This window comes from Amaranthus tricolor, chromosome 2 (genome assembly GCF_026212465.1).
Source record: "Amaranthus tricolor cultivar Red isolate AtriRed21 chromosome 2, ASM2621246v1, whole genome shotgun sequence".
In the NCBI taxonomy this organism is placed as follows: Eukaryota; Viridiplantae; Streptophyta; class Magnoliopsida; order Caryophyllales; family Amaranthaceae; genus Amaranthus; species Amaranthus tricolor.
In genome coordinates, this window is record NC_080048.1 from 5,353 (window position 1) to 77,441 (window position 72,089).

The 72,089-nt window shown below is 34.4% G+C and overlaps 2 protein-coding genes across 5 annotated transcripts; one reads left to right on the plus strand and one right to left on the minus strand.

Annotated features, from left to right (window-relative positions):
* Nucleotides 1–4,144: 4,144 nt before the first annotated feature.
* On the plus strand, nucleotides 4,145–41,634 carry LOC130806601 (actin-related protein 9). 4 transcript variants are annotated; one of them, XM_057671738.1, is made up of 21 exons: nucleotides 4,145–4,520; nucleotides 8,160–8,331; nucleotides 8,416–8,488; nucleotides 8,601–8,719; nucleotides 8,871–8,930; nucleotides 9,532–9,594; nucleotides 9,996–10,098; nucleotides 10,274–10,473; nucleotides 12,774–12,900; nucleotides 14,384–14,448; nucleotides 15,054–15,143; nucleotides 20,247–20,297; nucleotides 20,387–20,518; nucleotides 29,315–29,404; nucleotides 32,911–32,981; nucleotides 33,094–33,293; nucleotides 33,609–33,655; nucleotides 33,735–33,784; nucleotides 37,134–37,179; nucleotides 37,353–37,403; nucleotides 40,790–41,634. In XM_057671738.1, exons 2-21 carry the CDS (start codon nucleotides 8,329–8,331, stop codon nucleotides 40,931–40,933), a joined length of 1,785 nt encoding a protein of 594 aa, XP_057527721.1. In that variant the 5' UTR covers nucleotides 4,145–4,520; nucleotides 8,160–8,328; the 3' UTR covers nucleotides 40,934–41,634. The 4 variants fall into 4 exon arrangements, with proteins under 4 accessions (XP_057527721.1, XP_057527724.1, XP_057527725.1 ...); XM_057671741.1 differs by having other exon boundaries at nucleotides 12,774–12,894; XM_057671742.1 differs by having other exon boundaries at nucleotides 12,774–12,894; nucleotides 33,612–33,655.
* An 11,838-nt stretch (nucleotides 41,635–53,472) lies between these two features.
* On the minus strand, nucleotides 53,473–58,467 carry LOC130806594 (cellulose synthase-like protein E6). The gene is made up of 8 exons (XM_057671733.1): nucleotides 57,560–58,467; nucleotides 57,360–57,458; nucleotides 55,626–55,769; nucleotides 55,302–55,514; nucleotides 55,113–55,212; nucleotides 54,856–55,034; nucleotides 54,334–54,681; nucleotides 53,473–54,162 (listed from the first exon to the last, which is right to left on the minus strand). Exons 1-8 carry the CDS (start codon nucleotides 58,187–58,189, stop codon nucleotides 53,611–53,613), a joined length of 2,265 nt encoding a protein of 754 aa, XP_057527716.1. The 5' UTR covers nucleotides 58,190–58,467; the 3' UTR covers nucleotides 53,473–53,610.
* Between the last annotated feature and the right edge of the window lie 13,622 nt (nucleotides 58,468–72,089).

Below are 72,089 nucleotides of genomic sequence, written 5' to 3' on the forward strand. Positions count from 1 at the left end.
CCCTAAACCCTAAACCCTAAACCCTAAACCCTAAACCCTAAACCCTAAACCCTAAACCCTAAACCCTAAACCCTAAACCCTAAACCCTAAACCCTAAACCCTAAACCCTAAACCCTAAACCCTAAACCCTAAACCCTAAACCCTAAACCCTAAACCCTAAACCCTAAACCCTAAACCCTAAACCCTAAACCCTAAACCCTAAACCCTAAACCCTAAACCCTAAACCCTAAACCCTAAACCCTAAACCCTAAACCCTAAACCCTAAACCCTAAACCCTAAACCCTAAACCCTAAACCCTAAACCCTAAACCCTAAACCCTAAACCCTAAACCCTAAACCCTAAACCCTAAACCCTAAACCCTAAACCCTAAACCCTAAACCCTAAACCCTAAACCCTAAACCCTAAACCCTAAACCCTAAACCCTAAACCCTAAACCCTAAACCCTAAACCCTAAACCCTAAACCCTAAACCCTAAACCCTAAACCCTAAACCCTAAACCCTAAACCCTAAACCCTAAACCCTAAACCCTAAACCCTAAACCCTAAACCCTAAACCCTAAACCCTAAACCCTAAACCCTAAACCCTAAACCCTAAACCCTAAACCCTAAACCCTAAACCCTAAACCCTAAACCCTAAACCCTAAACCCTAAACCCTAAACCCTAAACCCTAAACCCTAAACCCTAAACCCTAAACCCTAAACCCTAAACCCTAAACCCTAAACCCTAAACCCTAAACCCTAAACCCTAAACCCTAAACCCTAAACCCTAAACCCTAAACCCTAAACCCTAAACCCTAAACCCTAAACCCTAAACCCTAAACCCTAAACCCTAAACCCTAAACCCTAAACCCTAAACCCTAAACCCTAAACCCTAAACCCTAAACCCTAAACCCTAAACCCTAAACCCTAAACCCTAAACCCTAAACCCTAAACCCTAAACCCTAAACCCTAAACCCTAAACCCTAAACCCTAAACCCTAAACCCTAAACCCTAAACCCTAAACCCTAAACCCTAAACCCTAAACCCTAAACCCTAAACCCTAAACCCTAAACCCTAAACCCTAAACCCTAAACCCTAAACCCTAAACCCTAAACCCTAAACCCTAAACCCTAAACCCTAAACCCTAAACCCTAAACCCTAAACCCTAAACCCTAAACCCTAAACCCTAAACCCTAAACCCTAAACCCTAAACCCTAAACCCTAAACCCTAAACCCTAAACCCTAAACCCTAAACCCTAAACCCTAAACCCTAAACCCTAAACCCTAAACCCTAAACCCTAAACCCTAAACCCTAAACCCTAAACCCTAAACCCTAAACCCTAAACCCTAAACCCTAAACCCTAAACCCTAAACCCTAAACCCTAAACCCTAAACCCTAAACCCTAAACCCTAAACCCTAAACCCTAAACCCTAAACCCTAAACCCTAAACCCTAAACCCTAAACCCTAAACCCTAAACCCTAAACCCTAAACCCTAAACCCTAAACCCTAAACCCTAAACCCTAAACCCTAAACCCTAAACCCTAAACCCTAAACCCTAAACCCTAAACCCTAAACCCTAAACCCTAAACCCTAAACCCTAAACCCTAAACCCTAAACCCTAAACCCTAAACCCTAAACCCTAAACCCTAAACCCTAAACCCTAAACCCTAAACCCTAAACCCTAAACCCTAAACCCTAAACCCTAAACCCTAAACCCTAAACCCTAAACCCTAAACCCTAAACCCTAAACCCTAAACCCTAAACCCTAAACCCTAAACCCTAAACCCTAAACCCTAAACCCTAAACCCTAAACCCTAAACCCTAAACCCTAAACCCTAAACCCTAAACCCTAAACCCTAAACCCTAAACCCTAAACCCTAAACCCTAAACCCTAAACCCTAAACCCTAAACCCTAAACCCTAAACCCTAAACCCTAAACCCTAAACCCTAAACCCTAAACCCTAAACCCTAAACCCTAAACCCTAAACCCTAAACCCTAAACCCTAAACCCTAAACCCTAAACCCTAAACCCTAAACCCTAAACCCTAAACCCTAAACCCTAAACCCTAAACCCTAAACCCTAAACCCTAAACCCTAAACCCTAAACCCTAAACCCTAAACCCTAAACCCTAAACCCTAAACCCTAAACCCTAAACCCTAAACCCTAAACCCTAAACCCTAAACCCTAAACCCTAAACCCTAAACCCTAAACCCTAAACCCTAAACCCTAAACCCTAAACCCTAAACCCTAAACCCTAAACCCTAAACCCTAAACCCTAAACCCTAAACCCTAAACCCTAAACCCTAAACCCTAAACCCTAAACCCTAAACCCTAAACCCTAAACCCTAAACCCTAAACCCTAAACCCTAAACCCTAAACCCTAAACCCTAAACCCTAAACCCTAAACCCTAAACCCTAAACCCTAAAACCCTAAACCTTAAACCCTAAACCCTAAACCCTAAACCCTAAACCACTATTAGTACCATTAGTACCGTTGTTATATATGTACATAATGCATTACTTTAGTCATATATGAGTTCGTGTTCTTAATTGATATAAATTCTATATTTTCAACGTATCTAATCATATGGTGAGCGAATAGCTGAAAAATGTTGGTGACCTTTGACCTTGCCCTTCATGATTCGAAATTATCCTCATATTGTCGTAATTAGAATTATATATTATGATGGATAAAGGATGTTATTATTGAAAAATTACGATATGTATATTAGTATCATGGTTGTGAACGTATAATTATTAACAATAGTAACTTGCTAAAATGTGGTATATATAATTGGATTATTTATTTGAAACATGTATTATGTTATGAGTTATTAATTTGAGTTGTTTATCTACTAATCAAGTCATGAAGTATGATTTAATATGTTATAAAATGATTTGATCATATATGATTAATGAAACGAGCATTTCATGTTAAGTAAAAGGTTAGGATTATGGTATGATAAGTAAAGTTAGTGGTGAATCGATTTGGGAGTTGATAACCAACCAGTTTTGTAAGATTCATGTGTCCTTAGGTCTAGGGTGTTTAATTGTAATACGAGTTAAAGTGTTGAGCAACTTCGTGCACCTTATTACTTTTAGGACTTTGTTGTTTTGATATATTTACCCCCATTTATGGTCTAAATTATAATAGTTAAACCTTTCGTACATTACAAGATTATCACAAAGTACAACCTTAGGTGGTCAAATAGAAGTGGAAAAGTTGTTTGGAGAATTACATTAGATAACGGGATATTTCGTGTTGTTATGAGCTCAAGTGATACACTTTTTATAAGCCACATGTGTTAGATCCGTTGCTTTTGTAAACACTGAGGAGAGTTGTCTTACTAAGAGAACATATTGAGACCTAAATACTAAGACGGAGTACTGAGATCAGAGATATTAAATAATTATAGTTCCATGGTCCACACTATCCCTGCGTATGTTTCGAGGTTAGTGAGTTACGGGGTCGTAACTAAGTTTTAAGGGAGGTAGAATGTGATAGAATTTTGCGAATTTACACGCATTTCCTCCTGCGTTTTCATGCATTTTCACTTCTATGATAACAACCTATCACAAATTTACATGCTTTTGATTAATTGTTTGAGCCAATTTAAGTGATTATAAAAACTCGAAATGAAATATGCATGAAAATATTGATAGATTGAGTACCTTTTTGTTAATAATGTCAATAAAGTCACGATCCTTGAGTCAATTCTTGAGCTTAAAATAGTTAAAACACCTTTTTGAGTTATTAGAAATAAAAATTTTCATGAATTGTACTCTTGTTACTCTAGTTTCGGGGACGAAACTTCTTTTAAGGGGGTAGTCTGTAACACCCCGTCATTTTTATTACGTCATTAATTAATTATTATTATTATTATTATCATAATCACTTTTTGAGATTTTATAAATATATTAAGTTATTTTGAATTAGTCTTAATAAATTTCTTTCACATACGAATTTAAACATTAACATACTTATATTAAAAATAAATTTGCGATTACTAAAAATAAAGAAGTTCGAATCAAAATTATTATTTAGTAGAACTTGTATGCACACTATAGTGAGCCTTCTTAGTTGGGCATTTTAAGAGAGTGAATTTAGAAAATAAATAAATAAATAAAGCGGAATAATATTAATAATAGTAGTGATAAAAGGGCTTGAAACCTTGTTACTAGCCGTGATTTCCATCCTCCCTCTCTTCTTCTCTCCCTCTCCCTCTCCCTCTCCCTCTCCCTCTCCCTCACTCTTCACGGCACCACCCTTCCAGCAGCAGGTGGCACCGCCATTCACAGCAGCTGTGACTTCCTCCCACAGCAGCAGCCGCACTTCTCCCTCCGCCACGAGCAACCGCAGCGAGCTAGCCTTCCCACGTGCTGCCGCCTGCAGCAAGGCTGCAGACCACTCCAGCCGCCAGCATCAGAGGCTGGGACAGCCGGTTTTGGCCCCTCCCTCCAGCCAGTTTTGGTTCTTTGCACCACCACCACAACCTTCATCCACCTCTTCACCATTTTTTTTTGCTAGTTTTAAACCTTGTAAGCCATCTCCTCTTCTTCCATTTGATTCTTCTTGTTTCAATTAAAAGTTTTATAAAGTTTATGTGTGTGATGTTGATTTTTGTGTTGTATTTATTGAATCGTTTTGTGGGTAAGAGTTTGATCATGAATTGAACATATTTATGATTTAGGGTTTGAAGTGTGATTAGAAATTATGGGTTGTGTTGATTGTGTGTTAGTTTCTTTGAATTTTACTATGAGTAACAATTAAAGGTGTTATCTTTGAAATTTGAAATTAGTAATAGTGTGGGCTTTCATGTATGGTGGTGTATTAGTTTATTGATTCTTGCTATGGATAATGGTTAAAAAGTATTATCTTTGAACATAAAATGACTAGGGTTTAGATTTAGAAATGAAATTACTAATGATGTGTGTTTTATGCTATATTTTGGTGATAATTGATTAAATAACCTTAAAAGTTGTTTTAAGACTTAGTCGATTGGTTATTGTTGTGATAATTAGTAATGGTGATGATTTTAGTTGACTATGGAAGTGATTTTTGGTTGTTAAATTGGGAATAATAGTTACTAATTTTTGTGGTTTGATTGTTGTGGATTACAAGTACTCTTATTAGGTTATTGAAGTCATAATGCATAATGTTAGTAAGCCAAGAGCATAATGTCAACTTATCGTCGATGGTTGCTAAAGTTACTTGTCGTGTTTTGATTGTAATTCTTTCTAGCTTTGGAGAATTTAACAAATGATATCGCGATTCGATAACTCTAAAATTTACCTTATTGTTGTATAAGTGTTATATTAAAATTGTAAGGCTTAGTTGTGATTAGTTATTTTTGGGTAACGCGAACCGATATACTCAAAATTAGTTGATGAAAAGGAACGATTCACATATGCTTTTGCTTTTAAATTGGTGAAAAGACTTATGTTGTGTTGAGTTTATGATTTTGACTTGTATTGAATGAGTTGGGTGCGTGCTAGAAATAATTGAAAACTTATCGTGAATGGATGATAGTGGTTACTTTGGCTTTTAGCTGGTATGACAAAGTAGTTTAGTGGACTTGTTAGTTCTACTCCTAACTTATGTAGGCGCTCAATTCATAAGAGGAAGGTAGAACTTTAGTTGGGTGACTTTTGGTCGTGCAGTGACGCTTACAGGTACGTATACGCAGTGACTAACCCTTATATGCAATTTGCTTTAAGACGTTATTGTTTATTGTGATAATAAACATTGCATCGAAACTATGAGATACTAGTGAGTACACTTTATATGAAGAGCTATCGATTATGAAATCCTTGCGCTTAGAATAGTTATAGAGAATGAGAGTTTTAGTAGAAGGCGGGGACCACCCCCTTACTTATTTAAGAATTGGATTATGCCTTACTTGGAGTTAGAATAACTCCTTTGTAGGTGAATTTTCATATTTTGTTTGAGTTGCTCAGTGGGTTTCGGCATTCGGCTATCTCAGGGCACTCATTAATAGTCGAAAGCGGGAGTTATTCCCATTTGATAAAGTATTAGATAATGATTAGCTTGCGTGACTCAACTGGATTATGTCTGGTTGATTAATAGTCCCTTAGGTGAGATCTGACTGGATCACCGTATGGGGGGTATGAGCATGCTTTTGTCACTGGGCGCCGGATGGCCGATACCGCCCCTTGACCGAGGTGTTACCATGCGGGCCTTGCAAACCCCAATATGGTGGCCTCTTCACTGGTTTAGTACCCCAGTGTGTTAGTTTTTCCCGAAGGTAAACCCGAGAGGGTCAGCTGGAGGGGGCATGAGCTCATACTTTCCCATGGGCGCCGGATGACCGATAACGCCTTTGGCCGTGTCACTATGCCATGAAGTGGAGAAAAGATCCACAGATAGAATGTTACTCATCGATAGAAAGTTTATTCATTCATAGAAAGCTTGCACATTGATAGAACGTTTACTTATTGATAAAAAATTTATTCAATGATAAAGTAGTTTATGCTAGTGAGAAGTACGCCTAAGTTAAGTTACCTCAAGGGAATTACCAGTCCCAAAGATGGACTATGATCACACTGACTCTAAGATAAACAAGCTCTATAAGGTCATGTGTTAGGTAGTCTGTTAATGCCTTGGTTGAGTTGATACTACGCATGTTTTGCAAGAGTTTATGTTTTGAGAAGAGGAGTGTGAAGACCTACATTCTACCCCAAGAACACATAGTTCAGGTTGGAAAGAACGTAATGAGACTAACAAGTATAAGTGGCCGATAAACGGTTACTATCTGTGCTTGTGTCTTATGAAATCATCTTATGTTGTTGTATAATATAATGTTATCTAGTAGTTGGCCTTATTATATTTGGTGCTAGTTACTGACGTGTACATGTTTGTGTTTATGTTGATTGTTGATGACTTTCTATGATTGTCCTGCTATGAAACATTGGCCTTTGGTCTAATGTTGAGCAGCAGGAGGATCATAGACAGGCATAGCAGGTATTGGAGTTTCTTTTGCATTGCCTTGCATTGGGGGAGAGTGATTAAGGCTTATCTTTCGATTTTGTAGCTCTTGTTTATCTTTTGTAAACTTTGGTTGTATATGTTTTGTCATGAGGCCTCGTGTCCTTGCTTGTATATTTGTATTTCCGCTGCGTAGTTTATAGCTTTGTATGGTTTTAAGGAGTTAAGTCATTTTAAAATGCAAGTGTTGACACTGGAACCACGATTCATGCTTGGCATGTTGATTTGAGAAGCCGGTGATGAATCATTCCGCCGTGATATAGATTTGATAGGCCGTTGATGCCTTTACTTTATTAGGTTCTAAATAACTTTTGTTTTTCTACAAAGGCGCATAGGTTTAGGGCAGATGCTGCCGAAATTTCCACTGACATTTTGAAAGTTTATAATTTTATTTATTTTATTTTAATGTAACACCCGAATTTCCTCCCGTCCTTTACGGTTATGGTTTCGTACAAGGGTCGGAAATTCAGGGGTGTTACAGGTGGCCCTAAACCCTAAACCTTATACCCTAGACGCTAGGCCCTAAACCCTAAACCCTAAACCCTAAACCTTAAATTCTAAACCCTAAAACCCTAAACCATTCTAATAATTAATTTCACTCTAAGTTTTTTGTTAGATGTTGCGTCGGTTCTCACCACTCACTTTGTTTTCCTTACGCTTTAGCATAGTTGTGTTTACGTAGGAAGTACTTATAGTGAAGGGTGGTAGTGATGTGTGGTATTTTTTTTACGAAAAATTACCTAGAATAATCTAACGTTTTGATTGAATTTTCTAAAATAATCTTATTTTTTGATTAATCAGGATTACTATTAACTTTTAGATCACATACCCAAAAATATTTTTATGCAATTGCTTATTTTTTTTAGGTAACTTAACACAAAAGGAAAAAAAATTGAATAACAATAAAACTAAAAAAGGAAAAATTACCTAGAATAATCCAACCTTTTCATGATTTCCTTACAACAGTTCCACCTATTGGTTAACTATGAATTATCCAAACTTTAAGGGGTATTTTCCTTGGATAAAACTGGTGATCAAAATATAAAATGTCGAAAAATATATAAAAAATGTTTTAATATTTTTTTGATTTCTTTATTATTCAAAATTCTCTATGTAAATTTTCAAAAAATTTTCACTAATTTTAAATTAAATTTTCACTTTACCTGCTATAGCACATCCGGTTGTTAAACACTGTTCTGGACTGCCATCACCCTCGCTTCTCGCTTTCACATCGCAAATTTTCCCAAAGCCTCTCCCATCCATCAACAATGGTTGGTAGAAAATAATTCAGAGGAAAGTGCGGCCACTGTGTTTAGCTGACACCTTAAACCATCGATCATCATGGTAAGCTTGCTATCGGTTTTCGCTCCGTCTTTGCAACGTAATAATTTGAATATCATGGTATAAAGTGTATTTTCATCTCATCAGGAATATCTAAAAAACGTGATTCCTTCTCAATTAGTCGCTGAGCGAGGGGCGAATTTAGTTGTCATCAATCCAGGTTTAATAAAACCCTAATTTCTCATAAACTCAACTCATTTGCTTGTTTTTCAATTGGCGTTCGCCTCAACTCTATCACGTTGGACTTACATATGTGGTTGTGTTCGCATTAGGTTCTGCCAATATAAAAGTCGGCCTTGCTAATCAGGATGCTCCTTTTGTCATCGCTCATTGTATTGCACGTCGAACTACGGGAGCTAATTTGCCCCCTAGAAAAAATGTCGTTGATCAGGTGCCAGTTCTATTGGATTGACATTTTGTTTCTTCTTTTCGACTGCCAGTTTATTTATTTATTTTTGTGTGTGCGATATTCACCAATCTTTTCGGATTACTGGTATTGTTGTTGATTACTTTGTGGTTTTTGTTGTGGTTTTGGTTTTCAGATGCTAAACTCTCAAGTTACTACGGCTCAGCATGTCGAGCGTGAGAGAGCTTATGATACCGTGAGTGGATTTCACTCCTTAAGGTCTCTTTAACATATTTATTTTTCTTTAAAATATTTGGTGAAGGGTGGTCCAGAAAGCCTGGTACCCTCTGGTATAGGGGTATGACTCCTAAACCCTTATAGCTCCTTTGAATGAAGCAGTGTAACATGATTCGCTAGCTAATTCGCTTTTTAAATTCGCGATTCGCTCAAATTTGCTCAAGAATAGCCCAAAACCGACCATAATTCGCTGTTTTCGATTCGCAATTCGCGATTAGCAAATCATGTGACATTGGAATGAAGTAAAAAAAAAAATGTTGCCCTCAAAATGCTAGATTCATTGCCTAAAGTTTGGACTGAAAGATGTGAATGCTTTATTTATTTTTTGATGATAATGTGAAAATTGACAAGATTTTCCCATTTATGCTCATTGAACTGATCGACTTGGTAAGAGACTCAAGAGTCTTAGGCATAAAATTTGAGTAGATCGTTTCATTTAGGCCTTTTGAATTACAGTCTACCTGCTTAAAATTTTTTACACTGCTTTTCATTTTGTTATGACAGTGTATCATGTGGCGTTTTCTTCTATTATTACCAATGCTTCTCATGTATTCTTTCAGATTGCTTCCCTTATGAAGATCCCTTCCCTAAATGAAGAAGTTTCCAATTCATATTCAAGGAAGGTGTGTTATCATTATTTGTTCTATTGTAGCTCTTGTGTATTTGATTTCAATGAGGCATTGTTATTTGTGATGTAATGTGTAAGTTTCTACTCAATGTGAAATTGTTTTAGACAATTTTGTTGTTTCACATACCATTTATTGTTAATTGTGCACTTGTAGCTTGCACTTCATGAAATTTCTTGCAGTCTGAAATTCTTTGTTTGAATTCGAGGCAAGATACAAATGTTGGCAAGGACTTCTTTTGCTAGGTGACTTGAAGGAGACATCATACTTTTTGATTGTTTAGTAAATGAATCCTCATACACCACATAATAATGCTTTGTTTGGATCTTTTTGATGCTCTTGTAAATTGTAATGTTTAACATGTCTTAGTCCTGCACATTTTTTTGGTTTTCCAATAGATGGCCCGTCTTGATGGATCAAACCTTCCAACTAGCAAAAAGGAACCAACTCTCACATGGGCCGATGTTTTTGAGACAAAATCTGATTCCTTTTTACCAACTGGTAATTTGCAACTTCCTGCAAGTCCCCTCTCTTATTGTTGTTGCACTTATATCTATGGAGTTGTTAAAACTTCTATGTCTTTGAGATATTGTATTTTTCTCCATACATATATGTTTTTCTTATATTTGGAAATTTCACAATTTTTGTGTGTTGTTTCTTGTGATGCTGCATGCAGAAACCTCATTGAAAAATGATATCTCTGATTTTAACAAAGTTGCTAAGCATAAGGAGACGACTTATGACGGTGAATGTAAATACAAAGAGTTCATTTTTGGTGAAGAAGCACTAAGAATTTCACCATGTGAGCCGTATTGCCTGAGGAGGCCCATTCGTCGGGGTCATTTTAATGTGTCTTCATATTATCCCGCACAACAGGTAGGTAATTTGACAATTCTTCCAAAAAGGAGTTGTTTGGTGCGACAAAAATTAAAATGGATTAGAAATGCATAATATGTACTATGGATAATAATCTAAGAAAATTGCCTAAAATAATTTGAACTTTGGAGGTGTTTGCTTATAACATACTTAGGTGACTTGTAACTTATAGTTTAATTACTCCAAAAATGTAAAAACAAAAATAAAATAAATTATAAAGGATAAATTTCAATTTAAAATAAAGGGTATAGGGTTTTAGGCTTTACGCTTCACCTATGAAATTCGTATATATGCTAAGTATACAAGGGCTGCTAGTACGTCATTTGGAAATGAGCTAAATTGTTAGGTTTCAGGAATAAGTGAATAAGAATAGAATTGAATTTGAGGTAAGATTGACATCTTGAAACCATTGAAGTGCGAAACAAGGAATACCCCATCCATTTTCTTTCAGGATCATTCGTACTGAATCGATATCGAAACGCAATGTGGGACGTCGACGATGGCATTTTTGTTTGCTTGGGATAGAGAGACTGAAGGTGGAAGGAATAGTTTTAAACTTATTTACATGGCTAGGAAAATCTGAAGTGTGAGGAAAACAAATTGAAGAAGATTTGTAAATAAGATTTCTACCATTTAAGACTTGCAAACTTTGTTGAAGAAAGGAAAACAAAAGTAAAAAAAACTCTATGCGGTTAACCTAACGGGCTATCTCTAATGCTTTAGGTTATAATTAACTGAAACCTAAATTCGAACGATAATGTTACTCTTATGTCATACACAGGATATTACATAGGGTCTTAAGTAAATAAATAGAAGTTAGTTAGAGTTGTTATTTAAGGTTGTTATGTTAGTTACTCTTTTATAGGATGTTTGTTAGCCTTTATTCTTTTTTGTTTTCCCCCTCCCATATCTTATAAATAGGCGGGAGTATGGAATTTGAGGGGTAGGAAATTAGTAGGCATTAAAGTGGAAACACTAGGAGTTATTGGGAGACTCGAACATCCCATTGTATCGTTCTTGTAATCCATCAATAGAAGTTGTTTTTGGTTACCGTCTTTGGTCTGATTCGTTATAACTTATTTTACTTTTTCAACTTATTTTGACACATGTTTCTTTGTTCATAGGAATTATTTTTTCTTTTTTTGACTTTTCAACTTAACATGAAGTATTTTAACTAGAGATATGGAGGTCGATGTCTGAATCATAAGGGTTTAAAATAAGTCGAAGTAAAACAAAATATATGTAATATTATTTTGGTACGGAGGATCATAGTAGCATTGTTATAAAGTCAAATGAAAAGTACTAGTGAGTGTAAAGTACTTACATTTTTCACATGATCAAAGATATCAATCAATATGTAAAGCATTAAATGTGACTCAAATGAGTTGGGTCACATGCAAAGAAAAGTTAAAATCTCACCTAGTGGAACTTTCAGGATTTTAGAAAGGAAAATGTAGGCTGTTGTGGAGAAATGGGATTTGTATAAGCATATTCGTAGTGCAAAAATACGGCTTCGTTCTTGATCGGGTTTTTGCTATCAACACATCAACCTTAGGTTTAAATATCTCACCTAGGCCCACCTAAGGCTAGTGCCATGGGAGGACAATGGGTCGAGCGCCTTGGGTTAGGTGCAACAAATCCTTAAGGTAAGCGCATTAGAGCGCTTTATTTCTCTTCTTTTTTAGGGTTTTTAGAGCATTAATTTATTTTTTTCCACGTATTTTGATGAGCTCACCTTTAGCATTTAAGGTTGCCTTGGTGCTTTTTAAAACTAAGATTACAACCTATATTTAGGTCGCTATAAGCATAGATCCTTGAAAACGCGGGTGCGATGAGGTAATTTGATTGATATTTAGCACTATAACATATGACAATTGTAGACATTGTTATAGAAGGAAAATATATATGTATGGTAAATGAAATTTATTATTTTAGGGGTCGATTAGTAAAAGATACGTTTGAATAAAGTATAATCTTTATTAGTGACAATATTCCACATTGATTTGTTTTGGTTTATACCCCATATGGAAGTTGGACAATTTAGGTTTAAAAACTTGAGAATGGTGTTATCTTTCGTAGATCGATAAAAGTTGTGACCCAAAAAACTTCATTTGAACCTGCCCAAATCTTTTTTCATGGGTGAAATTTCAACCTAGAATACAATTATAAACAAACAAGAAAACAAATGGCAACACTGTTTGAACATGAAGTCTACTACCCATGTACGTCTTTAGGGTGGATAGATTGATGTGTGGCAATATAGTGCAATTTGCTTATATCTCTTAACTCATTATATGCAGGTACTTGAAGATCTGCGTGCTATTTGGGAGTGGATTTTGACCGCGAAACTGGATATTCCATCCAGTCAAAGAACGTTGTATTCAGCTATCCTTGTTGTGCCAGAGACTTTTGACAATCGTGGTACAAGTAATTTAGGACTTACACTTTTTTCATCAATTAGTGACATTTTCCTGAACGTTAATATATTACCATTTACCATTCATTACTTGTGTTCTGTTAATATCTGATCAATCTCCTTAACCCATATTCTTCATATAGAGTTATGTGTTAGGAAAGATCATCATCCAAGTCATGCTTAGGATGTTACCAGTAGGGGGAGTCAATTTAGCAAATATAAAGAAATCGTAAAAATAGCATAAATTGTACAAAGGAATATAAACGTATTTCGCGTATTGATTATGACTTGATTGATTAAAGTAATGTGGTAGATTTATAAGCTTCAAGAGGCTTGCGTCTCTTTAAACATGACTCATTAACTCATCTGATGTCAGTACTAATTTTCTGATCGCTATTTCTCCATCTCTCCTCACGCCATTTCCCTCTACTTACTTTCCAAGCTAACTAACTACTATATATTCCCTAATATACCCCTCCAATGCTATGCATTACAACCTTATTGTGGCCTTGGCTTATATGAAAAAGATTTCGCTTTTGTATAATTTCCTATTCTTGTTTTATTGAGCTTTTCTAAAGACCATGGCTTGGCTAATATTTCTGTATTTTGATGTATCACATGTTAGGAGGAGTAAGCTTGTATGTTCGGTTTTTTTGATAGACTTGCCTGGTCTAGAATAGAAACGGAAACGAACTGAAGGAAATAATGGAATAAATCTACTTAGGTTTGTCTTTTTTATTATTGAGATATCTAAAGGAATGAATTTCTTGTGTGATTGCTCAAACATTAGGAGATTGGGATGGACTATTGCTTATGTAGATTTGGTGTCTAAGCGCTATGTCTTGGGAATTAGGATAGGCCTTGGGAATGGCATATTCTTGCTCCTTTTCCCTTCACTTATACGAATATTCAGGCCATGCTTGCGTTTTGACTTGATGGCACTTGACTTCTATGTGTTATCTCTGAATATACATGGAAGCCTTCCAGTCTTCTACTTAGTTGTACGGATTCAGTAGGCCATTGCCATTTGGATCATTAAGCTTGCTTTGATCTACTTTGCATCCCTCCTTTTTGTGTTCAGCGTTAAGCTTACTTTTATCATTAGCTTTATATTTTTACTTCATGGATAAGTGGAGTCTCCTTAGCTATACTTGATCTTAGTAGCATGTGAGATGGATTGTTAATAAAACCAAGGAGTTATGAACTAACTAAGACAAAAAGGAGCGTAACAAATCTTTAACAAACTAAGACAAAAGGAGCGCAACAATGAATCTTTAGCTATAATTCTTGTTTTGCATTCCACCACAATCTTAAAAGGCCTACTCAGATTAGATTCCTCTAGAGTCTATACCTCATTCCCCCTCTTTCTTCAGAACTTTTACGGTTATATTTTAGTTATGCAATGCAATACTTACAATCTATTTACACACTAAATAAGGTTGATGCTTCAATAATTTTTAAATAGTTTCATGTTCACGTTATTGTTATGAGCAGAAATAAAAGAGTTGTTGTCCATAGTATTGGGAGATCTGCGCCTTGGTGTGGCTGTTGTTCTCCAGGTAAGCAGTGCACAAGATTTGATGTTTTTCCTTTATGTGACATTGCAATATTTGGTTCCATTATTGTTGTCCTGTGAGTTTTATTGCTATTTGGTTGAGGGATAACAAACTTTCTTTAGAATGCTAAATTACTCATCTTGGATACTGTTGTTAAGTTCTGTATTTTTCTTTGCTCATATTGGTAATGCTCTTAGTTTGTACAATTGTATTGGAGGATCTAGTTTGACGCTCCTAAAACTAACTCGGTACTTTTTCGAGATGGATTTGACATCGATCTTGAAAAATACTTTCCCTTCCCTTTTTTTCTCGATAGTATGCTTGTAATTTCTATGAAGTACTTTAGTTTTTTGAAAGCATTTTAGTCTGCCTATTTACTTAATACGGATGTATGGTATGCTGTAGCTTTTTAAATAATGACTAATGTGTCATTCTTGAAACAAATATGTTGCTGTTTTCTACCTATCTCAGATACTTGTGGTTTATGTTTTGGGAGGGAAATTGTAAGGTTCATTCTGTGTGTATTTCCTTTTAGTTTTTTAATGCCTTATCTGATTGATAATTAATTGCTCATTGCTTAACATTAAGCATCTCGATCGGTTATCCAGGAAGCTCTTGCTACTGTTTTTGGAAATGGGTTATCAACTGCATGTGTAGTTAATATTGGCGCCCAGGTCACATCAGTCATATGTGTTGAGGTATTTCTCTATCTTGCCCTTAATTTGCAAGTAATGTTCTTCTGTGAATCATCTGCCACAAAAGAAGGCGAAAAGAAAGCAGGATATAAAGGAGGAAATCAACTTATTCCAATTCAGTACTTTCGTAAAGCTTTCAATTCTTCATGCAATGCCTTTATAGATTGAATGATTGGTGCCTAATTCACCTGCAACTCTAACCAATAATTTTTGTTCATTTGTGGTCTGCACCTAATTCACTTATCAATATGATCTCTAATAATCGAGGGTGCGTGCTATGGCACTACTCGTAATGAGTTTTCTTCAAAACTAAGAATCATGGCATGTTCGTTAATCTCTCCATTTTAAGAAAATGCAATATTTTGAGTTTCACACTCCATAAAGCTGTAGTATTGTAAATGATTGATTATTTTGAATTAAAAATTATTGGAAAAATTCCTCCATTTCTATTGGAATGTCCCATTTGCCTCTTTGCACTACGTATCACGCTTTATTTGTATTTTATTCTTAATGTACAAGTTAAAACATAGTCAAGTCACAATTGAAATCTTTTTGATTTGTCTCGATGTGATTATTTTTGGGAAAAATAGGATTTTATTTCAAAGATAAGCGTGATAGCATTAGGCAAAAAGCCAAGAACAAGGGATTCCAAAACACAAAGGTCCCACTAACCAAGCAAGCAGACACCAAAATAGCTAAATGACCCCTTTATAAAGAATCAGTGTGGATAAAGCACCTAACTTTTATATAGGGTTGCGCAAAGCCTCTCTTCATGTGCGAGGAAGTCAAAACACCAATCTGAACAAGCTCATAAAAGACAACAAAGATACAAGGCACATTACAAAAAAGATTTTTTATGGCTAAGCTTATCTAAGAACTCAATTTCTTTCCTAGGTTAACAAAAAAGGAGTAGAGAGAGAAGGTATCCATAATCTTCTTCTGAATCTCATAAATAAAAGGAGATCCAGACAATCCAGTGAACACAAGAACCAAAGACTCTGATCCTTGTTCGTAAAGAACTCGAGCTTGATCAAAATGGATGTTCCACTTTTAACAATCTATCCATTATCGAGAGTCTACCTTGTACAATAGGCCAAAGACAAAAAAATTTCCTAGGAGAAACGTTTATCATGAGCACCCAAAAGGAGAAAATAAGCATATTTAATACCCATACTATGAGAGCCCTTTTAAGGAACCGTACTTGTCAATGTAACCATGAATTTCATAATCTTGTTCGACATAGGCAGTTGGGAAAGTGATAAGAGAATGATATTTCATATGATAGTCATTAATCCATCTAATCCAAAGGTGGTCATTCTTGTCCAAATGGCCCAACGTTGCTGGATGATAGCAACCTAGTTCCAAATAGCCATATTTCCAATGTTCTAACCACCACATGATCTTGGTAAATATAATGTAAATTTTTGTTAACATTAACTTTTTATAATTTTTAAATATGCATAATTAGAGATATTAAGGATTAAATTAGAGCATTGAATAGCGTCTAGAAGTAAATGAGACACTACAATAAAAATGGAGGGAGTATAAGTTTGCAATGGGAGTAATAGATATCTAGCCATTATAATCTTTTATGAGGAGTACATTTTTAACATTTAATCAACTTCGTTGATTACGAAGTATGCTAGATCTAATGCGCGGATGTGCAATGCATACTCTAGTAGAAGGACTTAAGATTACTTTTTTGACAAAAGTAACAAGTTTTCTTACTTTGGGCGAAAAAACATCCTTTGCATTAAATAGCCTACTTATCACTAATTGGAGAAGGCCATGTCAGACTCCAAAGAATAAGCTACAAAGAACAAGCCACGATTTTTAACCAAGGTAAAAAAAGACATTCCTTAGTTGGGGAGGTTTCTTAAGCTCCGAGATGATCATTTGCTATAAATACATGACATTCTCCATTACAAGGTATATTACATTTTACTCAACTACTATTGCTGCCATTTATTCTTAGTCATTTGAAGAATATCATCAACTCTTCATCCATTTACTCTTGCATTGAAGAGCACATTAAAGGCCTCACGTCGTAAACAAACCTTAATTACTCATCCGAGAACATGTGCACTTGGTTTGAGTGTATTAAGTACCCTTTGTTTCGTATTAACTAACAATCTTCCGCGCAGTTAACCTTGCGAGTCAACTAAGTTGTATTACTTGTGCAAATAATTAAGTGTGCTCTTATTGAAATAGGGCTAAATAGCAAAGACAAGTCTCTCAATCGATTCATTACTAATCATCGTCCTTAAACTCTAGCACAAACCAAGCGTTGTGTTAACTAAGTGTATTCTGTCTAGAACAATTTGGCTCCTAAGCGAGGGTATTTCATTCTTTCTAAACCATTTTCTCCTAAAGAATTTCCACAAAAATTTCTCACAGTAAAAGCAAAAGCTTTTCCAGAAGGAGGGTTGACCCTTTGAGCAGGAAAGGCACGATGAATCGCGTGTCTAGGCACGAGGAACGAATTTTCACCACATATGGGAGAAGAAACTCTTCTAGATTTGTGGAAAGATCACATGTTGAGTGGTTGAACCCATTAAAGCGCGAAGCACAAATCGCTACTTTGATCTCTAGTTGGAAACGTATGTACCGAAATCGTTTAGAAATGTCACTTGAATTTTCGGTGGGGGCGATCCTGCTTTCGACGAAGTATTAGAAGTTAACATCAGTGTTTACTCTCCAAGAAACTATAAAAGATGAAAAAACTACTAGAAGAAAAATTGCCGGCATGGTATTCTGTTTTGCGGAGGAAAAATTAAGTGGAAGAAAAGAGAACAAGAAAGAAAAATGGAAGAAGCATACTTGGTTTTTAAACACTATCACAATGTTCAAGCTTTTATAGAAACCGTAAAAAATAAAGAGGGAGAGAAGGAAAGTGAAATGAGAAAAGGAAGAGGAAAAGTTGTGCATTGAATACTAATGTTGTAATGTGCTACCCCTAACATTTTCTCCATCAGAAAAATAAACATTTACTCCATATTTTTCCTATTTTTACCCTCTTTTCTACTTCGTAAATCATAAAGAGTACTAGGGATTAATGTAAGTCGTTTTATATTATTTATTTTTAAATAATCTTTTTTATTTATGTATGAGGTGTCTATTGTCATTTAAATTTAATTTCTAAATGAGCATTATTGTTTTTCTTTCTTTTGTTTTTCTTAGTTTAGGCCAAACATTACTTGGTAAATGGAAAATATCTGTCATTTTATACCAAATTTCGTTTCCTTTGTTTTCAAAACTCTAAATTAACGTTTATCGTTTTCGTGTTTGTTTCTCATAATGATTCAATTTTTGTTTCGTGTAACATTGGGTGTACCTTTTCAATACCCTTTTAGTCATTTCCCCTAAAATTATGGTCTCCCTTCCTATGTCTTCTTGAAAATGTGCCCTTAAAACCCCAAAAAATATAAAAAATGGAAGGTATTTCTTAGTCAAACAAATGGATGAGTAAAAATAATGGAATCATTTATAAATTATGGTCGTAAAATTTGGGTCATTTATAAATTATATCGCAAAGTTTAATATTTACTAGTTATAGCCGCTATAACCGAAAAGTGCAACTATTGTAACCATGTCATCGAATTCCGGTCACCAACGCTATAAATGACCTTTGACTCTTATTATTACCTTTGAACTTTCCTCTTTTAATCCAAGTTACCTAACTACTTTCCTTTCTCCTTTATTTTGCTACTTTCTTTTCTTTCATCCTCACCATCCATTGCACCCATCATGAAAATGTTATGATTTAAGTACTAGCTTACTGCAGTAACAAGAAAAAAAGAATAGGAAGAAGAAGAAATTAGTAGCAGAGAAAAAGAAAAGAAGAGAGATAGAAAGAGAAAAAAGGGTGGTATGCTTCTATTATGATAATAGAGAGCAATGTACTCCCCTGAGCTCTTTGACTGGCCCAGTAACTCCCACAAGGTACTACAAAATGGTACTGCAAGCCCCCCTGGATCTTCCTCCCCTTAGGCTATTTAAAGTAAGTACAATATTCTAGAAAGCACTCAAAAAAGTACAGCTTAACATTCATATAACAGAAAGATTCTTTCCAAAACAAAATGACAGCCTGTAAGCTTCTAATGTGTCTTCCTCCTGGTGTATGTGTGATGTATTATGGGCCTTGGTGCAGCTGGGTCCATGACAGAAAACTTCAAACGTACAACAATGCAAAGCAATATGGACTCATCTTCATGAACCAAAACATATCAGCGTAGGAAATCTTTGCTGTTTACCCTATCTTATGCTATTAATTATATTTATACTAATCTACAACCAGGAAATAAAATTGAAACGCGAAACCCCGTTACATAACCTATAAGGCCGTGATTTAAAATCATGAAGCTATTATAAGCTGCTCTTTTACATATTAGCCATAATAATCTTTTTCTAAATATGTATAAGGTTTTAAAAGGTCTACTATTACTATGATAAAATGATTTTTTTTTGAGTTAACAATTTACATTGTGATGTTTGTGAAACGAGTAGTGCCACATTCTCATTATCTTGTTCTAATTTTCATAGTAGTAGTTGGTTCTCTTACGGAAAACAGACTGCTAGATTTCTCTATCTTCCATTAGTTCATGGATAATTTTACTTGATTAATGTTGTGTTATAATTCAAAAACAACAATAATGCCAAAGCCTTGATCCCAATAATTTGGGAGTGCTATAAATCAATCTAGTTTGTTTATAAAAAAATATAGTAGGAGTATTAAGGAGAGGAAATAATTATCATAAAAGACTTATTTAACCTTTCATAACAAGACAGACAATTGAAGATATTGGATCCATCTTCATTGCTTGCTGTAAAATCCAGAATTTTGTTCAATGATATTGTCATCATCTCTTTATTTCAATGTCTCTGTTCATAGAAGTTCGAGTCAAGTTTAAGTTCAAACTATTGCTTGACCTGCATTGTTTCTAAAAAAACATGTCTGCATCACATGCTCAATTGAACCTCATAATGGCCTCAATTTGTTGTAAATGATGTAGTTACAAAAATTCTAGAGCCTTGAAAATGTGATTATTGATGATGAACTTTCATTATTGCATTCTACATAGATACTTATATGTTATTATTTATTAGGATGGAGTAGTGCTTCCTGCTACAGGCATCACATTATCTTTTGGAGGAGAGGTACAATTAAGTTCTCTGATAAATCTTTTTGTAGATTTAAGCAACCAAAATTTTTTCTGTTTGCTACATTAATGATTCATTATGTTCAGGATATATCTAGATGTCTTCTGTGGACCCAAAGGCATCACCAGACATGGCCGCCAATTCGAACTGATGCAATTTCGAAACCTATTGACATGCTGATGCTTAATCGACTAAAGGAGTCGTACTGTCGGATTAAGGTAATTTATTGAATATCTATGTGAATCTCAACCTTGTGAGGTCAAAGAAATATCAAGATCAATGTTACGCAAAAAGAAATTCGATTTAATACGAGAAATGAAATGAGAAACAATAAAACTAATTTAGTGATTTGGAAACTTAGGATACACAATTTGATCCAATAAAGCTAAGATAGGGCCATACTATTGTCCAAAGACATTGATTATAATTCATAAGTAGGAAACAAATGAAGTCTTATATCACAAAGCAAAACATAAAGAAAAAAGACAACTTTTTCCATTTTGATGCAAACGAGAAGCGAGAAACATTAATTTGTTGTTTCGAATTGCACTTCCATAGCGTTTCATTATGATTGGATGGAAATGTAGCTGGGGGAAATGTTTCGCATTTTGAGCTTATATGATCAAGTTGTGATTATGTCGTGCAAAAAAGTTTTTGTATTGTCAACATAAAGAAATTTTAGGATGCACTTTAGCATTTTGAGTAATGATGCTAGACAAAGTGAATCAGTGATATTGCGGCTTAAAAATTTTTCAGGGTGCTGTTAGTCCACTTTGCATGATGATTCTTTTCAAAAAGCTGCTTTTTAGAAAGTCAATGTGTTAAGTTCTTTGTATACCTCTTATTTTAGCATGGGGTAGTATATCATCTCACTTGCCTTATTAGGAGCATGTAGCTTGTAGTGATGCAGCTGGTTTAGTATTTTTGTTGTCCCCTACTCATTTTACTGGTTTTATCTTAGATCTTGCTTTATGTTTTAGGATCCAAATTTTTTTTTTGCTACCATTCTTGATTATTGTAAGGGGTAACCCTTTCTTTATTACTTGATTGTGTTGTTCATCTGTGTCTCTTTAGTTTTGTGTTTTTAGGTGTGGGTTTGGTCAAAGAGGATACTTTTTTTAATCAATAAACTACAACCTAGAAAAAGGTCCTAGACATTCTGTAGAAACAGGTTGTCTTCGATATTGTAGAGGCCCTGAGCGAAAAAAATAAAATATAGGCTTGTTTATTAGTAAATTGATAAAGCATAATTAAAAATTAAACGTACATGTTTATCACTTGAAAATTTTCTTTCTCCAAACATTTTTTAGATGCAAACTCATCAATCAATCAAATCTTTTAGAAGGCATAAATATTAATTAATCACCTAGAACAATAACTTTTCAATCAAAAATCAAAAGACGAGCAATATAACCAGATTTGGAGCAAACATTCCCAAAATTTTTGACAATTTACAATTTAATTTATTTTTCTCCTGCAATCAAAAGTTAAACTAAGTTGTCAGTAACATCATTTTTAATAGCCTTATACTTTTCAATGATAAAGTTGTAAAAACAAATTCAAAAAAATAAAATTATAAAAATATTATAATTTTTGTAGGTTTTCGTAACAAAAATGAGATTTTAACTGTATTCACATTGAAATTTTCAGCATAAGATTTTAATTGTATTCAAAAAAAATTTGAACATGGCTAATTTAGCAAAATTCGGAAATTATTAGCCCTAATTCCCATCCCCCATCATTGAAATTTTCTCAAATCTCCCTGTGTTCACTTTTTTTGTTCTCTTTTCTAATTAAAGTTAAAATCTCAATTCCCATCAATTTCACATCTCTTTTCATAAGTTCATATATGACAAGTTGAGAACACTACAGTTAGGGATTAGAGATGCATTTTCTTATCTTTATTTTTCATCCAAAAGCTTTCTTAAAATTCTAAAATTTTACAAACAAAAAAAATGTTAGATGAAGTCATAGTATAGGGATAAACAATACCTTCACTAGTTCCTTTAATGGCTATTTCTTGAGTTCTGCACTTCTCCCCAACTTTGGGGAAAGAGGAAATTGAATTTTAAAGAAGATCAAAAGGTAAGTATTTCAGACTACTGTGGATTCATCTCAATGGTAGAGAAAAAGAGTGAGTAAATTTAATTTGGGAAGGTGAACATTTTTTTTTTGGGAAATGACATTGGTTTTTTACGGAAGTATGTCTTACATTGGGCCCAAACGTTGCTTTTTACGGAGTAAGGCTAACAGTTGTTACGCTGCAACATTTGTGATGTTTTTTTAATTTTTTAGAAATTGGGCCCCTAAAAACCAAGGCCCCGAGCCATTGTTCATGGTGCTCCTGGTATGGGCCGCGCCTGCTTAGAAACTAGAATGTAGTGTAAAAATATATCCATTACTCATCTCAAAGAGCTCTAAAAAGTTGTATGAAAAAGATAATGACAAGTGAAAAACAAAGTAAGTAAAAGAGATGGTTAAAGTGTCAAATTAGTCTCCGACTTGATTAGGGAAAAGGATTGATGAAGACGGGTGATTTTCCATTTGTTATATTTGATTAAGAGAGTATTTGAATTAGCATTTCAAAATAAGTTTACCAAATTCATATTTTTTGGTTCATTCAACGATTCTTACCTTGGAATTAAGGATTTGGATACACAGTTGGCAATAAATCCACATGATTTTTTCAGCTTTCCCAAAAATAGGACTTCTTAAAATACAGTGGCTAGAAGATCGAATTTGGGAGACTTTTCCACACTCAAATTATATGTCGGCTTTTAATTTTCCTTTTAAAAAATATTGGGCATCTAGAAACGTTGAACTTGTTTCATTTGCCTCTCCCAAACCTATAACTAAATCTCATCAGTTTAGGGAAAGCAAGTTATCTGCAAAGCATCCACATAGACAACTGGCAATAGCCCAGAAGTACACTACATTCTAGTTTCTAAGCAGGCGCGGCCCATACCAGGAGCACCATGAACAATGGCTCGGGGCCTTGGTTTTTAGGGGCCCAATTTCTAAAAAATTAAAAAAACATCACAAATGTTGCAGCGTAACAACTGTTAGCCTTACTTCGTAAAAAGCAACGTTTGGGCCCAATGTAAGACATACTTCCGTAAAAAACCAATGTCATTTCCCAAAAAAAAATGTTCACCTTCTCAAATTAAATTTACTCACTCTTTTTCTCTACCATTGAGATGAATCCACAGTAGTCTGAAATACTTACCTTTTGATCTTCTTTAAAATTCAATTTCCTCTTTCCCCAAAGTTGGGGAGAAGTGCAGAACTCAAGAAATATCCATTAAAGGAACTAGTGAAGGTATTGATAGAAAAGCCATAAGGATTTTGAGTCTTTAAGCCAATGAAGCATTTGTGCAATTAATTGTTTGCCCCCTTATATTTTTTTTTTATAATTGATATGAATTTGAGTTCAAACAAATTCAAGTAAATTAAGTTCAGATTTCTCCTAAATAGGGGTAATGTTTCGAGTGTACTCTCGTAATTCTGATTCAAGTTAAATTTTAGATGTAAATAGTTGTATGAAAATGTTGGTCTAGAATTATATAATCTTGAGGAATTTGTAGTTGTACCATAGTGCAAAAATGCGGTAACTCGGTTTTTTTACATCTTTACGATGCGGGTTTGGACAATTTTTGTATCCTTTACGATGCGGCTGATACAATATATTACGACCTTGTTTTTGCACTAGGAGTTGTACTTCCTTTTTTGTTTATTTGTAGCAATTCTCCCTAAAAGCTATCATATTTTTGTTAGAAAATGTTCGACTTAAAATAACATAGGAAGTACATAAAACTTTTATATTTCATTATTTTTTGAAAAAACAAAGATTACGATTAGAATGTTAGATAGATTCTTTTTCAAGGGGCTGGGGAAGAGTTGGCTTAGGTACTATATAGTGGCTGATTTTCATGTGATTTAATTCTTGAATTGATTCAACAACAACAACGATGCCATAGTTTAAATCCAAAAAATTGGAGTGGTCTACATGAACCAATATATTGATTTCAATGGTGGTCTAATGGATTTATTCATTTCGATTTTCTATCATGAAAATTTGTAATTCTAAAACCTTCAAATCCCTTTCCACTCCTAGCCTCTTCGGTCTTACCTCCCTCTTTTAATTTTCTTAAGCTCGAACTTTCTATTTGTCTTACTAGTTCTCCAATACCCCATATTTTCATATAACTAGTCAATCTTAAACGTTTTTTATTTTTTTTAATTTTTATCTTTTGCTCAATATTTGCAACTCCTAAACTTGTTCTTATATTTTCGCTTCAAATTCCGTTCAAGTTATGTCCCTCATCCATCCAAGCATTTGTGTTTTCGCTACTCTTATCTTCGTTTTAAAAAACTACTCTTTAGCTTAAGAGGCACACCTTGATCACATAATATTATCACGCTAGCAATGCGAGAAACCCAATTGATTACTTACAAGAGAACAAATAAAAATAAAGAAACATAAGGGACAACTGTCTGTGTTGAGTAGTTAGTTTATATTCTGTTTTGTTAGTTGGTTTGTTATTTTGTGGTGTGCCAGTTTTGTATTAGTGGGCAAGCAAAGGCTATATATAGGCCATCCTTATATGTTGGTAAGGGTATTGAATAAGAAGTAATAAGAAGAAGGTGTTTGGGGAGCCTCGAATTGCTCCAGTCTGTGTGTGTTCTTTAATTTCTGGTCTTTTACAATTTCTATCCACTTACATTTCGATCTTGAGGGAGCAGTAGGTGACTGAATTTTCAGTCTATCACATCTTGGTATCAGAGCATAGGCGTTCCTATGGGTAATTTGGCGAGTCAACAACAGTTGGAACAAATGGAGCAGGATCTTAAGAAGATGAGGGATTCATTTTCTGAGCGGCTTGCGGCTTTGGAGAGTAGAATGTCAAAGAAACAGGAGGGAACTAATAAAACTCTTACTCAGCTTCTTGAAGGGCAATTTTGATTGTTAGAGAGAGAGGAAACAAGAATGTATGGTCAAGCTTGGCGTTAAGAATCCAGGCGAGGTAAGAGGGAGCGAAGTATAGGTGAGAAGAGGATGAATCTTTCCTATTTGGCAATCAAGAAAGGGGGAGCAATGGAGGAAATTGGAAGTATAGATGGTTGGACTTACCTGAGTTCTACGGAGATGACCCGGATGGGTGGTTGAGGAAGGCTAAAAAATACTTCACGTTTTACCAACTCAATGAAGAAGCAAAAACCGAGGCAACAATGGTTAACTTAGAAGGTGAAGCCTATTTTTGGTATCAATGGGAAAACCCACGAAACTCAATGATTGGCAAGATTTGAAGACTTTAATACCGAGATACTTTAAACCATCTGATGAAGGGGACAATAGCGGTTGTCGGTGGAGCAACAGGGACAATGGCTGATTATAGGCGGGAGTTTGTGGGAGGAGTAACACATCTTTAAAAGGTACCGAAAGCCATACTTATTAGAGCTTTCACTAGGGGATTGAATGACAATATCTAAAGAACTAAAGATTCTTGGACCTACTACTCTTGAGCAAACAATGGATTGGGCGGAGAGGATTGACCGGAAGTTGGGAATGACGATTTGTTTTGGCCGAAGGTACGGTGGAAATGACAACAGTGGCCGACGGTTTGGAGGGAGTAGTGGTGGTGGTTGGTATCAACCAAACTCAGACTCAAAACAAAAAACCCCCAATTTCGCAAACCCTAATTTTGCGAATTCTAACCCTAACCCTAATTTCCAAAATTCTCAATCACGATTCCAGCCAAATCACAGGTGGGCTGGTCCTGGGCAGTCGACTGGGCGAGCATGGCAGGGCAACGAGTCCAGTGGTGGCCGGATTGAATAGTATTGGTGGTTAACCCCTAGCAAAATGCGTGAGAGAAGGGAGAAGCGCCTATGCTTTTAATGTGATGGGAAATGGGGAGGAGATCATGTGTGTAGCTGGAAAGAATTGAGTGTGATTATAGGGATACTGGAGGAAGAAGATTTAGACATGGAAGAGGAGGTTGAATGAGAGGAAGAAGAAATTGGGGAGTTGGTTAATATTTCGTTGAATACAGTCATGGGAATTACAAACCCAAAAACAGTGAAGTTGTGGGGCAACGTGGGCGAGGCTGAGGTGGTGATCATGATCGATCCAGGGGCCACCACAAATTTTGTATTGTCACCTTTGGTCGAGAAATGGAAACTACCGGTGGAGAAGTGTGGGAAGTATAGAGTTGTGTTGGGAAATGGAGTGCAGGGGGTGTGCAAGGGGCCGAAATTAAGAGTTCAGGGGTTGGAAATAATGGAAGACTTCTTATCTTTATCGTTGGGGAAATCTGATGTGATATTAGGGGTATAATAGCTTGAGAAGTAAAGAACGTTCATGGAGATTCTGTGTGGACTATCGAGCCCTAAACTAGGTGACTGCACTGGAGAAGTATCCGCTTCCAACCATTGAGGAGTTGCTAGATGAGTTACATGGGTCAGCAATCTTTACTAAGCTCAACGTCAAGTCCAGATACCATCAGATTCACATGAGGACTCAAGATGTTCATAAAACTGCTTTTCAAACACAGGAAGGGCATTATGAATTCTTAGTTATGCCTTTTGGTTTAACTATTACTCCTTCAACTTTTCAAGCACTTATGAATGATATTTTCCGCCTTTTTTTGTGGAAATTCGTGTTGGTATTCTTTGTCGATATTTTGGTGCATAACAAGGGTGAAGAGGAGCGTGGGTACCATGTTGAGCAGGTGGGGTGTATGCCATGTGGAGTACTTAGGGCACATCATTTCAAGGAATGGGGTCGAGGATGATCGAGAGAAAGTGGTAATGGTAGTGTCTTGGCCCACACCAAAAAACTTGAAAGAACTTAGAGGATTTCTTGGATTAACGGGGTACCATCGGAGATTGTAAGGGGGTATGCAAACATTGCTAAGGAGCTCACGAATCAATTGAAGAAAGACGCGTTTAGATGGGGACAACAAGCTGAGGCAGCCTTTCAAGAGCTTAAGACAGCCTTCACTCAAGTTTCTGTTTTAGCCATGCGAAACTTCCAAAAAACATTCCTCATTGAAACTGATGCTTCGAGGGCTGGTGTAGGGGCTATTTTGATGCAAGAACAACATCCAATAGCCTACTTTAGTCAGGCTCTAGGCACGTGAGTGAGTAGTAAACTGTAAACCCATTTATGAGAAGGAACTAATGGTGATAGTGTTGGCGGTGCAAAAGTGGAAGCATTATTTGATTGAGAGACACTTCGAGATAAGGACCGATCAAAAATAGCGTGAGGTGGGCAGTGAGTATCAAAAATGGATGATAAAATTGTTGGGATATGACTTTTTAGTAGTGTACAACCCCGATAAGAGTAATGGGGCAGCCGATGCATTTTCTCGAAGACCACATGAGGAATTTGACTTGGGAGCTTTATTAATTTCGAATGGTATTGATTGGGAACACTTAGATACCGAGGTGTAGAAAGATCAGAAGCTGGCTCGAATTCGCCAAGCTTTGGAAGAAGAAGCCACTACCATTACAGGGTTCAGCTTTGAAGAGGGGAGGCTGTTTTATAACGGCAGATACGTTCTATCAAAGTCCTCACCCTTCATACCTGTGTTACTAAGGGAGTATCATGACTCGCCTATAGGGGGACATGCAGGGGAGCTTAAGACTTAATTACGTATAGCAGCATAGTGCTTTTGGGATGTAATGAGGGGTCAAATTACTCGATATGTGAAGGAGTGTCATGTTTGTTATAGACTGAAAATTCAGTCACCTGCTGCTCCTTCAAGATCAGAATTTAAGAGGACAGAAGTTGAAAAAGAACAGAAATTAAAGAACACACACGCACAGATTGGAGCAATTCGAGCCTGCCCAAACTCCTTATTACTTATTATTCAATACCCTTACCAAGATACAAGGATGGCCTATATAGAGAATTTGCTTGCCCCTAATACAAGACAGCTGGCACACCACAAAATAACAAACCAACTAACAAAACAGAATATAAATTAAGTACTCAAAACAGACAGCTATCCCTTAAGTTTCTTTATTCTTATTTCTTCTCATGTGCTAATGTTACACTTCATGTACTCTATCTTACTCTGGCTTAATTTAAACCCTCGTGACTCCAACTCTTGTCTCCATTGTTTTAACTTAGCATTTACCTCCTCCCTAGTCTTATCTATCACAACATGTTGTTGACAAACAACATGAACCAAGGCACTTTTCCTTATATCGATCGAATTATCTCATCTAGGACCGCTGCAATAAGAAAAGAACTTAAGACTGATCCTTGATGAAGGCCAATTGTGATTCTGTCATGAATTGGTAGCAAGGGGTGATATACGAATTTAGTAATAAATAATATCTTAGTAATGAGTTAGTTGCGGGGAATAAAATGTAGGGGTAAGTAGTATAAATAGAGGGGAAGGGGAGAGAATTAGTCATTGAAGGAGTGTAATAGTTTTTAGTGGAGTTAATACTCTTAGGAGAGAACAAGCCTCTCGAATGCTTGTACACTATCTTTTGCAAATGTTCGTTGATTACATTCTATATTTTTCTTTCTTGTAATACAAAATACAATTTCCAGTTCATTTGCTACATCCATATACATTTTTCTGTTCATTCTTTAGAGAATTCATTTCATGGTACACAATCCATAACAATTGGTATCAGTCTTGCCCATCCACACATCTTAAATTTTTTCTTATCTTCTCGATACATATCTGCACTATATTTATGCATTTATTGGAAATACCCTTTTTTGTAATCACAAACCAAAATACTTCTCTTGGAACCTTGTTGTATTCTGTTTTCAAGTCAATAAAAACTACGTTCAAGTCTCACTTCATCATTTGTCTCATAGGTTGATTATGATTATTGTGTCCATTTATTTTGCATTCCCATTATAGCTGGGGCCAAAGATTCAAAGGTTGAAATACACATAGCTATTAGATTTGTATTTTCGGATGGAAGGTAGTTGAGTTTCAGTTATGGTTGCCTCATCCATTTAATTTATGTGTTCACTTTTTTAGGAGGGTGAAATTGATGCTGTTGTGGTAGTTCACTCATACGAGGAAGGCATGCCAGCTGGAGTTCATAAGACAAGGCTAACTGCTCTTAATGTAAGTCTTCTGGACATAGCTATGTTTAGCCTTTATTTCATTGGGAATGATATATGTTTAAAGTTTCTTTTTCCCTCATTGTTTGAGACTCATATTAAAATTAAAAAACGATTATGCCAAAACTACTTCCCATAGTAATTGAATTACCATCCTAATCTCTAAATGACATCTTAGTTTTTTTTACTTTTCTATGTATTTTAAAGAATAAGGTTGATTTGTTTGATTTTCATGTTGATCACTTTATCAATGTGTAATGGAAACTGCAATTCCTCATCAAACTTCAATCATTTCCATGGACTGGGTTTATGTTGGGTTCAAGTTCAAGGATTTGGAGTCCCAAATATATTAAAATAATAATGTTTTGATGATTACTGAAAGAATATCCAAGTCTTGATGAATAAAGCAACATTGCAAGAAAAAAAAGGGGAATGAACTTTTGTACAGTGATGTGTAGCTTCCACTTCCCAGGCCATGGGGATTTCTACATTAAGTTAGATCAGATTAGTGTGAATTTTGAGGAAGAGATGAAGATTGAGGAGCCCATATATTCCTATATTAAGCTGTCCCTTATCATCTTTTTTTGTGTTATCATATTTAGAATTCTTTGAAGACCTTTGGGGTAATCAACATATATTGAGGGGATGTGAGGACAGTTAGAGCTGCAGAAAAGATGATAGTACCCTAGACACAGACAAGCAAAAAGAGAATACCCTCTCCCCCTTGATAGAATAAAAGATGATAAGAATACCTATTAAGAGTTTAAGACTACTATTAGATTTTCTAGATCAAAATTATCTGTGGAAATGTCAGCACATACGAATTGATCCTGTACTTATTATAGCATTACCTAAAAATGCCATGAATAGAAGATAATTTTTCAGTGTTTCAAGGAGAGCTTCAAAATAATTAGCGATTCTAGTAAATTCTTTTCTATTTACCACTGTTTGTACTTCATAGTTCATTCTTTGATATTGAAACACATTTGAGTAATGCTACTTCCATTATTTTAGATTTTTCTTTTGACCATTAGGGCTAATGCTACTGATGGTATATCACAATTAAATGCATCACATTTTAGGATGAAGCAAGGGCTGATGTAATTAGGCACCTACCTCACAAGTCTAAGTTCAAAGAGGATAACAAAATCTATCCTTTCGGCTCAAGGCTCAGTGCTTGGTAGGTTGTCGATAAAACGGTTAGTTGTGTTACGGGGGTCAAGGGAGTTTTCAATTGTATTTTATAAATTTTGGCCTACAACATCAGACCATTTAAAGGGGCTTGCTATCAGTCTTCTTTCTACCTGATATGCAATTGTGCTTTATCCTAGTACTATTGATATCATTTGCTCCTGTGTTTTTTTTAAGCTTCTGTAATCATCTTGTTGACTAGCACATTTTACTATCTTATAGAAGCTTTAAAATGCTTCTGATATTCATGGATCGTCCAATTTTCACTCTTGTGTTGCTCCCGTATCTAAGCTCTTCATTAAAATGAACATAAGTTATTTTTTATTTTACTTTTGTGCATCACATTTATTTGTTTGGGTTAGCCATTTTGATGGTGAGATGCCTATGAGCACAAGAAAATTAGAAAATTTGGACATATATGAAAATTATATAAAACAATTATACTAATTGCAAAAAATGAATAGCTAGTGACAAGCTTTTAAGAGGCTTGTTCTCTCCTTAAAGACTTATGAAACTCACTACAATATTTATCTAATCATTTACCTCTCCCCCGCTCTATTTTTAGGCTACATAATTTCAAATAGTTTTACACAGTTCTGTTCCATTTTATTCTCCTTCTAGACACACTGGCAGCATATTGCTTACAGCATCACACCATCTTTGATAAAATGTTTTAGATCTATTACAATACCGACCGCCAAGCTTCCTCCTTGTCTTCAAGGTGGTGGTAGATGGAATGGGAAAATCAATAAGCATGTCTACCATTTGGTTAAAAGACACATAGGGTCGGCAACAAATAAGGAGATACTACTAGACTTGGAATTTGGTATCAATGGTCCTCTCGCCATACAGGATGATCAAAATCTGATTCCCATCTAACTAATCTCAACTATTTCTAATAGTATTCTATAGCCATACTATTATACAAATTTCTGCCCATTGTAATGATTTGTCTCTTAGAAACCTCACCGCACTTACACTCACCTGGACATCAATCGACGATGGCTTTTATGGGTGAAAATGAATGGTCGTGATCTTAACAATTGAGCGTACTGTACTTGTCCCCAATGTAAGTGAAAGAAATACATGTGTATTTAGTTATTGCCCAATGATTGTCCATTCGCTTAAAGGTGTATCAACATATTTTCTATTTTTGCGTCAATTTCATACTCCATTAAAACTTCAATTCTCGTAAGTGTTCCTGCAGTGTTGAGTTTGTAATTTAATGCTGAAAGTTCACTGAAATGGATAGAGTGGGATTTAGATCGTGATGTGGTTTAATTCTTTATAAGAATAAAGGTGTAAAAGTTTGATGATTTTGATGATAATTGGACTGGGTTGTGTATGGGTCAAAGGAATACTTTCACGGATTGATGTCTAACACTCGGGGTCAAGAGCAATCAAACTTGGTTCCCTTTATAAAATAGGCAAACAAGGAAGGCCGACAATGGGCATGCACAGCTTGCTTTTACCATCTTAAAGGAAAGAGTATTAATTACTAGTTACTACATATGGGCTGAAATTAAAAAGAGACAAGACCGATCAATTCCTCACGCTTCTAGAGGAATATTCCTTACCTCCAGACAATTTAGAAAACATGCTTTATATCCCATTTGGCCTCAATCTTAATGTTTTGTAGTTTTCTGCAATGTACCGCATCTTCCAAGAGAATACATATCTCCAAGTTACTATAAATGTTCGATTTGCCCATTTGGAACAAAACTTCACCACAACCCTATGTCTTCACTTTTTGTCTTACGTTGTATATTGCCCACTTTTGACTCTTCTTAAAATCCGTGAAAAGTCAAATGAGACTCCTAAGGTGAATAGGAGGGAGTATAATAGAAATGGAGGGAGTACTATATTAGTACATGAATATGAGGGTATTTAAATATGCATGAAACAAACACTCCTCGTAACAAACTCTTCACTCACCTTGAGCTTAATCTATTTTTCCTCATAATTTGGCCTTTCCATTCAAATTAAACCTAATAATTTAATTATCTCAGAATATGAATCAACATTAGCAATATATAATAAAAATAATATGTAGAGGCTCAACTAAAAAATAGACCGCTATAGTAGACCGCAAAAGTGGGCGGACCAGACTGCTACCCTCCTTGTGGTGTTTCACTACTGAATGTCATCCCTCCCCTCCCCCCCCCCCCCAAAAAAAAAAAAAAGAAATAGAATAATACCTTGATGCCATTAGTGGTTCTCACCTTCTAATCACAAAGAGGTAGTTTTCGATCGACCCTTTATAGCATTTCTCTAAGATAGAGTGTATAGAGTTGTGGAATTTTGCTTTTTTTGGACCAGGTTCCTCCTATGGGCTTGTTTTACCCCAAGCTGTTGGTCCCTGAAGTGTATCCTCCTCCACCTCGTACATGGTAAGAGCATCTTTCTTCAGCATCAAAAACAAGCATCTGGTCGATTAGTAGGTTGCCGTTTGTCGATGTCCTCACATTTACACACTAATGGGCTTAATTTCTACTTTGCCAGGTTTCTTGATTATGAAGATATGTTGGAAGATACTTTAGGTATGGAATACGCTAGGAGACCTGATGGATCAGACTTGTATCTTGGCTTCAGTGGAGGACTTCCTATGTGGGAAAGCTATCCAGTTTTTTCCAATAAGCTGCTCCAGAAGGAAGAAAGCCTAGGCCTTGCTGAAGCCATCACCAAAAGCATACTCTCAACTGGTAAACCAGAAAAATTCTCATGAGTGAATCTTGATTTCAAAAATTGCATTTGAGCTATGCAATAAGACTCTGGGTAGCAACTTCAGATGGATGAGATGAGGCGACTTGGGGAAAGTGAAGCGCAACATGGATGAGCTTTTCAAAAAATTCTAAAATATTTGCCTTGCAATTTTTGCCACAAGGCGTCTGAGACTCAGCCTCATTTCCTCAGGCACCTTATGCTTATAAAAACTAATTACTGATGATGCTGAGTTTGTCCAATTATGAAGTGTTATGGTGTTTACTAATTTATTCCATGTTTTAATTGTCTTCAAGCAGGACGTATAGACCTTCAAAGAAAATTGTTCTGCAGCATACAACTGGTGATTGGTTTTTCCTGCTGAATGACTGATGATTTGTTATCTATTAACAACAATTAGAGCTTAACTCTGTTTCTTTTAGGCTGGAGGAACATCTTTAACTAGTGGTATTATTGCTGCTATGGAAGATAGGTAAATTTCCTTTGTGATTGGGTATATAGTTTTTCTATTTGATTTTCTCAATAGAATTTGGGCTTGACGAAATTAGCTTGGATAATATGTCAGCATACAAAATCTCATTTGGGGGCCCTCTTCTGATTCGTCAATTAACTTTTTGAAAGTGTATTTCATTAGACATACTTTAGAATCAAACAATTTCATCACCTTACTTCTGCTTGCTTTTCCTGTTCTCTCCGTGATTCTTAATCTGGCAAACCGTTTGTTAAGTAACTTAGTTAATGGTTGTGATCGATTCCCCCCTACACTATTTTTTTCAGCAGATTTTAAGCTACTTGGTAGCTATAAGAATCTTGCAACTTATTGTGATAACTCAGGTCAAAGGGTCTAAGGGCATTATTGTCTTTTCACTATTATTAGTCTTTGTATTGTGTCAATTAGATTAGTTGTTATTTTTTGTAGTTGTCTCTTGGGGCTTAGGCTATATAAAGAGCCACCCTTTGTAATAATACTTAGCTTTGGAATTGTGATTAATAAAGGAAGTGTCCTTTTTGGGAGTTAGTGGGCAGACTCGAAGTGTCCATACTATCCATTTTCGGTAACAGGTATTGACCGGTGTATTACTCTTGTTTGTGAATGGTATGTCGTAAACTCCTATCGCATGGGATTGTGTTCGTCATTTATTTGTTTTTTTTGAAGATAACACAAATTAGGTTGGAAAATCATGTTTGATGTGGGTGACTTATTGTAATGACTCAACAATGAAAGACCATTTGAACTCTGTAAAGAAGGTAGTTAGCGGGGGTGAACAAAGGAGGAAGATTATAAAATGAGAACGTAACACTAGCTTATAATGTGAGAAGAATATTATTTTAACAAAGCCTGAATTATGTCAGTGTTTGTTATTTATGTTATATATACAGAGTTGGCAAAGGAGAAAAGATCATCAGTGGATTTGTCGTGATTTTTATAACTCTTTTGGAATGAACAAGCCTTTCAAGTGCTTGTAGTTGTTCTCTTTTTCTGAATTAATACTATCTTCTACCTTTTTCTACTCTTTGCTCACCTTTTCTTCTTTTTCTCATAGTTACCCAGTAATGGCAGACAGAGCACTGCCCTTATGACTTGATTTGGCGTACTTCATGTTATTATGAGTGAATTAATGAACTTTACACGTGTACATTTGAGTTCAAGTTGTGTGTGTGTGTGTGGGGGGGGGGGGGGGTGGCGGAGGAGGGGAGGGGGTGCACAAACGCTTGTGTGCCTAGTATTCCACTTTGGAGGTCAGGAATAGGGTCAGTTCACTGAAGCTAGCTTAGTTGTACTTCTGGCTTTTATGAGGAAGTTTTGGATTTGGTAAACTTGATCTGGAATGGAACCTAGAATGGTGTGATTAGAGAGATTAGGGTAATCTATTTATTCTTTGCTAATTAGTTCTACTTGGCAGTTAGGAAATGAGGAAGATGGAGGGGACAATTTAGTTACACATGTCCTTGATGTTTCTTAAATTTTAGGGATATTCTACATGGTTTTCTGTGCAATATTCTTCATTCCTGCCGTATCAATTATCATTTTTTCGCTATTTTCTGATGGTTTTCTGTGGACTGTTGCGCGGTTGTCATTTTTAATTATTCTGCCATCAAAATATTACATTATATAGATTATATAATTGGTGGGTAAATAACTACTCATCAAATAAATAAACCAAAAAAATGAATGATTTTTTTTTGGTTTAATTAACTCATTTAAATTAAAAAAAAATTATTTCAAAATTTATCACATAAAAGTTTACTTATTTCTCTCTTTTAGAACTACTCTATTTATAAATCATCATGCATGAGTGCTATATATCATATAGATGATCATAAGATGAAAATTTTGGTATTGTTTTCAATGCAACCACCATTGGAAATGGTCTAATTATTTGTAAATGAATGGAAGATGATAATCAACCTTGAATACAAGGAATTAGAGTACTAATTAATAAGGATTAGTTTAAGCCACACCGAAAAAATAAATGAAAGGAATTTAGAAATCTTTGATGAAATCAATACCTTAATTAGAACTTAGAAGGAAAAGATTGGTTATACGGCCGGAATAAAGAATATTGCACAAGGACAATTAGATGTTGATGTAGTTGAGGAAGGCCACTAATTATGGATGAATCTTGATATGACTTGAGTAGTTGAGGAAGAAGAGAATGAATGAAGAGGAAGGGTAAAATGATAATTTCACAACATTACGGAAAAACGTTGGAAAAACAAACGTTTTTCCTTCATAATGTTACTGTAGTTCAATGTTCAAAAGTAGAGTGCTATTATGTGGAAATCTTTTTAGGAATTGCTACCACTGGCCTTTTGCAATAGTTCGTTTCTACCATGTAGAATATCCATAAATTTTATTTCATCTCCCCATTGGTGAAGGTTCCTTCATTTATCTACCATGATGGGACCTATGGACATTATTACTCTCTGCAGGAGGTAATTTGCTTTTATCTGGATGGATTTTCTGTTCTACTACTGGGGTGAGGATCAAGTCATTGTTGCCAAAATGTAGACCGAGAATAGAACCACTGCTTTTGAACCCATTGTGTTCAAGTATATGAGATGTCAAATTCAAAAATGTCAAGAATAGCCCTTCAACTGGGAAGACATAGGGTTGAGAAAACTATTTAAAAATTCGAACAACCCATCTGTATTTCAATCCGATTTGTAGAAAATCCAAAGAGTGATTTTTCTTTGGATGCCCGATTTAAAATTATATTAAATAGAAAACTTGGCTTTGTGAAATTTTGGATTTGAATTGTAATGTGTTTGTAAAATTTATGGTGTGATCTACTTTTAAAGAATCTATAACATATTTTTTTATTATGTTTAAGGTTATGCTCTTATTCTTTCCCCAGCTACACTAGAGTTTTGGTTTATCGATTACTATGGGTAACATAAAGGATCAAATATCTTGTTCATTGGGTCAATATCCAATATGCTGGGTATATGTAGCTTTTAATATAATTATTTATCAAAAATTTATAAATTTTATATCGGATATGCAATTCAAAATTTTGTTTTATATCAAGCGCTTTGTCCACACCCCTTGAGCGAGCTACATCCAAACAGAACTGATTTCAAGTTCTAAAAAGGATTTCTGTCAAAAAAAATATTATGCACTGCGAATTTCAATATAGTATCAAAAATGTAAATTGCATTGCATGGTTCTTATAGATTGCCTGAAATGAGAGTTTAGCTGTTTTTCTGTCCTGGAGGAGTCCAAAAATAATTTTCACATCCAAGGACTATTATCTTGATAATGATAATAAAAAAGATGCTAATAAAATTTCTTTGACATACTCTAGTGCTTGTTGCAGGGTCTTGCATGCAATCCCTCCTAATGAAGCAATTGACACAGTTGAGGTTTGTACATACTCTTATCTTCAAAGTTTTCCAGTTCAGATTTATTTGGCTCTCTAATGGGATGGAGTTAGATTTTGTGATTTACAATTTTATGTTTACTCATTTGGATTTAGTTTGAACGTCAATACTGGAGAAAAAGTGTACAATGATGTGATTTTATTATTGATGTGTAGGTTCTGCAATCCAGAAATATTTCGTCCTACGTTTCATGGAAAGGGGGGGTGGTAAGTGAGACTTGTACCTCTTTTTCTTTTAGTTTTATCCCCCCCCCTCCCATTTTTAAAAAGTAGATTAATGTACTTCCTTGTGAGTTGTGGCATCATTGGGAACCAAAGTCTGATGTACTGGGAGGAGTCATTTGGGGAACACCTCTAAATTAACCTCTAAGCAAAGGGAACTTATGAGATGTGTGGGATTTACTTTTGCGATCATCTCGATGGACTTGGGGTCCATTTGTACAACCTTGGGACTTAGATCTCTTGCAGAAGCGTCACTGGTGATCTTACTTTATATTTGCATGAGAAACCAAAAACCCAGTCCTTCCACTTGCATTGTGTTTATCATATCAGCAGCCATACTTCATTTTGGAGCAGCCTTGGTTGTGAATTGTTCATCATCATTTAGTAATGTTTATTGCACAAAACCACATGTCAAAAAGTCTCCAACTATCACTCTTCACTAACTAAACCTCTCAATTTTTATTTGACCTGAATCAAGCCACAAATCCATAACCCAAAAATTACTCGACCCAAAAACCAAAAGTGTTAAATTTGACTGTAACCCAAATCCAACTGTGTTGATTGGTTTATTTAATATTCAGTATTTTTAGTTCCACATCATTTTTTTGTTGAACCTACTGTATTTCTAATCTGTTTTTGTATTTTGAATCAATATTTCCTTGTTGAAACCCTAAAAGTGGTATATTTCCCATCCTTATGAAGAAAAAAAAAACTAACATTGTTATATTTATTAGGGATATTCTTAATGATACGGAAAAAGATTCTAGCCTCTGACTAATGGGGTCTACCCGAATTCGTTAAATCGAAAATAACCTGATCCCAAAACAATCCAACCTGAATATAACCCTAACTGAATATAGCCTGACCCAGATATAGTCCAATCTGAAAATAACCCGACCCAAAACCTGTCTATCTGATCGTTTTGACCAGTCTACTCACCACAAATTGTTCCGGTTTGTGTCGAATTGTTGATCAAATAGAGGAAGATGTCGATATGGATGGAGTCAAAAACCGAAGACAAGTTGATGTCTTTGTTTGGACAAATTCTCAGAAAGGGTCGAGATGATTTCCGATCCCAATCCAGTATCTTGTGCACACAAGCTCAAGATCGGGGTTTTTTCTTCTAGAAACACAAGCTAATACATACTCCCTCTGTCCCACTCATTCAAATTATTTGCTATATTAGTCCGCCCCCCTCATTTTGCATCATTTCTATTTTTGGACAATGATCCACTACTTTCTTTTAATCTCGTCCATACATTTTAAATCTATTAATTTCATCCACATAATTTACTCCCTATTCATTTATTACCAAATATCTACCTTTTTCTAAAAGAACCCCATTTTTGTTTGCTACTAACTCAAATGGACTGTGTAGTAGGTTTTAAAATTTAATTTCTGTATAACTCTTGTAAATTTTATGATTAGGATTGTATAGTTGTGTTTCCTAAATGCAAGTTCGATTGATTCTACAGAATATTTTCAAATCCCTAATTATAATCATTGATTTATATTTGTTTCCTTATTTATTTATGGCGTATTCCTACAAGGCATTCCTTAAAAGTGATTTTTACTGTATGGGATGTGGAATTTGCACAAAGTCCTTCAAGTAAGCAAAGAATCTGGAATGAGGGGAGGATCAGCTCGATGATAGTCTGATATGCATATTGGATAAGGCCATATTTAGCAATAGAAATTAGCATAATCTCATTACAAATATCACGAGAAGCTAAATGCTTGATTCTTTCTAGATTGAAAGTTCCCTTATCAGTGATGTTTGGTGCTGTAAAATCAGGAACATGGTTCATAATTTGTTCATCTTGAATAGTGAAACCAATCTTTAAGAAATTTTCCAGCAAGAATTTTCACCCACAGTTTGTCTGGATCCTTAAAAAATATCCATCATAGCTTTGCTATAATGGAAACTCTTCCCTCCATTAAAAATATAGGTTTGCATTACAGTGAATGAAATGATGGAGATAAGAGTTGAAAACTTGACTTAAAAGGTACGAACTTTAGCTCATCCGCTTTTAAAGGTTCAACTTTCTTTTATTTTTTTAAGTTTCGAACTTTGTACCCCATCCGCTTTTAAAAGTGTTCAGGTAAATGGTAACCTTTAATAACCGGTTGCCACTTATTCAATCTTCTCTTCCTTGCCAACACCCTTTTCAATTTTGAAGTAATCAACCCTTCCTCTTCCCAAACACAACCCATCTCTTGCTGTCCCTCTTCCTCTACCAAACCGCCCATATCTGTCGTGAGATCGAGATTCTTCGAGATAATACGGATTACTTAGCTGATCTCTAGGAGGTAAGCATATCAATGATGAGGTTTACTTAGCTGATCTTTCACTATCACATTCCCATTTTTTTTACAAATTCAAATTCAAATTTAATAACTGTACACCTTTATTTTCAGAAATTTATTTATCTTTTGGCTAATTATTTTCAGGAATTTAGCCTGCCACCATGCTATTCTGTCTTTGGTTTTATTTAAAAGATTGACATATCATCCTCTCTGCTTCATTGTGTTCATAGCAACATCCAGATATCCTACCTCCTACATGGAACCTTTAATGACTAGCAGTGGTTCTACTCCCTATATTATGGCCCACTTTTGTTAGAAAAATTGACATGAGATTTGGATTAGTGAATGCAAATGCATTAGCTAAGAAGGCCTTATCCAAGAGAACTGTTATCACACATCTGAATAAGAACTTAAAAAATGTTCTTCAGTCATCTTTTCATTGGATGTCTGTTTACCACCCGTCACCAGAGAAACAAAAGGTAAGATAACTGCTGCGTGCCTGTCAGTCGTTACTACTTTTTACGGAGAAGTCGATGATTTCCTCTGCGCATTAAGCATCCCTAAGAGTTTCTGGATGAGTTTATTAGGGTTGACAGCTGACTACATATGAAATGGCATTTTCATGTGGATGAAAGTTCATATGCTCAAGAGAATCAGTCGGAGTGACTGACCCGTTTGTTAAATTTAGCCTTCTGCTCTCCTGCATATTGATATCCTGGATTATCTCTATTCTGCACCATTTAATGTAAATATCAAACGTATGAAGTTGAATCCAACAAATCATCAGTAACTGAAAGTTGGACAATACAACAAGACACGAGATAATTCTCATGTTTAAGAAGAATCTGGAAATTGGAATGGGATGAACAAACTAAGCTTAAGTGGGGAAAAATGAACCAGATATGAAGTTTTGATTCCTATAATTATTACTGTATGTTTTTGATCACTTATCCTGCCCTGCTCTGCGAAATTTGAAGCGTTAGTGGTTTATTATCTAAAAATAGTATCATGCCCGTATGGAGCATAATTAATATTTAATGTGTCTTTGACATTCTGTCCTACAGATATTTGGCCTCCTTGATTATAGTCGTGACGCATGGATACATCGTGAAGATTGGATTCGTGGTGGCTTATACATTGGGAGTAATCGCAAGTACAGAGACTCCTATTACATACAAGCACAACCTATGTGCTATATGAATTCTTGATTACTTGCAGCTTTGCGCAATAATGCACACTGCTTACCAAGGAGACCCTATTGTATAAATAGGTGATGTAAATTGCTATCAAATTATTTGAATAGAAGTAAATAAAGGGAAAGGAAGTAAAGAGATTTGGATGGATGAAAGATTTCTTGTTTAAATGTCAAAAAAGAGGGAAGGGATTTAGTAAATAACACTATATTTGGATAGCAAATTAGGAGAGAAAGAAAGTAAGTGAAAGGAAGGGAAGGGGAAGGAAAGGAAGGGAAAGAAAGGAGAGGCAAAAAGAGAAAAGATTACATTGTTTGTATAGGAAAAAAAGGTAGGGAAAAAAAAAAGAATTTTATTTTCCTTTCAAATCTTTCCTATTATGGAGAGATTTGAATGTTAACAAAATGAGGGGAGTTAATCCCTTCAAGTCTCTTTCCTTTTAATCTTTTTTCTTCCTTTCTATTATCCAACAAGGGAATTTCTATTCCTCCAAATTATTTTTTTTCCCGTCCATTTCTTTCCATCTAAACAAGACTTTAAAACAAAATTTCCATCAATTTCTTTTCCTTCCCTCTCTTCCTAAACAAACAAAAGGTGTGTTTCTTTCTATTCTTTTCTCTTTACAACTTTTTCCCTTACCCTTCTTTCCCTTTAATTTCTCTCTAAAATCGTTATTCAAACATATTATAAATTTTTTTCCTTGGTCTTGGCCTATAACCTTATTTGTTAATCCCCTGTTTTTTTTTTACTTTACTAGTCCCTTCATTTCTTAAAGAAGTTTTCATTTGTTACTTTGGGCGTTTTATTTGTTGTTCCCATAAGAAATCTTTCTATTTATACCACAAATTTTGGACAAAATTAATCTTATTCATCCTCATTTTGATATTTTAATAATGCTTATGGTCCTTACATATCTTTTACATGTTTTCCTCTAATTTTATAAACATATTTTTTTATTAAATGTGGTCTTTAAATTTTTTCCACCAATTTTTTTTAATACTTTTTAAAATATTTATGGTTCCTATATTTACTCCATTAAATTTAATATTTAATAAATAATATATCTACTATCTAAAAGATTCTTTTTTTTCTTATATCCCCTGAACATATGTTGTGAGAACTTCTTTAAAGAACGAAGTGAGTATTTATTAATATAAAGTGTGATATTAAAGCTTGAATAAATGCATTGTCATGGTCCCTAACAATTTTTTTTTGATATTTCATATGGTAACACATAACTTTGGTGAAACACGAAATGAAATAATTTTGTAATTTTATCTATATGGTAGAAATAAACTTGTAAACTAATTAGCTCTGCAGCTTTAATAAGACCAATTTCCCTACCCTTAATTCGTAATTCATATACACTAAACTCCTACTTGATATATGCCCAAAATCCTTACTTTATGTACCTTAAATCCCTACTTGATGTATCATAAATTTCTACTTTATGCTTACTTTATGTACCAAAAACAGATACTTTGCAACGTAAAACTCCTACTTGAATTAACATAACATATAATAATAATCTAGCATCGTTGGTTGAAGATTCCATATTTAAACACAATTAAAGGATACAAAAAAAATAAAAATAAATCCTAATAATTCAATTTTCAGCAATATGGCAAAATTAAACCCTAAAATACAATGATGGTAAAAAAATAATATAGCATGAAATTGAAATCAGTAAAGATTACTTGTGATTAAATTTAAAGATGTCGAAATTCAATAAGAAAATGCAGTAGATTGGCGAAAATATTAGGGAAATAGTGAACAATCAAAGTTGAATGAATACAAAATAAATTGACAGAAACGATCAAGTATAGAATGAAATTGATTGAGAAGACGCGTGTTTTATTTTTAATTTTTTTCTATTAAAAAATTCAGTTCACCGAATCTTGACTGATGGTCTCTTTCGAGATTGTTTCAAAGGAAAATTTGTATTATTTTGAATTCTTAAATGAGACGGTTTCACAGTGAGAAGCACATTTTATATGGTTTTAATAGCTCAATAATACAAGTTATTAACATATGAACTTCTTGTTTTGAGATTATCACACTAAGAGACGTCTCTCTCAAAACTAGTTCCTTTTGTGTTGTTGGTCTTCCTCACAATGAGTACTACACAATTTTTTTTAATGAGGCTACTACACAAATTTTTCATGAACTAAAAGGAGAGCAAAGGAAAGTCGAAGGACCAAAAGGGAGAAGTAAAAGTAAATTGGTTGTTTCTTTAACATTTTGGTATAATTAACCTATTTCTGTAAATGATCACTTTAAAATTGTAAGTGATCACTTTAACAGACTAAATGTAGATCGATCAACTCAATAGAGATGGTCTCACTATGAAACCGTCTCATTTAAGAATTTGTGAATGTTTTTAGGGTTTCATGACTATTCCTTAACACAAAAAAATTGGACGAGACGATCTCATTATGAGACCATCAATTTGGCCGGCCCAATTTGCGCGTGTAACAACATTTCAATTTTCTGCGCATTGATATCTTTGAAAATTGATATTTTTAAGGTCAAAATTGATACCTTTAAGATCAAAATTAAAAAATGCCCAGAAATAGAAAAAATGCCCAGGGTATTATACATGTGAATTAGGTCGGCCCGAATTGACGGTCTCATTATGAGGCTGTCTCGTCCAAGACTAGCTGATTCCTTATTTCTTCCCATTATCAAAATGTTGGGCTTGGAGTATCATTCAACTTATTCCCAAAAATAAGTGTGTAGTTCCCAAACCTGTGGTTTGGTGCTGTTCACAGTTACTAACTGCGAATAGGAGCTTTTTTTTAAAAAAAAAAGCAAGGGAGCTTTGACTTTTTTGACCAGTTGCTTTCCCTAATTTTTGAGTTGGTTTTATTTGATGTATTAGCTATTGAGACATCATCATATGTTATTACAAGTCAATGTATGTTTCAGGCGGAATCATTCATCGCCAAAAGTCCAAGCATTTTGGAGATTATGTTTGAAATATACAAATGTTTGAAATATACAACTAAATAAACACATATATACATAGTCAATCGAAATAAAAAAAATCTAATGCTAACGCTCATCACCCTCATCTACCCTATCCAACTGAGTTGGTCTCCTACGCCTCCTACGGTAGTAAGAGGGGTTCGTATGTCGCTCTAGAAGAGGAGGGGACTAGTACTGTGATGGCTGGGATGGCCCAGCCTGTGAGGTCCCCGCAACGTCACCGGGGTATGAAAGGTCCATCTACTCCAAATGAAAGTCATAAGCAGGAGATGAGACGTGCACATCGGCGGTAGCTAGTGATTTCTCCTCAGCGACTTCCGGTATGAAGTGTTGGAACTGCATGCCGACGAGCATGCCTTGCGCAATCTCCATCACCGGCTCCTCGTGGCTATACCGCATCACGACTGCCACAACTTATGCCTGCAATTAATAGTTAGTTAATGTAATATTATATTATGTAATCGGCAACTTAATCATTTAAATGCAAATGAAGACTTATAAATTGGGTCATCGTAGGCATAGCAGAAGCATAATGCGACGCTGCAGTGATGCCACGTGATGTCATCCATCGGTGAGTGATGGAGAGGAACCACGACATGTAGTCAGGTTTAGTAGGTGCGCCAACAACATTGATCGACGCACCTTGGGCTAGCAGCTCCAGTCTATGATCCCAACGAGCGATGTGGCGCCCGTTGATCTTGTCCAGTTCACCGTACCCTGATTCTTGCGCTATATCAGGTGCAACTGGGGTTCAGTGTCGCAAGGCGGTGGAATGCCCTGTACCAACCCATATTGGCGCAGTACGCGCTCCGGTAGATGTACTTCGACAATGTCGAAGCATATGAATGGCACTGAAGCCCTCCACGCACCTGACTGAATCCCCGAGTGCTCGGGCACAGCTGCGTCGGCTTCGGCAGGGTACGAGTCCCACAAAAACTATAATATATGTAAACTAAATGTAAATGATGTGTTAATTAAATTGCAGTAATGTTTATGAGTACTGAATTATCTACCTGGTTGGGTCGCAACAGGTCTAACTGATCCCGGTAGAATCCTAGACCAGTCTCGGCGTATTTGCGTGTTCGGCGCGCAAAATTCCACCGTGATCCATATGCAACATCTGGTGGGGGTTGTTGCGGAGGAGCAGCTTCACCACGACCAACACTTCTGTAAGGTTGGCCGATTAGAATATGCTCCCACACCCACAACTAACAATTGCAAATGTAATTAGTATGTAATTTACCAAGTATAAATTAGAATTAAATGTTATTGTTGTTACTTGTAATATGGATAATGGTCCTGCAATCTCCTTCACATTCTTCTGGGCAGCACCACATAGTCTCCTGTACAAGTATCCAACGGCTACGGAGCCCCAGCTATACTCGGCGATGCGCTCCCAAGGGTCGTCCAGTAATTTCAAATATAGGAGCTGAACTTGGTTGCTTGTTTTATCAGCAAACAAGACAACTCCTATCAAATATAAGTGGTACGCCTGTGGCGTACCTCGAAATGGTGCCCTCATCAGCACTGTCGGGGAGCTGTGAGAAGGTCTAGACCAACCACATACACCGCAAGCCGCTCCCCCTGATGACATCCGCTGAAGGGCGCTCTCCCAAAATGCGGTGAACCATGTCACGCCAGCTTGATAGCTGGCGTCCAGCGGTAGACACGGCACGTCCCTTGATGGGAAGCCGTATCAGTAAGGCTACATCAAGCAGTATGATGGTAGCTTCACCGAGAGGGAGATGAAAGGTGTGCGTCTCCTAACGCCATCTCTCTACCAGTGCTGTGATAATAGCATGGTCAACTCTACCGTACGCAATGAGGTGAAAGTCATACAACCTCGTGCGCTCAAGGTACGGGATGATCCTCTCATTGATCACCCATGGAACAGAATCTGGATGCCTAGTGCCTAACGTGTCTGTATCAGACACGTAGTTTCTTCTTCTTCCTTTTCCCCTTTCCTCTTCCTGCTCTCCTTCCATGGCTGCTTCATCTCAGGTGGGATTTCACTATAAAACGAGTTGTTCGAGAGCTTGAGAATGGCACGATTACTTAATTTACCAATCAAAGATGGTATAACTTCACTCAATTTGTTGCTCCACAACGAAATCTAGTTCATCAAATTTAAAGTAAGAACATTAGGCATCATATCCCAACATTCAACAACACTTTCATAAAAGTTCAAGGCCTTCTCAAACTGACCCACTTGAACAATAACATTCAAAATCGAGTTAAACGATCGAATAGTCGGTTTACAATTGAATTCATCATTCGATTAAACAAGTCAATGGCTTTCTCATGCAAAAAATGCTTTACCATAAACTTTAAACACTAAAATGAAATCTTTTTCTCTAAAAACTCTACATTCACATTTCATTCTATCAAAATCCCTCTCCAATGACTTAAAATCCCTAGAATTAGCATAAGTATCAATGAGAGAATAAAAGGTGGAATCACCCCATTGGTAAGAACCCATTTTCTTGGATGAATTGAAAATACCCACCAAGATGAACAGAAAGAGTAATTCACCAACTTACTTGAAATAGTAAACAATATGATATTGGGGTTCTTTTGAGATGAACCCAGTAATGGGAATTACTAGAAAAATCCAATCTTTGAAATCCAACACCTTTTTACCCTTTTCGTTTGTTGGGAAGAAGTTTGTTCGCTCTTTTCTGCATATTCGGGTTGATCATTGTCGGGCTTGAGATGAAGCAGCCATGGAAGGAGAGCAGGAAGAGGAAAGCAAAAAGGGAAGAAGAAGAAACTAACCATGGTTAGGTAATATTCGAGATTTAACGGGCATTTAACGGAAAAAAGTACAATAGTGTCACGGTTGTAATTAGCATGTACTTGGGGGGTACCATTGGAATTAACGTGGGTACCATTGATAAATTGCTATAATATAGGGGTACCATTGATAATATCCCTTAAATAATTTATTAATATGTTGTCATTAGTAAAATGCAAATTATGCAAAACAGTATACTAACCTGGGCATCCCAGAGAGGAGTGCTCCTGTGCTCCTCCTGCATAGTCAAGACACTAGGGTCTAGGGGTCCTGGAGCTGCTGGATCCATCTCCTTTACTACTGTGTTTGCATTAATTTTAGTTAACATTACTATTATATAATATAATTTTACAATTGTGTATCATACATTTGCGTTATAACTTTAATAGTATATTTTGTAGTGGTATCCATATGTTATATAGTATTATACTACTATAATATATATATATATATATATATATATATATATATATATATATATATATATATATATATATATATATATATATATATATATATATATATATATATATATATATATATATATATATATATACATGTATATATATACATGTATATATATATATGTATATATATATATATATATATATATATATATATATATATATATATATATGTATGTATATATATATATATATGTATATATATATATATATGTATATATATATATATATGTATATATATATATATGTATATATATATATATGTATATATATATATATATATGTATATATATATATATATATGTATATATATATATATGTATATATATATATATATATGTATATATATATATATATGTATATATATATATATATATATGTATATATATATATATATATATGTATATATATATATATATATATATATGTATATATATATATATATATATATGTATATATATATATATATATATATATATATATATATATATATATATATATATATATATATATATATATATATATATATATATATATATATATATATATATATATATATATATATATATATATATATATATATATATATATATATATATATATATATATTACCTGGAGTTACAGGTTCTAGTGTTGTGACCTTCACTCCCACAATGATGACAACTATTGCGTTTCTTTCCTCCATCCATTTCATTGGGAATCCTCTTAGACTTAGGCCTTCCTTTAGCACGAATTTGATCGGGATCATGTCTAAGTTCAAAGCCCGTGTATTGAGGCTATGACCTCTTATCAATCATTGGCATGAAGCGAGGTTCGTATGTACTTGCATGACTTTGAGAAGCATAGCACGTTTCCACAAACTGCTCATATGAAAGGTGTCGTCTAATGCAAGCATCGAGTAGATTTGAACAAGGTAGATGGCATATATCCAGTTTGTTACATGTGCACTTCCTTTGAGTTAGGTCAACACGTTGAATCTTACCCGCCTTGGACGATCCTTTATTTCCCCTCCCAGTCTTAACTTCGAATACACCTCTTCCATAGTCAAACGCGACTATCTCATGAAAAATTACCTTCTCGGTGTTTCTATTCATAATCTTGGTGGCATGCGATGTGTACATGTGTCCTCCAAGTAACCATGCGCTAGCACGTTCACATCTTTGAACAAAATAATGGTTTACCCGATAGAAGGTGAATTCAACTAGTGTTGTCAAAAATAAGAAATGTACACCTTTCATCACAAAGGTGAAAACTTTAGCTAAGTTCGTGTTAGTAACGCCATACCTATGACCTCCATCATGACACAATGACCACTTACACATCTCACCCACGTCATCAATCCAGAAAATTGCCTCTCGTTTTGCATTCCCGATCGCCTTCAAGTCATTCAATAACTTTGCTTGGTGTCTTTGCTCAGCACTTCTACCAAACAACTTCTTTAGTTGAACATTACCCATAGCACGATTAAAGTTGCTAAGCAAGTGACGTAATTGAAAACCTATGATAGGCATAAGGTGGTTGCCACTCCGGCTCTTCCATAGTTGATAAAATACCCGCGTGTCTATCAGAAATAACGCATAAACCCATCCTCTGTGTGACGTGCTTACGAATACAAGCCATGAACCACGACCATGCACCTATACACTCCTTCTCAACCAAGGCAAACGCCAACGGAAAGATTCTCTTATCACCATCTTGGGCAATGACAGTCAATAAGGTATGACGATACTTACCATACAAGTGTGTGCCGTCAATGGCGATAAGAGGTTTACAAGCGCTCAATGCAAGGTTTAAAAGCCCAAAAGACACGTTGGAAGGTTCTAATATTAGGTCGTACATATACACCCGCATCATTGTCTTCCTTAAAAAACCACTCAACTACTAAGCCCGGGTTAGAATGTTGCAAAGCTTCTAAAAAGCGTGGAAGAAGAGAGTAAGAACCTTCCCAAGTTCCATATATGGACAACAAGACTTGTTGCTTAGCACAAGACGCTCGCTTATAATTCACTTCTACACCAAAACGATCTTTAACCATCTATCGTACGATAGAGACCTTAATGGATGGGTCTTTAGCAACACAATTTCTAATGACATTGTTAATGACAGAAGATGTCAAGTGAATGTGTCCAGCCGAGACAGTGTCACTACCCAAAACACAAGACCCATGCTTACCCTTGTATGTAACAATACGCCATGAAGATGAATATGAATCGAACGTAGCCCTAAGTCTCCACGAACAGCCCCGCTTACACTTCAAGGTAAAGACGGTTTGGTTTGAAGTCTCCGTTCTATACTCCACATTTCTATGAATATGATACACTCTAATAGCTTCCAATAACGCTTCCTTACTATCAAACATCATACCCTTCTCCAACTTTCCTCCTTTTGTGTAAGTGGTGTCACAAGCCTATATCCTCCAAGAGTTGTCCTCCACATACTCATCTAGAAGTGGACATAGGGCATAAGGTGTAGGAGCAACGATTGTAGGAATGTTGCCTAGGGTGATGTCATTTGCTAGCTCATCTTCATCGACATCCACAACATCCTCAGAAGGATCGTCAATGAGCTCATTACTCTCATTTCCATCATCCCAAGGTCCTATCTCATGACTTTCTCCTAAGTTAACCATATTGAATCAATTGGAACTTGATTCAGAGGGGGTTGAGAAGGAGTACAAGATGGGGCAGGAACAAAAGGATTTTGAGTTTCTTGAGTTGATATAGGCATAGGCGCAGGAGTAGGATTAGAAGCAACTACATTTCCTAAGGATACTTCTTCTACGTATAACTCCAAAGAGAGAATTTGGGTGAACTTTGAATGCTCCCACATAGCATCTATAGCCTCATCATCCTCAACAAGAAAGGCTAGCAATTCTCCATTCATGTCATATTTAAAGCTTATATTTACGGTACTTCTAGTGGGGTCCAATCCAATCTTAGAACATATAAAACGTTTAAACTGATTCAAATCTATGTTCGAGTTGTGTGCAAACAACCTACGTCTACCCCCAACATAATGAACTTTGCCACTACTTTCTACATGAATACAAACAAAATCAACATCATCATCAACTTCATGTCAAATACAAATACATTATATTCATTTGATTATAATCTTTTTGATATATAAATTAATAAAGTCCATAATGTAACTAAGTTCATAAACATATAATGCACATAAAATTCAACAAATAAATCAATTAATAATAACATCAAAATTTCTAATAATATATAATGTACATAAAATTCAAATAATAAATCAATTAATAAGTTCAAAAAAACAACATCAAAATTTCTAATAATATATAATGCACATAATATTCAACAACAACACTTCGAAAACCAACATAAAGCTATAAAAACAATTAAACATTACCTTGAACAGTTGTGGATGATTAAAAAGAGTGTTGATTCAAGAACTAGTGACCTACATTTGAGTAAATAACCAATAAAAACCCTAAAAAACGATATACATAGTCAAAAAACGCATAAACTTACCTTTGCGCAAGCTAGAGTATCCCAGACTAAATTTGAAGTGCCAAATTGAAAAAGGAATGTAAGAATTGATGGATTGATGGTAGTGTAAGATTGATTTTTGAAAGGGGAAGTTGAGTTTCTTAAACTAGGGTTTTGAATTTGGGGAAAATGGGGAAGGAAGGAGCTGCGACTGTTATTATGCTTCATGTTCTTCGCAGTTAGTCAAACAGGTCAAACAACCCTTTTTTTAAAAAAAATCACCTGTTTGCAGTTAGTAACTGCGAACAGCTCCAAACCACAGGTTTGAGAATTACACACTTATTTTTGGAAATAAGTTGAGACTTATCTTATTTGGTGCATTTTTTTGATAAATTATCTTATTGATTTCAAATGTTCAGTTACGCCTCCCACCTACTAGGATAGTAACCGAATTTGGTTCCGGTTTACGACTTTTCACTAGTGCGAATATAGTTATGGTTTTTGATTTGGTTCGGTGTAACAATTCTATAATTCGAAATATTATAAATTTTTGAAAAAAGGACCGGACTTAATGCTTAAATTACACTTTAGTCAGGTATGGTTTAGGGTTTTGACCATAACATTGTAGTTTGTTCGTAAATTACCCCAACGTGCACGTGTTATATGAGTATGTAATGTGATTGTATCTATTCTTCTCTACACATGAATAAATAAAGAACTTGCTTGAACTCTTTGTTTAGTTTTTGATTATATTATCTTCTTACACATATAATTATTTAAATTTCATATTTTATACTAATATGTCATGTGATTGTTTGTATCTAGTTGTGAATTTCATTTAATATTTCTTATTGTTATGGGTTATATATCACAAAAAAGAGTATTTATACGCCTACGATCATATATTAGGTTTCAAAGCGATTTAAATGTTGCAAACTAATCTTCAAATTCTTTCTATTTGCTAATCAACAAAGCAGGTAGCCTATTGTCTTCTATATGACAAAAATACAAATATGTACTTGTAATTTGCATTATTTTACTTGCATTATTTTTAATAGTTTTATGATGTAAGATCTTGTGATTTTGCATTGTTTTACCAAAGGCTTAAGCTAGATTGATGCCTTTGAGTCTTTAAGGGACATAGAACGGCTTTTGGACACTATTAGAAACTATCAACTAGTCTTTTGAGTTGATATTACATGTTTTACTCTATTTGAAGTTGATGTTATAACTTATTAAAGTTGGTATTTTAACCTATTTGAGTTAGTATTTTAACCCATTAAAATTGGTATTTAGAGTTGGTATTTTAACTTGTTAAGTTGGTGTTTTAACCTGTTAAGTTATTCACCTATTAAAGTTGGTATTTTAACCTATTGAAGTTGATGTTTTAACTTGTTGTAATTGGTTAAAACAACTATAAACTACCAATTTCAGCGGGTTAACATATCAACTTCAACAGGTTAAAAAATCAACTTAATAGGTTAAAATATTAACTTAAATATGTATAATAACAACTTAAATAAATCAAAATAACAATTTTAGGGTCATAAAACACTAACTTAAACATGTTAAAATACCAACTCCAACATGTTAAAATATCAACTTTAATAGGTTAATATATCAACTTCAATATGTAAACAACCTAACGAGTTAAAACAACTCTAAATAGTTTTAAATACCAACTTTAAAATACCAACATCAACACGTAAATTTTCCAACTTTAATAGATTAACAACTTAACAACTCCATATAGATAAACTTTTCAACTTGAATAAGTTAAAACACCAACTTAAATAGATTAAAATACCAATTTTAATAGGTTAAAGTCCCAATCCAAATATATTACGCAGGTAATGAGCACGTGTTTGATTATTCCAAATAATATATTGAGTCGATCCAAATAGACGCGCCTCTCAAATGTATTGGGTCGATATTGTTTGATTAAAAGAAGGTTGAAAAAAAGACTTTGGTGGCTTTCCAAAACGACAAGTTGACTCAAATTTTTCTCTTGATGTCCTGCTGAGTTTGTAGTTTCAGTTGAGATATTTTGTGATTTTAGTTGAGATATCCCTAGTTTCAAGATTAGGCTATAATTGTATATTTGTATGTAATTGTGATTATATGTTATAAATAGTCACAAATTACATTATTTAGACGTGGTTCTTACATTCTCTAATCTGTCTTAATCAAACTTATAATTTTTTTTAATCTTTTTTCCTCCTCATTTCCCAACACACCATTATAAGCAATTCAAGAAAACTTTTGATTCATCAGTAAAATATATAGGCTAGATATTGAATGTAGTTTAAATTGGATGAACCACTTCAATTTGTTTTAAGTTTGATAGTGTTAATTTTCACAGTTTTGTTGATTCAAGAATTACCATCTATGTTTTTTTATTTTTTTCCCAATTTAATTAAGATCTAAACATTGACCTTTCACATGTTTAAGTCTTACTTTCAACAAATATATACCGGAAAAGAACATCCATCTTTTAGACGTTGTTTGGATGGAGGGAAAAAAAAGAAAAGAATTTGGAGGGATGGAAATCCCTTTATTCAGATAGCAAAAGGAATAGAGAGGATTTAGAGGGATTAACTCCCTTCATTTTATTAACATCCAAATTTCTTCATAAGAGAAAAGATTTGAAAGGAAAATGAAATTACTTTTTTTCTCCTCCCTTTCCTTCCTATGCAAACAATATTGTATTTTCCCTCTCTTTCCCTCCCCTTTCTTTCCCTTCTTTTCCTTTTCCTTTTCTTTTTTTTTTCTCTCCTAATTTACTATCGAAATATAGTGTTAAGCTTTGTGATCATTTTGATAGCATATGAAATAAAAATTTGCTCAAGTTCTGCTATGAATTATTGAAGCAACTTGATATCCCCATAACACAGTGGAGTACATGACAGGTCGTTTTGTGATTTTCGGTTGATTATCCATCACAAGATTTTATGTGCGACCGAAAAAGAAGAATTCAAAGCTTAGTCGGTTCTAATCCAAGACAAGGAAATTTCCAAAGCTTAAAAGAAGCAACGTTAACATAATAGACATCATAGTTGTTGTTAGCGGAATACATGCATCGTCATTCCTTAGAAACATGGCTTCAATCACTGGAAAACTCATAACCAACGCGTAGATGGACAAGATCATTTGCGCAAACATTGCCTCCCAGTTTCCTGCAACATTCAATCTGGCCACTCCTCCCACCAAGCAAGCCATGTTTAATGTGACCGCAGTTACAATAGGAATCAAAAATAAGTTTGATGTCCTAAAGTCATATTTTTCCATTTGGTACCAATAGGTTGTATCATTATCTTGGACTTTATTAGTAGGATTAAATGTTAGCTTACGAATCCCCATTTTTGTAATAATGCATTCAATGGTTCCATAAAGATAGCATGATAGACCCTTTACTATCCATATCCTTTGCTCGTTCAGCCATGCCTTTATTGGTCCACCACTTAAAACAGCAATGTCGCATAGATGCTTCAACTGGGATGATACATATACAAAAGCGAATGCAGCAAAGAAGGGATCAGAAACCTGCATTTCAAACAAGTCATGGACAAGAAAATTTTGGTGATTTTTTAATCCATTGATTGATCTATAAAGATATATTTTCCTACATATTCATAAAAAATTTTAAACAGCTTAATCATATGTACTATACAAGCACCGGAAGAATTTTTTTAGTAATTTAAGCTGGAAACTTACCTTAGGATACAATGGGATACCATAGAGGAAACACAACGGGGGAACAAAGGCGAACCACAAAACTAGTATAAAATCAATAGGCATGCAGAACATCCAGCAATAATACATCTTCTGAAAAATTCCCATTTTTGATGGTCTGTAGAAAAGGGGGAAATACTTGGAAAGGACAACATCAGCGAAGCCACCATACCAACGGATGCCTTGAACCAACATTTGGTCGAGAGTAGTAGTTGCAGAGCCCAGGAACTGTGGCCTTTCTGGATTCAAGTAAACTGATCTCCATCCTTTGCTTTGCAAAATATGACTTGTGAATACGTCTTCAACAATAGTATTGTACCAAAATCCAACCTATATGTGATATAGGGGTAATACATGCATGATGTTAATCACCTTGCATTGCATTGATATGCGAACCAAAAATGAGTCTAATATGTCCAATGACATGAATTGAAATGGTTAATCTGATGCCCCTTATTATGAATTATGATTTGATAAAAAAAATCAAGTTAAAGAGTTTCTTGCCTTTTGACCCCATTTTGTGCCCTTTTCGTAGGTGCAACTGGCTAAGTAATGTGCTTCTTTCAACAAAACAGAGGATATCTCTCTGTCTATTGCACTATTAGGCTTCTCAATTTGCCTTAGAGACTTGATAAATTCACTGGAAGAGCCTAAAGAGTTTCTGGCTTCCTTCAGATCCAGACCTGCATAAATATTAATTAGTAATACCCATCCTAAATCATGTATAAGCATTTACAAGTATTTACAAACTAAAAACTCACCATCATCAATATTAAGGCCATAAAAAGCCTTCCTGTTGATGAAAACATTGGTACCAGTAATAGTAGGGCCCTGAAGTCCAGATATCCCTGTCCAATATACCTTAATCAATAAAACGAAATTGTTACAACATTTTCCACTGCGGAAGGATGAAGAAAGATCAATAAATACGAAGCACAAGCGTACAATACCGGCCACGTTACACGATACTGACTGTCATAAATGTCAGTCTGACTGATGTTGTGAAACTTTTGGGGAAATTGGACCCATCCCAATGATGGGGATATCTTAGGATCCAGGAAAAAACACACTGCTTGCCGCGCTGAACTTGAGTCATTGCAATACATGTCGCAGTCTAGCACTAGTATGTAAGCGAAATTGCTTATTATGCTAGAAACCCTTAGCTGCAAAGTGCAAATAAATTAAGTATTGATTTTAATATTTTATGAGCTTGATACTTGATTATGCATTATAGAGTGTATGGTAGTTAAGGAAGTATTAAACTTAAACCATACCAGAGTATTAAGAGCTCCAGCCTTGAAATTATGTAGATGAGATGCTCTTTTCTCACGAGCAACATATACAAGACGCGGCATCATATCTATTGCTTCTAAATTTAAGATTGCATCATCTTCTTCTATAGATTTTTCATCTATCACCTATTATACAGCATATATATCTTCAATGATTTTTCAACATTCCTAGTTTTTGATATTGTAATTTTGAAATATTAAATCTTCAATATGCATGTAAGGCTTGTAGAAATATTTACATTATTCTGAATATATTTACAATTATTCTGCTGATAATTTGTTACTCTTCTTAGCCATTTTATTAAGGCAACTTTGTATTTCCTAGTTTAAATTATTTCCTTAGTTAGCTCATAGTCTTTGTATATATTGGGGTTGTAATTGTGATTAGAGATAATAATAAAAATTGAGTATTCATTCTAAAACTACTCTAATCTTCCGCGTATTCTTTTCTTCAAGGCTCCTATTTTCCAAAACAATTTTGGTATAGTAAGTCTTATCTTTAACGTTGGGAATGTGTAATGGACCCAAATAATATTTCATTTAGTTGTATTAAAAACATATAATCATTTACATCATAAATTTTTTCGGTGGAATACTTATTCATCAGTTCACCTATAAACTTATCACTCATATATTTACGTGAGCTCGTGTCTCACAAATGTCTAATAACTCTCATATTTTTATCTATCGTGACTTGAATACATTTTTCACTCTTATACTTTTGTGGGATTAGTTAAGCCTTGTTATTGTAGCTTAACTCACTTTGGGTATTGTTGTGTTATATCACAAAAGAATACCAAGAGCTATATTTATACAACAATTTTTTCTATTCAAGACTCTCCTAAATTATTTAGTGCAAGGGAAATTTCACATGGTAGCATCGAACTTTCATGAAACGCTAGTGGCAGCACTTATGTAAGATTTTTCCACATGGTAGCATCAGGTTATGCCTTATCTAAATGCCATAGCATTTTCAATTAAATTCTTGTCAATTTCCGTTTAATACACCATTTTAACGTTTTCACCCTTATTAAGTGTTGGTTGTTGTCTTTATAATTTGCCCTAAATCATTTTTATGCTCTCAAATGTTTAATTTACCATTTTGACATTTGATTCACCGTTTAATTCATCAAAGCTCTCAAATGTTGTAATAATTTTGTTTTCATTTAAATTGTTGTCTTTATAATATATCCTAGCTAAGAACATATGTATTAGTGTTTGAAATGCACCTTTTGAACTTTATAATCCTAGTTAAGTACATTAAGTGAACATTATGGCTTATGTAATAGAGCTTAAGGTACCTTTAGTAAAAAATGCCAACAATTTGAATGGAAATAAAATGGTTGCAACATTTGAGAGCGGTGATGAATTAAACAGTAAATTAAACGTCAAAAGGGTGAATTAAACATTTGAGAGCATAAAAATGGTTTAGGGCAAATTATAAAGACAACAACCAACACATAATAAGGGTTGAAACGTCAAAATTGAGAATTAAATGAAAATCGACGAAAATTTAACGGAAAATATCACGGTAGTTAGATAAGGCATAAAGTGCAAGCTACCATGTGGAAAAGTCTTACAAAATTGCTACCATTGACGTTTTATAAAAATTCGATGCTATCATGTGAAATTTCTCCAAATATAATACATAATACTTCCAAATATATAGCGCAAAACTCCAAAACTTGAGTAATTGTTAATTTGTTAGTAAATTACCTGAACAAGGGGTGGATGGTCACGAGAAGTCGTCTTACTATTTTCATCTAATATCTGTTCCATGCTTCGAATTCGTTGGTTGAAAGCCTCAAATTTTTCCTAAAACATCAGTCAGAAAGTTATAATTAGATTCTTTTTCATTGTTAAAAAAAATAAAATAAATAAAATAAAAAATATCATAGGAACCATTTAGTATGTACCTGAACAATTTTTCTGTGATAAAAAAATTCTTGCGTCTGAATTTGAGAATCCACCATATCAGGGTTCTGAAAAAAAGCCCGAGGACAAATAGTCTTAAGATTAAACCTCTTAGAAAAGGGCAACCACCAAGTAGCAAAAGCCCAAGCTTGTTTGATACCATAAAGAGTAACATAAGCTCCTCCATCATCTGATAAATAAACACTAAGCTTTTTAGGCGGGTAATCCAAGGACATGGCAGAAATAACAGTGTTCATAACTTCAAATGTAGGCTCTCTATCAGGATCTACAGTGCATATAAAGACGTCAATTCCAGGTAATTTATCGTCATTTGGTAGATTTTCAGGGAAGACTGTACGAGTAACTGGCCACAAATTCATAGGTTGCTTGATGGACCATATGAATGAGTAAAGAAGCTCAACGGCAAAGCTTAAAATCCAGGGTTTGAAAAGCAGGTTGTGGTACTCTTTGTCTTCAGTTTTAAAGAAGAAAAAGCATAGTCTGTAGTAGAAAAGGGTTATCAAGGCAAGAATATAGGCAAGGCAATAAGCTAAGTTGAGAATTGACCTTGTTTTGTGGAAATGGAGGTGATGAAGAGAATGAGAATGGGAATCATGAGAGTAGTTTTCCATTACACCTACCTCTAGTGCAGGTTAATTAGTGCTTGGTTTTGAAATTCTTTGCCAAAGAATAAAGAGTAGACTTGATATTTATTTCCCACAAGATTTGGTGAGAACCACAATTGAACTGAACCATCCAAAACCATACGCTAACTTATCTGTATTCACATACTGTATGTGATTTCTGTTTAGCCTTATGAGTAGTTTGTCTCTTCCTCCTATATATATACCCCCTATAGTCTTCCTTTGTAGTTAGTGTGAATACAGTAGTCAATTCTTTCTTCTCTTTCTTATTGTTCTCTTATGTTTCAATTTCAGAAGGTTAACGTTTTTCTCGCCTTCTTATTCTGACATGAGGTGCATATGGTTTGCATTAATTATAGGGTATTGTTATAAATCGCAATCCTTTTTATTTTATCGCCACTCCTAATTTAATTAAATGATGAAAATGCCTCTGGACTTAAAATGTGTTTAACACACTTCAATCTCACTTAATAACACGTTTAACACTTTAAAAACATTAAATCAAAACTTTTAACTTAATCCCAAACTTTTTTTAACGACCCTATATATATTGAATTACCAGTAGTGCCCCTGCATAATTCACGATTGCAAACAAGTTAATATATCTTTAAAATCTCTCCAAAAACGCTCTCTAAGTTTAAAGAAACTAAAAGTTGGAATCGATTTGCAATGGCTAACGAAAGCGACTATGAATCCGATTGGGTACATACTTCATCGATTGGAAAGTCGTTTTTTAAAAAATAAATAAATAAATAAATTGGAAGTCGCAAAAAACGTGCGACTGAACCACAGTCCAGTCGCACGCGACTCAATTTTTTTATTTTTTTAAATTAAATTATTTTTCATTTTCTTATGATTTATTTTACGTTGTATTAATTTATTTTATTTTATAATTTTTATTATTATTATTTAAATAATTTTTTATTTATTTTGTAATTTATATTATTGTTATTTAATTTAATTTATAGTTTATATTATTATTAGTTAAATTTTTTAAATTATTTTATTTTTTAATTTAAGTAATTTATAATTTATATTATTATTATTATTATTATTATTATTATTATTATTATTATTATTATTTTCTTATATTTAATATTATTATGTATTTTATTACTATTAGAAATATTTTATTTCATATATATTTTAATGTAGTTGAAATTTTTTTTATTAAAGTAAATTATTTTTTATTTAATATATAATATTTTTATCATTAATGTTTGTTTGTATAATATTTTATTAACCTAATTAATGGTTTATTTAATATTTTAAATTTATAGGACTTTGCAAACTTAGGGGAAAATGTAGATTACTTTGGTAGATTTGTTACGGATAGAAAATTTGATTCCGTAGATGAATTACATAGTTGGGCCGATGAGATAGCAATAGGAATTGGTTTTCAATTTACACGTGCTTCTTATAAACAAAAAGAAAGACGTTCTAGAGTTAGTTTGTATTTAAGATGTCACCGCTACGGTAACATTAGGGGTGATTTGCATAACCTAGATAATGCTGCCCGACTTGGTTCTAAAAGTAGAACATGTCGGTGTAAATTTATGATTGTAGCAAGTAGCCGTAAACCAGAAGAAAGACCTTGGACGGTGATGGTGTGTCCTGGGGAAAAAGGTAGACATAACCATCCGTTCTTAGTGTACAGAGATGGTCATGTAAGGGCAAATAGGTTGAATGTAGATATTTGGCAGCACATACGAGAGTTTAGTGCAACCAACATGCAACCTGCGTTTATTATGAACTCATCTAGACAAAACTTCCCTGGTTTTTTTACTAGTGTGAATCAAATATACAATGTTAGACAGTCAATTAGAAGAGAAGAGATGGAGGCTAGGACTCCCCTTCAACACTGTTTTTATATGGCCACAGAGCATAATTACGTGGTTTGGACAGACTTGGATAGTAAAGGAAAATTGAGCAGATTATTAGTTGCGAATCCTACATCCATCCAGATGATACGTACGTGGCCATATGTTGTGTTGATAGATACAACGAACAAAACAAATAAACAAAAGTTATAGCACCCCTGAATTTCCTAGCAACCCCTTAAATGAAACCAGAAATCGTGAAGGAAGAGAGGAAATTCGAGTATTACGTAAAAAGAAAAGGGAAGGTAATTAAAATAAACGCTAAAGATTAATTAAAAAGGTGAGTAAGTGGAAATTTCGGCAGCATCTCGGTTAAAACTGAGGATGTGACAAGGATATATAAATGATTAACATAACTAAACTAATCTAAGGCCTTTAATGCCTTTCAAAAATATGTCACGACAGAATGAATCATCGTCAGCTTCTCAAATCATCAATTCTAACGAGGATCGTGATTCCAGTGTTAACACATCGATTTGACGGATACTAAAGGAGTATTCTCACTACTATGCATCCAAAAACTAGCAGCGGAACTATAGAACATACAAGGAATCATATGGCTCCATACGAAAGAAATTATATAATCCCAAAAGAAAACTTCACAAGTAATATAGAAGCTACAAGCATTAGACAACTTGTACACAATTGTTACGACCGTACTCCACTCTTTTCCCCCAATGCAAAGCAAAAGAAGCACTAGTGGAAAAAACCTTATTTGCTGCGGTTTTTTGGCCATAATATGCTGCGGTTTTAGCCCGCAGCAATAGTGATAGCAGCAAATGGCCTATTTTAAATGATGCGGTTTAAAACCGCAGCAAAAAAAAAGGCTATTTGTTGCGGTCTTCTTAAAAACCGCAGCAAATAGTGTATGACTATTTGCTGCGATTTTTAAGAAGCCCACAGCAAATAATAGATTTTTTTTTTTTTGCTGGGTCAGGAGGCTCTCCGCGTGCCGCGGAGTTGGGTCTGTCTGCCTTCAAATTTATTCTTCACTTTTTTTTTTTTTTTTTGCTTTTTTCGTTTAATAGTATTAAATAATCCAATAATGTACAATGTAATAAACAATAATTAATCCAATGATAAAGACTGATAATTAAATTACATGATTATAATTTTACATGATGTCGTTTACAAGAATAACTACCCATTGAACCATTGATACCACATACATAAGTAATTATTCACATTCAAATATACAACTACATATATACATAAGTAAATTATTCACATTCAATCTACCCTAAAAATCCTAATTAATTAAAATTATTCACTTTCAAATATTCAAGTACATACATAAGTAAATTATTCACATTCAAATATAACATACATACTTTGGTAATGAGATATGATAATTTTGTTTCTACAATAAGATTATGTAACCTACAATGAAAAACAAAATCAAAATTAGTATAAAAAAAGACTAAATCCTTATTAAAACACAATGACTTGAAAAAGAACAAGACTAGCCCTAATTTCGTGGCTTTTGAAGGAAAAGCAACAATGGTGGGTTGAAGAACTCAAACAAAGATGGAGAAGGAAATTCGTGCAATGGGTGGTTATTGAAGCAACAAATTTCAACAACACAGGAACTTGAAGAACTTAAACAAAGTCGTGGGGTTTGGAAGATGATGAACGAAATGAAGAGAAAACACAGTAGAGTCGTATGATTTGAAAAACTTGAAGAGATTTTTCGTGGGTTTTTGAAGAAATTTTATGAAATTGAAGAGCTTGAAGAAGAAGACAGTCGTCGTCGTGGTTTTTGAAGAAAGTTATTTTAGGGTTTGAAGCAATAGAACGTCAAAACGCGTTTTTTATATTTTTTGAACTAACTATTTGCTGCGGGCTTCTTAAAAACCACAGCGAATGATCATTATTTGCTTCGGTTTTAAGAAGCCCGCAGCAAATAACTGCTTATTAAACGAAAAAATAAATAAAAAAATAAGCATTATTTGCTGCAATTTTAAAAAGCCTGCAGCAATTTTTTTTTTTAGTACTTATTTGCTGCGGGCCTAACAAAACCGCAGCAAATAATGCTCATTTATTTATGTTTTTTTTTGTTTAATATGCACTTATTTGATGCTGGCTTAACAAAACCGCAGCAAATAAGCATTATTTGCTGCGGGCATCAGGAAAACCGCAGCAATTGTAATATATTTTTTTTTCTTTTTTTTTTTGCTATTTAATGCTGCGTCTAAGGAAAACCGCAGCAAATGACACGCAGCAAATGAGGTTTTTTTCCACTAGTGAAGCTCCTATACCTGTCATGTCAAGCTTTGATCCTTCTGCTGCTCAACATAATGACCATAGTTAAATGTGTCATAGCAGGAACATCATAGAGAGTCATAAACAAACAAAAACAAACGCATACACGTCAGCAATTAATGAACTTATAACAATTAGAGTCATAGAACAAAACTATACAATGATATAGTATGACAATAACGAGTCTACTCATCTGTCTAAACACCTCTATTTACACATAATTTCTCTTTCAAATTACTAATCTCTCGAAGTATATTCAAAGGTAGTGGATCTTTTCTCTACTCATGGCATAGTGACACGGCCAAGGGCGTTATCGGCCGCCCGGCGCCCATGGCAAAGTATGAGCTCATGCCCCCTCCAGCTGACCCTCTCGGGTCCTACCTTCGGGAAAAACTAACACACTGGGTACTAAACCAGTGAAGATGCCACCATATTGGGGTTTGCAAGGCCCGCATGGTAACACCTCGGTCAAGGAACGGTATCGGCCACTCGGAGCCCAATGACCCAATCATGCTCATACCCCCCCTTACGGTGATCCCGTCGGATCTCACCTAGGGGACTACTAAATCAACCGGACATAATCCATTTGAGTCACTCCAACTAATCATGATCAAGGCTCAATAAGTAGGAAATCACTTCGATTCCACACATAACCATGGTGAGTTCTCTACTATATAGAAATATGTTCTCACTGTCTTCCAATGCTTTCATTCTACTTGCCTATATCACCATTTTGACTATACACTAGCATAGTTTACTTTCTAGCGCTCTATAATTCTAATACGATGCTTATAATCATGAAATATGGATAATACTTTGAAACGATGAATATGATAATTAATTACCGCATGTACGTACCTGCAAGCGTCACTGCACGACCACAAGTTACAAAAATCACCCCGACTAAGGTTCTACTTTCCTCTTATGAAGTGGGCACCTATATAAGTTATGAATAAACCTAATAAGTTCCCTTAACTACTTTTTCATACCAGCTAAAAGCCAAAGTAACCACTATCATCCATTCACGACAAGTTTTCAATTACTTCTAGCACGTAATTAATATTATTATTATTATTATTATTATTATTATTATTATTATTATTATTATTATTATTATTATTATTATGTTTGTGTTTATTTATTTATTTTATTTTTTTTTTTTCAATTCATTTTCTTGCGAGACCCAACTAAGAGACTTACCTTTGTGGGCTCACACATTTTAGTAAAATAATCATTTTGATTCGAACCTCTTTATTTTAGAAATCGTAACTATATTTTTAATATATATATATATATATATATATATATATATGTATATATATATATATATATATATATATATATATATATATATATATATATATATATGTATATATATATATATATATATATATACATATATATATATATACATATATATATATATATATACATATATATATATATATACATGTATATGTATATATATACATGTATATGTATATATATACATGTATATGTATATATATATATATGTATATGTATATATATATATGTATATGTATATATATATATATATATATATATATATATATATATATATATATATATATATATATATATATATATATATATATATATATGTATATATATATATATATATATGTATATATATATATATATATATATATATATATATATATATATATGTATATGTATATGTATATGTATATATATATGTATCTATATATATACATATATATATATATATATATATATATATATATATATATATATATATATATATATATATATATATATATATATACATATATATATATATATATATATATATATATATATATACATATATATATATATATATATACATATATATATATATATACATATATATATATATATATATATATATATATACATATATATATATATATATATACATATATATATATATATATATACATATATATATATATATATATATATATATATATATATATATATATATATATATATATATAAAAGTTAAATTTGTATATGAAAAAAATTTATTAAAACTAATTCATAAATGATTTAACAAAGTTGTAAAATCTTTAAAAGTTATTAAAATATTAAATAATTACATCATAAAAATCTCGGGGTGTTACAAAAGTGGTCGTTGTGTGAAGTAATCGGAATGACGCCAACCAATCACAACTTCTTGGTTGCGTTTTGTTTGATGCGAGATGAGGCGGCTGTGTCATATTCGTGGGTGTTGGAGGGATTGAGAGATATTTTTGGCACAGCTCAAACTCCTAGCGTCATTCTAACTGATCGAGACGAGGGTTTATCTGCAGCTATTCATGATGTCTTCCCAGGTAAAAAGGTTTTGTTGATTAATTATTGTCGTTCTATTTGTTGAATATGTCTTTATTACGTTTAATGTTGTGTTTAATGTAGATGTGCGGCATTTGTTATGCGTATGGCATATTGCCAACGACGTTGAGAACATGGTGGACAAGTTGTGTGGCGGGAAAAGAAATCAACAAGGGCAGGTATTCAGGAAAAGTAGATGGAACCCCTTGGTTGACAGTTCTAATACACTCACCGAATTTGAAGACAAATGGGAATCAATTGTGAGTACCTAGTCGATTAGGAACAGAAAGGTCGTTCGATATTTGGCTGGAACATGGATTCCACTTAAAGAGAAATTTGTGCGTGCATGGACGAATGACTGTTTACACATGGGTAACCAGACTACCAGCAGAGTTGAAAGCCAACACTCGTCTTTCAAGTATTATCTTGGTAGCGGTAATAGCTTATTTGATACCTTATTTAAAAGGGCATACACACAGATAACTAATCAATAAGCCAGGATCCGACAAGCGCAACAAGAATCCATGAATTCTATTTCAAGGTCGTTGCGACATAATTTCTTTAGACCTTTATATCGCTATGTATCTATTTTTGCCTTGGAACAGTTGCGGCTTGATCATAACCGTATGTTAGATTTGGGTGATTATGTATTTGACAAATGCGGTTGTGCACTTCAACGCACCCATGGATTGCTGTGTGCTTGTTATTTCTATCTGTCGCTCAGGTCACATGGTTCTTTGTATTTGGATGACATTCATCCATTATGGAGAACTTTGACGTACACAGAGGTAGGAGATGACATCAACGAAGGAGTAAGACACGTAAACGCCGATTATAAAGAGTACTTTCAATCGTTGGTTGATGAAGTGTTAAAAGTCGATCCCGCAGTTGTACGACGGATGTCTCAGGTACTTGAAGATGAATTACACCCTATGGAGCCGATATACCTGAGCCTTACGCAAGTCCACGTAGAAAGGGAAGACCAACCACAAGCAAAACCCTTAGGAGATATAAAAGCGCATTTGAATATAGCAGATCATCTTCTCATGGTCGAGGGTCTAGATCTTCATCCCGCGGGAGATCTAGTGGTAGATCTAGTGGTCGAGAAATGCAATCCTCAGTAGGAATTAAGTTAGTTTCAACTTATCCGGTACATGACTTTCCTTTCCGTTATTCACATCAGTTTATTACAGCTTAATCTTACTAACCTTATTTTTAATAATCGCAGATGGTCCAACAGGTCGTGATTTTTCACTGTTTCCATAGCCTAATCACGTCCCGCATATTCTCCCTCCTTACTTGTTTGATTGGATTGATTTTATAGGTGATGGTAATTGTGGATTTAGAGCTATTGCCATCACAGAGTTAGGAGGCGAAGAGGCATGGCCTCTTTTAAGACGTGCAATGTGTATGGAAATGTAAATGAACAGAGAGCAATACCTACGTATGTATCTATCGGTGGAGACGTTAGATAACGCTATATTCAGTAATTGTTCGCATAGCAATAGACCTGCACCGCACTGGTTGAAAGCACCGTTGGCATTGTACTCTACAGCAATGTTTCTTAACATTGGCATTGCTTATTATGGTTCTGCTGACGGTAATCCATACTATAATTGTTTAATTCTTCCGTTAAGGAAAGCAGCGGGTGTGCATAGTATAAATAAAGTTATACATATATGCTGGGTGAATAGGAATCATTATGTTCAACTATTAATGAACAATGATTTATCTCCACTGCCATTATGTTCAGCGATCATGGAGAGAAGCAGTTGACAATTCTTCTAGACATTTAGAAACACACTTTCGTAGCAGGATTTTGCTTTGGAATAGACTAAGCAGGCCAAGACCACCACAAGGTAATAACACCGCTGAAGATGCTATCCATTTAGATAGTCCATAGTGTTACTATTGTGTACATCAATATTTAGTTTAACTATATATGTAGATAGAACTTAATATGTAGATAGTCCATAGTGTTACTATTGTGTACATCAATATTTATTTTAACTATATATGTAGATGAGATTCAATACATAGATAGAATTCAATATGTATAGAATTGAATATGTAAATCAAAAATGTAAAAAGCATTGATGTAAATTAATAAAAGCAATAAGTATAGAAATTTAAAAATAACACAGTTCACTACCAATTAGTTTTAAATTACAAAAACAAATTGTCTGTGAAGGGCCTTGCCCCTTAAAAGCTTGTCATTCGGCAAATAAATCTCTAAATCATCAATGTATAGATCAACAGCCTGTCTTTCCTAGGGGCTCATATCCGCGACAGGAGGCAACCTCAGCAATGGAGCGACTCTACTTGGCCATTCATTTGCAAACTGTAATAAAAAAAGGAGGTGTCAACAAGATAATAAACAACAATTACATAATACAAAGGTATAAAAGAAAACAAATAAATTGAAAAAACTAACGTATTCCACTCGGCTATCAGCTGGACCAAATCCGGCACTCGGTCCTTCGCCAGGGAAAAGATATGGGTGGCAGGACACTCTGAACCAGTCAACGTAACTAGGATCAGCCTCTGATGAAATAGATGCCCGACGAAGTGCCTGATCACCAACGCGGGCACAATAGGGGAACCTACTCCATGTCTCCGTGTAAATAGGCGAAGAAGCGAAGGTCACGGAATATGTGCCCTATGCTGGTCGTAGAGCGTGGGTTGGTCTCATAGGAGCGGGGGGGATAGCCTGCACAAAGCCCAGCTGTCGCACTGTCCTCTCCGGCAAATACACCTCGACGATATCAAAGCAAGTGATACCCCTGATGTAGGCGGTGCGTGGGTGCTCATTTAGCAATGCCCTTGGAGAAGTCATGTACGGAGTCCATTCCACCTGTATACAAGAGAAATTAACATAAAAAAATAATCTAAATCAAAAATAAAATGTATAACAAAGTGTGAGGTGATGTCCAATACCTGAATTTCCGTCAGGGAGTCCAATATAATCCTGTAATCCCTTAGCCTGCTAAGCTCATGCCCTGGCTTGGGCGTGGGCCACATCTCCGCCCTAGTCTTATTAGGCACATCTGCTTGACGAGGATGGGGACGAAAGGCCGAAAAGTACTCGTGTTGGACCTCTTAGGTTTTGATGATGACACGTGTTGGACCTCTTAGGTTTTGATGATGACTACACTTTATATAAACGAATGTATTTTTAAAGATTGTTTGCAGGTCAATATCCGGTCGTGATTAAGATCATTGATGGTACCTATGACTTGGTCTATGTACATGTACTCGTCAAAGGAATCCAAAGAAGTTAGAAGAGGTATATCGCTTAGGAAGTCAAATGTAGACAGGAGGTCTACTGTTCCCAAGTTTGATGATCTAACACTACTGGAATTTGGAGATTGTATACTGTTCCCAGATTGAAGTCAGAATAATACGTCCGCTAAAATTCTGATTATAATTATATTTTCTATTTTTAGTTGATGTATTAATTAAAATTAATTTGTTGCATTAATTAATTAATAAAGTTAATTGGAAAAATATTTTCTAAAAATACTCGACGTATGGTTTTCTAAAACTCTTTTTATAAGCCTTTATTTTAGGGTCTATATTTAGTGAATAACCAAATTGACTAAATATAGGAAAAGGGTACAGCAGCTGATTTTAAGGGATCCTTAGTTATTATTTGAATAATCGTCCCTAATATTAGTAAATAGGTAACCGTTCCTATTATTAGCTAAGTGTAACCGTGCCTAAGATTAGTAAAAGGTACAGCAGCTGAAAATAGGAAAAAGGGAACTGTGTAACCAGTATGCATATTTTTAGTAAAAAGGGGAACAATAACCGACTTGCCTATAGTTAGTAAAAGGAAACGGTAGCTAATATTAAGGAAACCGTGACTTTGATTTAATCAAATGTACACCTATTTTTCTTTGGGATTAAGGCAATAACCGTAGGATTGACCTTACTAAATAATAATAATAATAATAATAATAATAATAATAATAATAATAACAATAATAATAATAATAATAATAATAATAATAATAACAATAATAATAATAATAATAATAATAATAATAATAATAATAATAATAATAATAATAATAATAATAATAATAATAATAGTAATAATAATAATGATAATTGTAATACCCCAGATTTAGCTTGAAAAGGGATTGATAGACTACTCATATCAACAAGGTGCATCTTCTTTTCATGGGAGCTCATTTGTTAAGAACTTCACAATTAAGCGTGCTTGGTGTGGAGCAATCTTAGGATGGGTGACCTCTTGGGAATTTTTCCCGGGCGCGCACGAGTGAGGCCAAAGTGCGCTGGAAAGACTTTTGTTGGTTTGTGGGGCTAGTCTACAGTCTTCATGAGTAGTCACCGGTGGTCCGTTGGGCCGGGGTGTTACAATAATAATAATAATAATAATAATAATAATAATAATAATAACAATAAAAACAATAATAATAACAATAATAATAATAATAATAATAATAATAAATAATAATAATAAAAATAACATTAATAATAATAACAATAATAATAATAATAATAATAATAATAATAATAATAATAATAATAATAATAATAATAATATTAAATATAGTATTTAAAAAAAACAAAAAAAAATTGAGTGAGTCTGTGCGACTGAGCCGCGGCCGAGTCGCACGTGACTCACTTTAGGTTTTTTTTTTCAAATTAAATTTAATTAAATTCGTATGAAAATTACCTCGATTATTAGTTTGCGGTTTGAATTCCTTAGCTTTTTGCTCCACAAATTTTAGGTCGTAATTTAGTTTTTTAAGAGTGATAAGGGTGTTATTTAGTGAGGTTGGAGTATATATAAGAAATTTTAATTCCAGGGGAAAAATCGTAAATTCATTAAAATAGGGGTAGTGATAAAATTAAAGGGGTGGGAATATTTAAGGATTGTGTAATTATACTCCATAGACCATACCCCAACAAAAGATCGTACTCCTCGTCTCCGTCTTTTGCTCCATTTGTTTAAAACAGATCAGGTATTTATCTGACATTGAAATTGAATTCAATTTTGATTTGATTCTAAAATAAATATAAAATTTGGAAAAAAATAATAAACAAGATTTAATTTTGAACCAATTCGATTTGAAATCGAACTTAAATCAACAAGATGATCCAAATGAACATCTCTCCGTACATTGATTAAAGATTTGAGTACAGTAAATTACAAATAAAAATAATAGGTCATGCCTTAAAATAAAAATAGGTCAAAAACTCAAAATCAATAAGTAACTAAAATAAAAAATAAGTCAAATTGAGAACAGTTACATTTTATCACCTTTGGCCTTAGCTTAGTTCATTTTAGGGATCTTATAATTGATTTCTCGGAAATAATTCCAAGTAACTCTTAACATATCAATAAGATATGTCATATGTGGAACACCAACCACAAATGATATCTAATAATTTATAATCCCAAGTAACTTTTAATATATAATGTTATATGTTGAATTTGTTGGATAATTTAGAGTATAAAGAAATAAGTTATAAGTATACTAAATGTAAAACCAATCAAATAATTAATTTTTGTTTTCTTGATTTGGTTTGTTATAAGATTATATAAAAACCCTCATTGTAATTGTATATATATACATTATCTTCTCTAGTAATAATAACAAGAGATTTCATAATCAAATTCTTCAACTTCTATATGGTATCAGATTTTGATCCTCTTTCCAATCAAATTCCTGCGCCCTTTTCGGTCTCCATGGCTGCCACTTCATCCTCTCCAAATACTCTTCCCAATCGTCATGATCCCAATCAACCATATGTGACTCTCTCTACTTCCAATGTCATCAAATTACATTCCAAAAATTATCTAGATTAGAATCTTCAAATCAAAGCCATTCTTAATGGGCATGATCTCATGGGATACATCGATGGTTCTTGTTCTCAACCCACTGCTATGATTTCCGTCAATAATGTCGACAAGACAATTCCGCGTTCTCCTCTTGGTTTCGTCAAGATCAATTAATTTTCGGTGCTCTTGTTGGTACTCTCTCCCCGAATCTTATTTCTCTTACTTCCCATTCTACAACATCCAAAAAATTATGGGATAAATTGACGAACACATTTAACAAGATTAGTCGGGGCCATATTAAACAAAAGAAAGACAACTCAAAGCCATCTCACAAAAGGTTCTTTGTCCATAACTGAGTATATGCACTCGATCAAATCTATTGCCAATGACTTAGCCTCCATGGTAAGCTTCTTGATCATGAAGATCTTATTGATCGGATTCTTGATGGGTTAGATTCTTCATATGATTTGCTTATTGAGCAAATCAATAGTCGTGATTCTCCCATTAGTTTTGAAGAATTACATGAAAAATTAATCAATAAAGAATTTACACTTCAAAAACCCGAATCTTCATGCCTTCCTCCAATTCCAGCCACTGCCTTCACCATAAAAGTGGGCTAACATTCTACCCAAAGTTCTCCTCAACGTTATCCATCCGTCTCTAATTTCCAGCCGCAGCCCAACTCTGTACATGCCTCTGTTTTGGGCCCACATACGTCCCAGACACGGCCCAGGCAGTTTCGGCCTACACCAAAACAGCAGCCTCGGTTTTCCTCTTTTCCAGCTGCTGTCCCGTATCGCTCATCCTCAAATTCGGGTCCATCCAAACCGTTCTTGGGCAAATGTCAATGGTGTGCGGAACGTGGACATGTGTTGTCTCATGTGCTTCTTTTACTCAACGATTTCCTTCCGCTCATTCTCCTTCAACTATTACAAAACCCGAAAATCGGCGTTTTTCCAACTCACCGCAGGTTCTTGCTACCAAGATGAGTCCTCTTGCTCCTACTCATGATTCTAATACGTGGTTACTTGATAGCGGCGCATCTTATCATGTCACCAATGATCTTGCTAATCTTTCTTTACACACTCCCTATGATGGCACCGAAAAGTTAATTGTGGGTGATGGTAAGAGTATTAGTATTGCTCATACAGGTTTTACTAAACTCAATGTTGCATCTAAATCTCTTTCGTTACAAAATGTTTTACATGTTCCTTCTATTTCTCATAATATAATTTCTATTTCTCAATTTTGTAAAGATAATAATGGTGTTGTTCAATTCTCATGTACTTATTTTTGTGTGAAGGATATACTCTCGGGGAAGATTCTACTTCGAGGTCCAATTAAACAAGGAATTTATGAAGTTTTATCATCATCTCCAGTTGCTTATACCACTCATGCTCATCTTCCATTTCATGTTTTGCATCATAGATTTGGACATCCTTCATTTTCGGTTTAAAACAATTGTGCTCTAGTATTGACATTTCTATTTCTAAGGATCAAGCATGTACATGTATTTCGTGTAATGTGAATAAAATGCATAAATTGCCTTTTGCGACTTCTACTATTTTATCAACTG

Excerpts from the sequence above, each read along its gene's own strand:
- LOC130806594 (XM_057671733.1), bottom strand. The coding sequence starts at position 58,189 with ATGGAAAACTACTCTCATGATTCCCATTCTCATTCTCTTCATCACCTC. Across the intron at positions 57,459-57,559 it reads ATCACAGAAAAATTGTTCAG|GAAAAATTTGAGGCTTTCAA; the intron begins GTACATACTAAA and ends CTGATGTTTTAG. Across the intron at positions 55,213-55,301 it reads AGTATCGTGTAACGTGGCCG|GTATATTGGACAGGGATATC; the intron begins GTATTGTACGCT and ends TTATTGATTAAG.
- LOC130806601 (XM_057671738.1), top strand. Across the intron at positions 10,099-10,273 it reads TGATTCCTTTTTACCAACTG|AAACCTCATTGAAAAATGAT; the intron begins GTAATTTGCAAC and ends TGCTGCATGCAG. Across the intron at positions 10,474-12,773 it reads CATATTATCCCGCACAACAG|GTACTTGAAGATCTGCGTGC; the intron begins GTAGGTAATTTG and ends CATTATATGCAG.